The sequence below is a fragment of the Musa acuminata genome, chromosome BXJ3-4 (assembly GCF_036884655.1).
Source record: "Musa acuminata AAA Group cultivar baxijiao chromosome BXJ3-4, Cavendish_Baxijiao_AAA, whole genome shotgun sequence".
NCBI lineage: Eukaryota > Viridiplantae > Streptophyta > Magnoliopsida > Zingiberales > Musaceae > Musa > Musa acuminata.
This window is the reverse complement of record NC_088352.1, coordinates 28,407,155-28,479,243: the sequence shown is the minus strand read 5'-3', so window position 1 is coordinate 28,479,243 and position 72,089 is coordinate 28,407,155. Positions and strand designations below refer to the sequence as shown.

At 36.2% G+C, this 72,089-nt stretch overlaps 3 protein-coding genes across 7 annotated transcripts; 2 read left to right on the top strand and 1 right to left on the bottom strand.

Moving 5' to 3' along the window:
• Positions 1 to 19,923: 19,923 nt before the first annotated feature.
• On the bottom strand, positions 19,924 to 22,963 carry LOC135637303 (transcription factor MYC2-like). Of its 3 annotated transcripts, XM_065149960.1 has the most exons (3): positions 20,574 to 22,963; positions 20,345 to 20,408; positions 19,924 to 20,236 (listed from the first exon to the last, which is right to left on the bottom strand). In XM_065149960.1, the coding sequence occupies exon 1, from the start codon at positions 22,813 to 22,815 to the stop codon at positions 20,677 to 20,679; it is 2,139 nt and encodes a 712-aa protein (XP_065006032.1). In that variant the 5' UTR covers positions 22,816 to 22,963; the 3' UTR covers positions 19,924 to 20,236; positions 20,345 to 20,408; positions 20,574 to 20,676. The 3 variants fall into 3 exon arrangements, with proteins under 3 accessions (XP_065006032.1, XP_065006030.1, XP_065006031.1); XM_065149958.1 differs by having other exon boundaries at positions 19,924 to 20,479; XM_065149959.1 differs by having other exon boundaries at positions 19,924 to 20,408.
• Positions 22,964 to 33,807: 10,844 nt separating this feature from the next.
• LOC135584137 (exosome complex exonuclease RRP46 homolog) lies at positions 33,808 to 59,749 on the top strand. Of its 3 annotated transcripts, none has more exons than XM_065145452.1 (9): positions 33,808 to 34,421; positions 36,788 to 36,901; positions 54,676 to 54,776; positions 54,873 to 54,893; positions 56,017 to 56,089; positions 56,166 to 56,233; positions 56,923 to 57,055; positions 59,193 to 59,333; positions 59,423 to 59,749. In XM_065145452.1, exons 1-8 carry the CDS (start codon positions 34,307 to 34,309, stop codon positions 59,306 to 59,308), a joined length of 741 nt encoding a protein of 246 aa, XP_065001524.1. In that variant the 5' UTR covers positions 33,808 to 34,306; the 3' UTR covers positions 59,309 to 59,333; positions 59,423 to 59,749. The 3 variants fall into 3 exon arrangements, with proteins under 3 accessions (XP_065001524.1, XP_065001523.1, XP_065001522.1); XM_065145451.1 differs by having other exon boundaries at positions 33,817 to 34,156; positions 34,235 to 34,421; positions 59,193 to 59,749; XM_065145450.1 differs by having other exon boundaries at positions 33,819 to 34,421; positions 59,193 to 59,749.
• A 9,251-nt stretch (positions 59,750 to 69,000) lies between these two features.
• On the top strand, positions 69,001 to 70,560 carry LOC135634534 (E3 ubiquitin-protein ligase Os04g0590900-like). The gene has a single exon (XM_065144895.1). The coding sequence runs from the start codon at positions 69,114 to 69,116 to the stop codon at positions 70,191 to 70,193; it is 1,080 nt and encodes a 359-aa protein (XP_065000967.1). The 5' UTR covers positions 69,001 to 69,113; the 3' UTR covers positions 70,194 to 70,560.
• Positions 70,561 to 72,089: the final 1,529 nt, after the last annotated feature.

The following is a 72,089-nucleotide window of genomic DNA, read 5'->3' as shown; positions in this document are numbered from 1 at the left end:
TCATGAACATTACAAAGAAATACTATCATGCACATTGCAAAGAAAAGCAAATATGCCAACTTGCACATCTTTAAATTTGATAGCTTGTATGTAGTAAAACTTGCATATTGTAAAAGTTGCTAGCTTATAGAGAAGTAAAGAATTGCTATCTCCAAAGAAGCAAAAAATGCAAAGCTTAGAAAACTTGCAATATAATTGCTCTTGCCATGCTTTGTATCAAAAATAGGTTGATATCCTTAAAAGCATCGCATTAAATTTTTTAGTGTATCGCAATGTATCACATGTATCGTAAATTGAAATTTTTGAGACTATTATCATATCATGTTTAACAATTAATATCTTTCATTGATATGATAAATTATCATCTCATGATGTATCGCATAATGATATCATGATTTGCAATTGTATCATGTGATCTTTGGTGAATTTTCACATTGATATCCTTCATGAAATAATTTCTTTGCATTATTGTCTTGTATGCATCATGTAATGATTGAAATATTGATTAATGCAAAGTTGATGTAAAAGTCTAAATCATTGGTTCCTCTCCTTCTTTTTGACATTGACAAAGGGGGAGAAAGTTATTGCTAGTATGCACACTTGAATGAAGAATTTGCTAGCTCGATCTTTGTAATGCAGAAATTTGCTATATCTAACATCATAAATATTGTTACTTGCAAAGAAAAACAAAGTACAATCTTGCAAAAAAAATTCAAGTGTTGAATTGTCATGATTGAACTTAAGAATCTTGCTATGCTTTTGAGCTTATATGTTGTGATAAAAATCTAGCTTCATGTTGCAAAAACATGCATATCTTTTCAAATAGCTAGAGCTACTTCTCCTTTTTGTTGATGACATAGGGGGAGACGTATATTGATGACTTCATGCATTGAATTGAATATTTTATATATTTGCATGATGGTTTAAATATTTTTCATAACATGTGATGAATGTTGCTTGGATTTGGGATAATCCAAGTGTTCTATCAATGACATATTGATAGGGGGAGTTTGGTTAAACTCCGGGGAGTTAAGGTTAACTTCGTTAGTCATCAATTAGTTGTCATCATAAAAAAGGAAGAGATTGTTGAATCTTGGATTTTGATGATGAAACTAATTGATTGTGTTTAGATGTTTAACTGTATTTTGAGTTATGCAGGTCTACTCGATCAGGATTAGACAGTTGACGCAGGAGGAATTGATGTTGCACCGGAGGAGATCACGTCAGGATATTGGATGGCAGAACGCTTCGGACGTCGGGCATCGGGCCAAGGAGAGCGGAATTGCACCAAGGATATCGGGGTTGTGGAGGTCAACCACTGATTGGGCAACAAGCCGCAAGAGAGGATGATGCGCTGAAGAATCGGACGAAGCGCCAACCAATGACGTGTCGGGCGACAGAATGTCAATTCACGTTGTAATAATTGTTTAGATCGGAGTAGAGTTTTGGCTTGTGTGTGCAGGATTAACTACGATAACGACGAAGATATAAAGCGAAACAAAGTGTCAGAGTCAAGCACGAAGGATTCGTTGCATGTTCGAGAGTTCGACGAAAGTCCGAAGGTTCATCGGAAATGCTGCCGGAACTAGCTGAGAATGAGTAGGGAGCTTGCCGAAGGGTTTTTCGGAAGCTCGTCGGAAAGTTCGTTGGAAGTTCGCGGAGCTCACCGAGAAAGATCGGAGCTTGCCGAAGAAGCTCGTTGGAACTCGCCAAGATCAAATCGTGAAGTCTAGGAGCTTGTCGGAAGTCCGCAGAATGGTTTCCGAGAGTTTATCGGAAGACCGTCGAAAGTTCGTCGGAAGCTCGCCGGAAGAAGTCTTGACTTACAGACTTTGTAATAGCTTAGGAAATGTCTTTAAATTCGTAGTTAGCATGTTAATTAAGGTTAGGATTATGTGTTAATCCTATAACCCAAGTAGGGGCCAATTAGGCCCGAGTTCGGATTGGTTTGGGCCAAGTTTGGAGCCTAACCAGTGAGCTGAAATAGTGTAGGCGATGGCACTGCCTAGAACCCGAGAACCAAGCGGTGGCACCACTGGACTGAGCGGTGGCACCGCCCAGCACCCGAGAGGTTCGGCGATGGCACCGCCAGTACACTGTCAGTGTCAGACACTTACAAGCGGTGGCACCGCTAGCCTTAGAAACCCAAGAGAATTCAAAATTTGGAGCCCAAATTTGAATCCTCTTGGGGCCTATAAATACCCCTTAATTCTCAGCTGAGATTACAACCTTTAAGAAGCAAGAGATTGAGATAAAATTCTTAGCAAAGTCTTTAGCAAGTTTTTGTTTTCAATAGCTTGAGTGTTCACCTCCCTCTTTCTCTTTGAAAATTTATAAGAGTGTGAACCACTTGTAAAAGGTTGTAAGAGGGATATTTGTCCTTTCCCTTTAAAGTGATTTGCTAGTGGAAGTTGGGAGCCTCATTGGAGAAGGCTTCGTAAGTGGATGTAGGTCATTTTGACAGAACCACTTTAAATTGGTGCGTTCCTTGAATGTGTGAGTTTTTACTTTTTTGAAACCATTATTTACATAGCAGCAAGCTTTCGGTTTTCATCTTCTCACTTTACTCGAGCTACTTTCTCCAAGTCATTGACGAATTGAAATCTCTACGCATTTATGAAATCATTTTTAAACTTATGAGTGTTAATCCGCTACACTAATTCGCCCCCCCCCCCTCTTAGTGTCGCTCCGATCCTAACAATTATTGCATTGGATGCATGCTATTTTGTTCCTTCTATTATCAAAAATATTATTTACATTTAATGTTTGACAATTAGTGATATAAATTAGTTTTTAAGAACATTGGTTGTTCAATATTTATTATTAGATGATGAGATTATTATAAGAGCAACATTGCATAATGGTTTATTTATGTTAGACACTACTCCACATATCATGAATGTAAGTGTGTCTAAGACGAAACGAGATAGGTGAACAGTGCATACATGTGTCATTGTAGGCTAAGTCATATCCATTAGGGAAGGATTCAAAAGTTGCTAAAAGATGAATATCTAGATCCATTTGACTATGAGTCATATGCAACCTGCGAGCCTTGCCTTCATGAAAAACTGACCAACTCTCCATTTAGTAGAACTGGAGAAAGAGCCACTGAACTATTGGAACTCTAGTGATGTATGTGGACCCATGTCAATTCATGTCATTGGATGTTACTCCTACTTCATTACCTTTACTAATGATTTCTCAAGGTATCGACTTGTGTACTTAATAAAGTACAAGTCTAAGACTTTTAAGAAATTCAAAGAGTATAACAATGAAGTGGAGAATTAGACTGGAAAGAGTATCAAGACTCTTCGATTAGATCGAGGAGGTGAGTATTTAAGTACATAGTTTACCCAATTCCTCAAAAACCATGGGATTCTATCCCAATAGACACCTCCTTATACACCTCAACTCAATAGTGTATTTAAAAGGAGGAATTGTATGCTGTTAGACTTGGTATGATCCATGATGAGTTTTGCTGACCTACTTATCTCATTTTGATGACATGCCCTAGATACTGTTGTTTACCTTCTAAACAGAATTTCATCTAAGTCAGTAGTGTCTACACCATATGAGATATGGAAGGGGAAGAAGCTCGATCTTAAGGTTGTTAAGATTTGGGGCTGTCCTGCCAACGTTAAAAGACACAATCCCGATAAGTTTGAATCAATGACGGAGTGGTGCAAGTTCGTGGGATACCCTAAGAAAACTTGTGAGTATTATTTCTATCATCTCGAGGACCAAAAGGTCTTTGTAGCTAAGAAAATAGTATTCCTTGAGAAGGAACACATTCTTGGCGGAGACAGTGGGAGCATGATAGAGTTGAGCGAGGTTAGAGAACCTAGCTCAAGCACCATTCTACAGCCCGAGTCTATTCATGTACCTAACACACAAGTTCCGACTTTATGTAGGTCCGACAGAGTATCTCATCCTCTTGAGAGATATGTGAGACATATTGGAGAAGAGGATATTGAGAACATTGATCCTCAAACCTACGAGCTAGCTATTATGAGTATAAACTCTAGAAAGTGGCAAGAAGCCATAAATTCTAAAATGTATTCAATGTACTCCAACAAGGTTTGGAACATAGTTGATGTGCCCGAGGGTATTGTACCCATCTGTTGCAAGTGGATCTTTAAGAAAAAGATCATGGTAGATGGAAATGTAGAGACCTATAAAGTAAGGCTAGTGGCTAAGGGATATCGTCAAAAGTAAGGTATTGACTATGACGAAACCTTCTCACCCGTAGCCATACTAAAATCCATTCGAATTCTATTGGCTATTGTAGCACTCTATAATTATGAGATATTGCAAATGGATGTGAAAACTGCATTCCTCAATGACAACCTCGAGAATGAGGTGTATATGATACAGTCCAAGGGATTTGTGTCCAAAAACTACCCGAATAAGTTGTGCAGGTTGCTTAGATATATTTATGGACTAAAGCAAGTTTCCCAAAGTTAGAACATCGGATTTGATGAAGCAATCAGATCTTGCGACTTTGTTAAGAACGAAGATGAGCCTTGTGTGTACAGGAAAGTAAGTGGGAGCACTATCACCTTCTTGGTGTTATATGTGGATGATATCCTGATCATTGGAAATGATGTAGGAATGCTATCCATAATAAATGCTTGGTTATATAGACACTTCTCCATAAAGGACTTAGGGGAATCATCCTATATCTTCGGGATTTAGATCTATAGAGATAGATCCAAGAGGATGCTTGGCTTGCCTCAGTCCATGTATATAGACACCATTGTCGAAAGGTTTGGCATGAAAAATTCCAAGAGATGTCTCATACCGATGAGACACGGGATATCACTTTTTATCAGTATGTCCTCGAAAACAAAATTAGCCCTAAGTTCAACCTAAAAATATGATAATCGATCTACTTGAGCCTAATGTTAATTGAAAAACACAAATTAATAATAATAATAATATTATTATTATTATTATTATTATTATTATTATTATTATTATTAAGGATCTAATTAATTAAAATAAACTAAAACATAAAATGAACAAATTTGCCTTTCATTGAAGAGATCTTCTACTAAATAATGTGTTTGAATCCCTCTAATTGAAACTTCTAAAGTTTTGATAAGTTTTAATCACGAGTATGATGCTTAATTAAGAAAAGAGTGAGAACGAGTGATTGAGTGAGAAATAGTGTGAGTAAGCGAGAGTGAAAGAGGGGAGGAAGATGTTTAAAAAGAGAGAGAAATAAGAGGTCTAATGTAGGATTTTTTATTTTGTATCGTATTATCCGATATCGACATTACGTATCGATTCGCTAGCAGATCGATATGTGGACCACCCGCTATCAGACGGTATTAAGTTTTTAGCTTATCATATTTGCAATTCGTTGTACGTTCTAGCAAGGCTTAGGAGACTGGTGAGAGGCGAGATGAATTTTAAGATGGGTAATGGAGTAAAAGTTACTGCAGTAGCTATTGGCGAGGTCGCCCTACATTTACTTGGTGGAGCTATTATTGCATTGGATGCATACTATTTTATTCTTTCTATTATTAAAAATATTATTTTCATTTCAAACAATTAGTGGATATAAATTAATTTTTAAGAACAATGGTTGTTGAATATTTATTATTAGATGATAAGATTCTATCCCAATGGACGTCTCCTTATATACCTCAGCTCAATGGTGTATCTGAAAGGAGAAATTATATGCTGTTAGATATAGTACGATTCATGATAAGTTTCGCTGACCTACCCATCTCATTCTGAGGATATGCCTTAGATACCGCAACTTACCTTCTAAACAGAGTTCCAACTAAGTCGGTAGTGTCTACACCATATGAGATATGGAAGGCGAAGAAGCTCTATCTTAAGGTTGTTAAGATTTGGAGCTGTCCTGCCCACGTTAAAGGACACAATCTTGATAAGTTGGAATCAAGGATGGAGCAGTGCAAGTTCGTGGGATACCCTAAGGAAACTTGTGGGTATTATTTCTATTATCTCGAGGACCAAAAGGTCTTTGTAGCCAAGAAAATAGTATTCCTTAAGAAGGAGCACATTCTTGGCGGAGACAGTGGGAGCATGATAGAGTTGAGCGAGGTTAGAAAACATAGCTCGAGCACCACTCTTAAGTCCGAGTCTATTCAGGTACCTAACACACAAGTTCCAACTTTACGTAGATCCGATAGAGTATCTCATCCTTCTGAGAGATATGTAGGATATATTGGAGAAGAAGATATTGAGGACATTGATCCTCAGACCTACGATGTGGCTATTATGAGTATAAACTCCGGGAAGTGGCAAGAAGCCATGAATCCTGAAATGTATTCTATGTACTCCAATAAGGTTTGGAACATAGTTGATGTGCTAGAGAGTATTGTACCCATCGGTTGCAAGTGGATCTTTAAGAAAAAGATCAGGGTAGATGGAAAGGTGGAGACCTATAAAGCAAGGCTAGTGGCTAAGAGGTATCGTCAAAGGCAATGTGTTGATTATGACCAAACCTTCTCACCCGTAGCCATGCTAAAATCCATTCGAATTCTATTAGCTATTGCAGCACACTATAATTATGAGATATGGCAAATGGACGTGAAAACCACATTCCTCAATGGCAACCTCGAGGAGGAGGTATATATGATATAGCCCAAGGGATTCATGTCCAAAGACTACCTAGATAAGTTGTGTAGGTTGGTTAGATCCATTTATGGACTAAAGCAAGCTTTCCGAAGTTGGAACATAAGATTTGATGAAGCAATCAGATCTTACGACTTCGTTAAGAACGAAGATGAGCCTTGTGTGTACAGGAAAGTAAGTGGAAGCACTATCACCTTCTTAGTGTTATATGTGAATGACATCCTGATCGTTGGGAATGATGTAGGAATGCTATCCACAGTAAATGCTTGGTTTGTTGAATCTCGTATTTTGATGATGAAACTACTTAATATATGTTTATGATTTAATCTGCGTTTTGAGTGACGCAGGATGCTTCGATCAGGATGAGACAATTAAAGCAGGAAAATCATGTTGTGCCGAAGGAACATGTCAGAAGATTGGACGTCGGGCCGGTGGATCGGTCGGCGTATCGACAGAAGGCTTCGGGCCGTGGACTCGGGCATCGGGCCAAGAAGAGCGGGTATTGTGCCAAGGATATCGGAGTTGCGGAGTCAACTGGCCGATTGGGCAATAGGCTGCAGAAGAGGACGATGCGCCGAAGAATCGGACGAAGCGTCGAGGGACCAATGACATGTCGGACAACTTGGTTAATTGCTTAGGATTAATTGTCTCGATCGAAGTTTTGTTTTGTTGTGCAGGATTAACTACGATGAGAGTAAGACAAGCAGCAGGTGTTACGCCGGAGTCAAGATCATGATCACGTTGGGAGTTCGAGAGTTCGACGGAAGTTCGGACGGTCGTCGGAGGTTCAGTGAGAACAGATCCGAGAAGTCCAGAAGCTTGCCAAGCGAAGCTCGTCGGAACTCGCCAAGTGGATCGTCGCAAAGTCCAGGAGTATGCCGGATGTCCGCAAAAGGATCACCGAGGGTTTATCGGATGATCGACGGAAGTTGGCCGGAAACTCGCCGGAAGAAGCGATTGACGCATCGGAGCAAAGCTGCAGAAGTTGTCTTAGAGTTAATCGTAGTTAGCATGATGATTAAGCATGAAAATGGGAGGTGATCCCATTAGCTTAATCTTGGGGCAATTGGGCCCCTGAAAAGATTCAAATTGGGCCGAATGGAGCGAACCATTCGGACCCTGATTGCACCAGGAGGTGCAACCGCCCCAGCCAGGCGGTGCAACCGCCAGGGCTGTGAGGTTGGGCGGTGCAACCACCCCAGCCAGGAGGTGCAACCGCCAGGGCTGCGAGGCTGGGAGGTGCAACCGCCCCAGCCAAGAGGTGCAACCGCCCAGAGCTCAGTCTTCGAGCTAGACTGGGCGGTGCAACCTCCTCTGTCAAGAGGTAGCACCGCCAGAGCTCAAGTTTCGAGCTCTGCCAGGCGATGCAACCACCGAGCTCAGTCTTCGAGCTCTGGCAGAGAGGTGCATCAGCCTGAGCTCAGTCTCGAGCTCTGCCAGGTGATGCAACCACCAAGCTCAGTCTTCGAGCTCTGGCAGAGAGGTGCATCAGCCTGAGCTCAGTTTCGAGCTCTGCCAGGTGATGCAACCACCGAGATCAGATTTCGAGCTCTGCCAGGTGATGCAACCACCGAGCTCAGATTTCGAGCTCTGCCAGGTGATGCAACCACCGAGCTCAGTCTTCGAGCTCTGCCAGGTGATGCAACCATCGAGCTCAGTCTTCGAGCTCTGGCAGAGAGGAGCAATCGCCTGAGCTCAGTCTTCGAGCTCTGCCAGGCGGTGCCACCTCTCCAGTCAAGAGGTGCAACCGCCTGATCCCAGAATTCTGGGATTTGATCGATTTGATCGTTTTGAGCTCGAATTTTGAATTGGGTTGGGGCCTATAAATACCCCACCCATTCAGCACTGAAAAGATACAGACCTACACCGAAATCTTGATCTTTTCTGTGATTCTAAGAGCTCAAAAGTGTTGTAAAGCCTTTAAGTCTCCTCCTTCTGTTCTTCAAGTTTTCAGTTGTAAAGTGAGGAGAGAAAGGTCTGTAAAGGTTGTCTCCTGAGCCTGTCAAAAGGAGGGAAACTGTAAAAGGGCAGTTTGGCCTTCGCCTATTGAAGGAAGGCCCCTAGTTGACGTCGGCAACCTCGTCGGTGGAGGAAGCCAAAAGTGGAGTAGGTCAAGGCTGACCGAACCACTCTAAATCTCTGGTTTGCGTTTATTCTTGAGCACTTTATCATTACTGCAAACCTCCTTCATTACTACTGCTCTCTGCGCTTTCACGAACAAGTTCTAAGTGCTGTTCTTCCGAATCTGCATTCAGACGTAAATTCGTATTTTCATACATTACAGTTTACGTTTACGTTTGATTCTGTAGAACTGTCTTCCGTGCTTTTACGAACGAGCTTCTTTGCAGTTTACACTTACATTTTGATCCTATTGATAACTGCAAACTGTCCTCTACAATTTTACGAACGAGTTTCAACATTTAGACGTAAAACTGCATTCAGACGTAAATCGGCTTTCCTCGCTCAATCATCAGATCTCAGTTCACGTTTACGTCTTGATTTCAACTGCATACTGCCTTCTGCGAGTATACAAACAAGTTTCAAAGTTTAGACGTAAATCTGCGTCTAGACGTAAAACTGCGTTTAGACGTAAATCTGCGTTTAGACGTAAATCTGAGTTTAAGACGTAAATCTGAGTTTAGACGTAAATCTGCGTTTAGACGTAAAACTGCGTTTAGACGTAAATCTGCGTTTAGACGTAAATCTGCGTTTAGACGTAAATCTGCGTTTAGACGTAAAACTGCATTTAGACGTAAATCTGAGTTTAGACGCAAAACTGCGCTTAGACGCAATCTGCGCTTAGACGCAAACTGCACTTAGATACAAACTGAGAATTTGCTTTTGCATCATAATAGTTTTTGAACGAACGCAGCTTTTGGTTTTTAATCGCTGTAAGATTTCCGCTGCACTAATTCACCCCCCCCCCCCCCTCTTAGTGCTCTCGATCCTAACAATTGGTATCAGAGCGGGGTATTTCTCATTTCGGATTTACACCCGAGAGAAATGACTTTTCAAGAGGGCTGTTCGGTCTTTCGTCCACCGTTCTTTAACGGATTGGACTACACTTATTGGAAAACTCGAATGAGAGTTTTCTTAATTTCTCTAAATCTGGATTTATGGAATATCATTGAAAACGGTTTTCAACTTCCCTCCAAACCGATGAACGAATGGTCGGATTTGGAGAAGAAGAATTTTTCTTTAAACGCAAAGGCTATGAATGCCTTATTTTGCGCATTGGACAAAAATGAGTTCAATCGGATTTCTACGTGTGAAACGGCTTTCGATATTTGGCGCACTCTTGAAATCACGCACGAGGGAACTAGTAGAGTCAAAGACTCGAAAGTTAATATTTTACTGCTTGATTTCGAGCTTTTTCATATGAAACCAAGCGAAACCGTTGTTGACATGTACACCCGTTTTACGGATGTCGTCAATGGTTTAAAATCACTTGGTAAAAGCTTTTCGGATTTTGAACTCGTTAACAAAGTTTTGCGCTCACTTTCTAAAACTTGGGATTCAAAAGTAACTGCTATTCAAGAATCGAAAAACTTGAACCAATTTCCACTTGAAGAACTAATTGGTTCATTGATCACATATGAAATGACGTGCAATGCACGTGAAGAACTTGAGAACCACCTTCCAAAAAACAGGAAGGATTTGGGACATAGAACATTTGAAGACCACTCGAGCATAAGCTCAAGTGATGGTGAACTTAAACTACAAATGAAACGAAAATTAAAAAGCAAAAAGAATGGAACTACTTGCTTTAAACGCAAGAAGAAGAACAAAAATTGGGATGAATCGAGCTCATCTGAAGACGAGAAAGTCAACAAAAGCGAGGCGGCAAACTACGCCTTACTAGCCTACGACATTGAGGTAATTAAAATGCCTTTGGTTTATTTTGAAATTACTTGATGCTTTCATGATATATTTTCTTTTTTAGTTTAGAATTAATTTTCTTGAAAATTACATGTTTAAAAATAAATATACAAAAATTATGATCATGCTGATAATTTCGAAAATAATATTGCATATTTTATGATAAACAAACAAAATGATTTTGATCATGATTAAGAAGTAATAATGTGTATCATGTTTGATTAACATTGTTGAATGAAATCACGTTTGATTTAAAGTAATGCATAAAGATGTAATATGAAATAGTTATTAACAATTTTATGCATGTGATTTTAAGTTATCCATGATCATGAGCTTGTTTGATCTTCTTGACTTAATTTCAAGATCTATAGCAAAAATCATGTTTGAATATATGAAAGTGTTAATTTCATTTTCGGATTCACTTAACAATTGGTATCCTAACAATCAGATTTTCTCATACACTTATGAAAAATATTTTTCTAAAATGGATTTGATGAAATGATTCATGCTTATAAACTCCATCTTGAAATATGAATGATAGTGTTTTTTTTGCTTACAAAGATTTGTTTCACGTTCATATCTCCTATGATTCATGTGCAGAAAAAGAATTTATAAATCATAATACAATGAGATTTCTTATGCAAAAATAAAGTGCTTTTGTGATTCTTTGCTAAAGAGAATAATTATTAAAATCATGATCTTGGTAATTATAACATGGAGCTCTTTATAAATCAAGATCGTTCATTATGCTCCCTACATTTATCAAAAAAGGAGTTCTTCAAATGAAACGCAATTCAATGAAGTGTCATATTGATATCTTGAAACTTGGAATGTTTTAAAATGTGATCTTGATAAGAATGTTTCAAGTTGCTCTTTGTACTATATCTTTTCGAATGAATTATGAGCCTTGATATCATATAATACAAGATTTCTTTGCCTTATGTCTTGAACTTTAATGCTTATCTTAATTTGGCATATAAAGACTAAGGCATACTTAGATGAAAAAGAATCTCTTAAAAAATGCTTTTCCCATTTGATCGAGATTAATGATTTCATGATATTTTATGAATCTCGAAATTAATTTTAATGACTTGATTATGAACTTCAAGTTAATGATTTAATTTGAATAAGTTTTATCTAAATCATAATCTTGATCTTGCAAAATTGAAGTCACAAATAATATCTTGTGGTAGTCATGAATTGATACTCACAATATGAAAACATTGATATTCATGACTTAAATTGGATTGAAACATTGTATGCTTAAATTAATCATTCTCCTATGTTTCAAAAATTCCTTAAAAGCCTTATGTGATGATTGAAAACTAATCTGCTTTATGATGAATTACGAATCATGACTTGATCTATGATATAAATGCCTTGAAATGATTGAAATATTTAACACTTTTATGCTCTACCCCCTACTTTCTTCTTGTTTTCAATGATAAAATGGGGAGAAGTTTTGATCATGCATGGTAGGATATAATTTGACAAAATTGATACCATCATGATATGAAACATTTATGATGTGCTTTCTAATTATGATGTGATGTATTGCATATGATGTAAATCATGATTTAAAATGCTATGAGTGCCGAGTTACACATTTTGATAAGAAATTGTTGTATTGAAATATTAATGTAGTTATGAATGGTGATATGATATCATGCATGTAATACTTCAATTTATGATAATGATGCATGCAATGATAAAATATTCATGATGAAAAATTATCTTGACATTCATAACTTGATTATCCATCATTTGTCATGATTTTGAAATCGTTCTAAAAGGAAAAGAGAACTACAAAACTGTATTCTCTCTTTCATTTTTACAATGACAAAGGGGGAGATAGCTAGCTTGTACAAGTCAAGAAGATGCAAAAACTTGATTGCTAGCTTACCTATTTTAAGAAGCAAAGATTGCTAACTTGCTTATTTCAAGAAGAAAAATTATCTTCTTGAACATCACTATCTTGAATATCTCAAGAAGCAAAACTTGCAATTTGCACATTGCAATAGGAAGCAAGAATCATGAGCTTACACAAGAAATTTATCTTGCATTTGCTTTCGAAATCTTTACTAGCTTATATATTGTGAAACTTGTATATCATAAAAATTGCTAGCTTGTTGGTCTAAAGAGAAGCAAAAAGTTGCTATCTCAAAAGAAACAAATGTGCTATCTTGCCTATCTCAAGAGGCAAAAATGCTAACTTGTGCATCTAGCAAAGTGAGCAAAATTTTCAAGAAGCAAGAGTTGCCTTCTTGAACATCTCTAATTTGCTAGCTTGCATGATATAGAACTTGCTATCTTGAACATTACCAAAAGTGCTATCTTATATGTTATAAAACTTGAATATCTAAAACTTGATAGCATGAATGTTCTAAGCATGATGTAACACTTGCTAAATCTTCTAGCTCCAAGATTGCATGATGATAAAACTTGATACTATGTTTTTCATGCAATGAGATGAACCAATATCACACACACACTTGATTGTGGTACTTCTCCTTTTTGTTGATGACAAAGGGGGAGAAGTATGTTGATGACATGACGAGTGATGCATAAGTTTATGCATATGTTCATGTTGACGTGTTGCAAGTATTCATGATGAATATTGCAATCACTTGAATTCAGTGTGAATTCAAGGTTCTATCAATATGGCATATTGATAGGGGGAGTTTGTTTAAACTCCGGGAGTTAAGGTTAACTCCGTTTATGATGACATGTTGCTTAGATTTTTGAATCTAAGAGGTTCTATCAATATGGCATATTAATAGGGGGAGTTTGTTTAAACTCCGGGAGTTAAGTTTAACTCCGTCATCAAGTGGTTGTCATCATCAAAAAGGGGGAGATTGTTGAATCTCGTATTTTGATGATGAAACTACTTGATATATGTTTATGATTTAATCTGCATTTTGAGTGACGCAGGATGCTTCGATCAGGATGAGACAATTAAAGCAGGAAAATCATGTTGTGCCGAAGGAACATGTCAGAAGATTGGACGTCGGGCCGGTGGATCGGTCGGCGTATCGACAGAAGGCTTCGGGCCGTGGACTCGGGCATCGGGCCAAGAAGAGCGGGTATTGTGCCAAGGATATCGGAGTTGCGGAGTCAACTGGCCGATTGGGCAATAGGCTGCAGAAGAGGACGATGCGCCGAAGAATCGGACGAAGCGTCGAGGGACCAATGACATGTCGGACAACTTGGTTAATTGCTTAGGATTAATTGTCTCGATCGAAGTTTTGTTTTGTTGTGTAGGATTAACTACGATGAGAGTAAGACAAGCAGCAGGTGTTGCGCCGGAGTCAAGATCATGATCACGTTGGGAGTTCGAGAGTTCGACGGAAGTTCGGACGGTCGTCGGAGGTTCAGTGAGAACAGATCCGAGAAGTCCAGAAGCTTGCCAAGCGAAGCTCGTCGGAACTCGCCAAGTGGATCGTCGCAAAGTCCAGGAGTATGCCGGATGTCCGCAGAAGGATCACCGAGGGTTTATCGGATGATCGACGGAAGTTGGCCGGAAACTCGCCGGAAGAAGCGATTGACGCATCGGAGCAAAGCTGCAGAAGTTGTCTTAGAGTTAATTGTAGTTAGCATGATGATTAAGCATGAAAATGGGAGGTGATCCCATTAGCTTAATCTTGGGGCAATTGGGCCCCTGAAAAGATTCAAATTGGGCCGAATGGAGCGAACCATTCGGACCCTGATTGCACCAGGAGGTGCAACCGCCCCAGCCAGGCAGTGCAACCGCTAGGGCTGTGAGGTTGGGCGGTGCAACCGCCCCAGCCAGGAGGTGCAACCGCTAGGGCTGCGAGGCTGGGAGGTGCAACCGCCCCAGCCAAGAGGTGCAACCACCCAGAGCTCAGTCTTCGAGCTAGACTGGGCGGTGCAACCTCCTCTGTCAAGAGGTAGCACCGCCAGAGCTCAAGTTTCGAGCTCTGCCAGGCGATGCAACCACCGAGCTCAGTCTTTGAGCTCTGGCAGAGAGGTGCATCAGCCTGAGCTCAGTCTCGAGCTCTGCCAGGTGATGCAACCACCAAGCTCAGTCTTCGAGCTCTGGCAGAGAGGTGCATCAGCCTGAGCTCAGTTTCGAGCTCTGCCAGGTGATGCAACCACCGAGCTCAGATTTTGAGCTCTGCCAGGTGATGCAACCACCGAGCTCAGTCTTCGAGCTCTGCCAGGTGATGCAACCATCGAGCTCAGTCTTCGAGCTCTGGCAGAGAGGAGCAATCGCCTGAGCTCAGTCTTCGAGCTCTGCCAGGCGGTGCCACCTCTCCAGTCAAGAGGTGCAACCGCCTGATCCCAGAATTCTGGGATTTGATCGATTTGATCGTTTTGAGCTCGAATTTTGAATTGGGTTGGGGCCTATAAATACCCCACCCATTCAGCACTGAAAAGATACAGACCTACACCGAAATCTTGATCTTTTCTGTGATTCTAAGAGCTCAAAAGTGTTGTAAAGCCTTTAAGTCTCCTCCTTCTGTTCTTCAAGTTTTCAGTTGTAAAGTGAGGAGAGAAAGGTCTGTAAAGGTTGTCTCCTGAGCCTGTCAAAAGGAGGGAAACTGTAAAAGGGCAGTTTGGCCTTCGCCTATTGAAGGAAGGCCCCTAGTTGACGTCGGCAACCTCGTCGGTGGAGGAAGCCAAAAGTGGAGTAGGTCAAGGCTGACCGAACCACTCTAAATCTCTGGTTTGCGTTTATTCTTGAGCACTTTATCATTACTGCAAACCTCCTTCATTACTACTGCTCTCTGCGCTTTCACGAACAAGTTCTAAGTGCTGTTCTTCCGAATCTGCATTCAGACGTAAATTCGTATTTTCATACATTACAGTTTACGTTTACGTTTGATTCTGCAGAACTGTCTTCCGTGCTTTTACAAACGAGCTTCTTTGCAGTTTACACTTACATTTTGATCCTATTGATAACTGCAAACTATCCTCTACAATTTTACGAACGAGTTTCAACATTTAGACGTAAAACTGCATTCAGACGTAAATCGGCTTTCCTCGCTCAATCATCAGATCTCAGTTCACGTTTACGTCTTGATTTCAACTGCATACTGCCTTCTGCGAGTATACAAACAAGTTTCAAAGTTTAGACGTAAATCTGCGTCTAGACGTAAAACTGCGTTTAGACGTAAATCTGCGTTTAGACGTAAATCTGAGTTTAAGACGTAAATCTGAGTTTAGACGTAAATCTGCGTTTAGACGTAAAACTGCGTTTAGACGTAAATCTGCGTTTAGACGTAAATCTGCGTTTAGACGTAAATCTGCGTTTAGACGTAAAACTGCATTTAGACGTAAATCTGAGTTTAGACGCAAAACTGCGCTTAGACGCAATCTGCGCTTAGACGCAAACTGCACTTAGATACAAACTGAGAATTTGCTTTTGCATCATAATAGTTTTTGAACGAACGCAGCTTTTGGTTTTTAATCGCTGTAAGATTTCCGCTGCACTAATTCACCCCCCCCCCTCTTAGTGCTCTCGATCCTAACATGGTTATCTAGACACTTCTCCATGAATGACTTAGGGGAATCATCCTATATCTTAGGGATTCAGATCTATAGAGATAGATTCAAGAGGATGCTTGGCTTGTCTTAGTCCATATATATAGACACCATTATCAAAATGTTTGTCATGAAAAATTCCAAGAGATGTCTCATACCAATGAGACATGGGATATCGCTTTCTATGAGTATATTATCAAAAATAAAATTAGCCCTAAGTTCAACCTAAAAATATGATAATCGATCTACTTGAGCCTGATGTTAATTGAAAAACACAAATTAATAGTAATTAATAATAATAATAATAATAATAATAAGGATCTAATTAATTAAAATAAACTAAAACATAAAAGAAACAAAAATGCGAAGAGATCTTCCACTAAATAATGTGTTTGAATCCCTCTAATTGAAACTTTTGAAGTTTTGATGAGCTTTAATCACGAGTATGATGCTTAATTAAGAAACAGAGTGAGAATGAGTGATTGAGTGAGAATGAGAGAGAGAGGGAGAAATAGTGAGTAAGCGGGAGTGAAAGAGGGGAGGAAGATGTTTAAAAAGAGCGAGAAACAACCTAAATCAAAGGTCCAATGTAGTATGTATTGGTTCGTCAATAAATCGATACGTGAACCACTCGCTATCAGACGATATTAAGTTTTTGGCCTCATATCCAATGATATGGGGTTATATCGGACGATAATGATTAAAATTTTGATTGTTACCGATGACGGTATCGATCAAAACCAACTGTTATCGAACGATAATGGTTTCAAATGGTTAATTTGATTGTCGGAGACATTCTAAAGAGTTTTTAAACTTTTTTTCTCTCTCCTTTTTTAATACATTTTACTCTCACGTTATCAGACTCTCTCTCCTAAAGAGTATGTGTATCTTAGGCGTATCGTTTTGATATATTAATGCCATTTGAGCTATATATTAGTACGATAGGAGATTAAAAATCTTGATCCAACAATCAATTCTCTAAATTATATGATTTGACCCAAGTGAACTAGTACAATCAAACTTTGACCATTATTGATAAATATAATTCAATAACGATCGAGTTTTAATTGTATCACTTGCTATGGTACGTATCACCTGAAACAAGCTGGTCCCTATACCAATTGTTAGGCAGATTAGTACATATTATCTATTTCTTGCCCAATCGAGTGGTATGACTAATCTTGATAAAGACAAAGAAAAAAAATATTAATATTACGTTAGAGTCTCCTTCAAACAATGGAGAAAATCAAAAGATGATTAAATATTATAGGTGTGATAAGTTATACAATATTAAGAAAAATTATTATGTCAAAATTAAAGAAGAAAATATTGCCAGCAATTAAAGCTATTTAGATTATTTTGTTGGAACTTGCATCGATGGATTATGAAAGAAACTAAACAGATAGAGGCCTTGACTAGATGGCTAATTTAGAAGATGAAACTTATTTCATTGATAATGATCCTAAGATCACTAATCTTCAGCCATATGGAAGATGAAGGTCTCAAATTCACTAATCTTCATCCATGCGAAGGATGAAGGTCATAATTATTAGGACAAGCAATACAATGGAGATGAAAAGTTTGAAGAAGAATGTAATTGATGAGTTTTCTTCTTGTCTCTCTTCACGTATTATTATTTTTAAAAATAATAAACATGATAATGAAAATAATACATATTCAAATTCAATTGTTGAATTTTCATTATCATCTATTGCCAAGATGAAGGTTGCAAATTCACTAATCTTCATCCATATGAAGGATGAAGGTCGCAATTATTACGAGAAGCAACACCATGGAGTCGAAAAATACGAAGAAGAATGCAATTGATGAGATTTCTTCTTGTCTCTCTTCATATGTTATTATTTTTAAAAATGATAAACACGATGAAAGTGATATATATTCAAATTTGATTGTTGAGTTTTCATTATCATCTATTGCCCATTTGGACTTTGTTTCCACTCCTGTTTCCTCCTGACTAATGGTAGAGCAAAAAGATTAGAGTATTAATAATGTCCATGAAGAGGAAGTTGTGATCATAGCCATTTATGAAGATCCCCTTTAGGGAGTTATTCAAGTATAATAGAAAAACGAATTGTTGCTTTCTCTATAGGATTGCATGGTTGGGCTCTCACATTGATTAACTTTGCAAAGATGTATGCTGCTAGATTTGGAGTCAACGGGACAAAGATGATAGAAAGGCTATGGTGTGAAAATTAACTTGACCTAGCCATAAAGAAGTCGACTCCCAAGGGTTCCTCTACATGCAAATGTGACTTTGTTCAAATTCATTATGAAATAGTTAGGCAAATTACTTCTACCTGCATGAATGATATATATATATATATATATATATATGTAATTGCTATTAAAAACTTTGATCTAGATGGCCCTCTTATATCATGTCTCAAAAGATGATTCTAAGTTTTGAAATAGGTTGATTCTTTGCATTTGGTCAAGTTCTATAGTGTTTACGGATATGAAGGTTTGGATAATTAAGCCATACCGTTCCTAATCAAAAGATTTATATGTTAAACTTGTACCCTATGGAATAGGATAGTTATGATTGGTTTAGAATATTTCATTACTAGGGATGCAAGAACCAAACATATTAAAAAATTATATTATTCAAGAAAAATATTTCAACAAATCATTAACACGAAGGCCAAGAGTGATGAAAACACCATGAATCTCTTCACCAATCTCTCTAAGGATCATCTTCAAAGTAAGGTATGACTTATCTCTAAAAATATACTTCAAGTAGTTTGTTTAAGGTAGTATCTTTTGGAGAGATTTTAAGACTTTTTTCTTAAAATATCTTAAAAATATAATTTTTTTTTGTACAAGTGATCAATAAAGTAAAGGAAATTATCGTTAAAAAGTTCTCTTTACTCCTCAAAAATCTTTTGACAAAACAAAATTTCTCCAATTATCGTAAGATTTTTTAGGGCTCGACTAAGACCGTTTGAAACCTTGAAACTCTTCGCTAGAAGCTAATCAGAATGTCAACTTTGAGATTTTTGAGGGTGAAGTTTAGAAAAAGTTTGAAGCCTTCAAAATCCTAAAATCGATCCAAGTTTATTTTCTTTATCTACATATTTTTTAGGGCTTTATTTTAAAATCAATTCAAAAGTTATGCTAGTTTACTATCTAGATGTTGATATATTGATTGACTTCTAATATAGAAAAATTGATGAAAGAAATGTGACTTTGGTCTCTCACCATGATTGCCTATCTAAGAGCTGGATCATCTAACTTGGTGTTAATTCAGGAGATTGGTGTTGGTAATCCTTTCTTATTATTGGCAATCTCTTGCTTCATAATCACCTAAAAAATACATATAACATAATTTTGCTAAATATAATCCCTTAATTATTAATAATACCCTTATTTTCTATAATTTTTGAATTACCATTACTTCACACAACTTATTTCATTCGTCAATTAATCATCCTCGTAAGTGTCAATGTCGGAACCATGATCGCATCCCCTTCGATTATTTTCGACGAAAACAAAAGAAGAGGAAGAAAATAATATTATATAAAAGGAGTTGCAAGAGTATTAAAATTAAGTAATAAGTTACATAGGGATACTTTGGAATATTAAAAGAATAAGATTGATAATTAAAAGATTATAAATAATAAAATTATGTTTTATTATTTTTTGGGAATTATCAATAGCAATGTCGTCAATAACCAATAACAAGCTTCGTAATAAAAGAGAAGCTAAACTATACCTCACGCATAAGATGTTATTGGTCGGAAGTCGGATCTATAACCTAGTAATAAATGAATTGGGAAAAATATATGACAGGTCCTTTCTGGGTTACTAAATCATATTTTGATGTGGAAAACTTATAAAGATTGGAGCTCTAAGTGTAAAGAGAGTTTATTTAATTTATAAAAATAAAAATGAAGAAAAAAAAAAGATTGTTTATCAATAAAGAGAGTTTATTTGTGGATACTATAATAATAGTATATCTCATCCGACCAATGATACGATTATATTATACGAGATATCACATGTGTCAGTCTAGCAACAACGACACTTGGAAGGTCAGAGTGGCGCAGAAAACGTCCTTCTTCAACTTGGTGACGGTGGTAATGATAGTTTATCGGACGGTTCAGGCAGGCCTTTGTCAGGGGACGGACGCATCAGATGACGTAGGTTGATAATTTACACCTTCATTACTTGTCCCTCCTTCCGCTTTGCTCCGGTAACCATCGTTCAGCGTCCCATTCCTAATCTGTCATGGGTCACACAATGTTTCTGTGGGAACTACGAAGAGAAATTGCTGTCTTGTGGGACCACTCCACGTTGCAAGGACAAACCCATAAAAGCTAGTGGAACCCACCCCTCCCCCTCTGGGCCTCGACGCAACGTTCGATGATTGCTCCTCACGCCATCTCTGTTGCCTCCTTCAATTTCACAGTATCATATGATTAAGGCTGAAGAAGGAGGAGTTTCTCTCGAGTCATTCTTGTAAACACTTGGATGAAAACGAAAAGACGAGGGATTGCATTAGACATGCGTTATTTTATGTACACTCAACCATCAAACAAATAGAAAAACCAATAACAAACCTTTCCCGCAACCAAGTATACCGGTGACTTGCAGCAGATATCTTAGCCACCACAGCATCCTTTTCCGGAAGCACTCCACCCTGGGTCGGACTGCTGCCAAGAACTATCTACTGGCGGGCGGCGGCTCGGCCGCCACTCTGTAGTACAGTGCGGAGCTGAGCTGCTCTTGCGTGTACTCCCTGCTCGACATCTTCACCGTGGCCTGTTGGATCATGAGGTCCTTCACCACCGACACACTCGCGTAGTAGACATCGAGATTGAGATCTTTCAATGCCGACATCAGCATCGCGGTTGGGTGATTCGTATTCTGGCATTGCAAGCGAATCATCGCCTCCGAATCCAGCATCTTCACTTCCATCTCCACGCCGTAGCATCGGCCGTTGCCGTTCGTGGTCTCGCCTAGATGAGGCGAGCGGGCGGGGGGGGATTGGCGATCCTTCCTGAGGGCTTCGACCTGGGCTTCCAGGCCCTCCTTCTCGGATTCCAGTGACTGGAGCTTGACGCGGAGCTCGTTGATGTAGGTCGTGGCGTCGCCGAGGAGGGAGGCTTTGTCCATCTTGGACACGTTGGGGACGACCGAGCGAAGGGCGTAGAACCTCTGGTTGAGCTTCTCGCGACGCTGCCGCTCGGCCTCAACGTGGTTGAGCGGCTCCTCGCGGCCGTTGGCAGGCTTGCGGCCGCGCTTCCGCGGGCGCTTTTCCGGGTCTGTCAGCAGGCTGCTCTCCATTTTCCGCATCGAGCGCTCCGTGTCGGAATGGTCCGAGTCGGCCCCCTCAAGGAAGTCGCCGATGCTGCCGCCACCAGGGGAACACTTCATTAGCGCGATGGACGAGGGTCGGGCCGGAGCCGACGAGAACACAAGCTTCGCCTCGTCGTTGCTTCTCGGCATAGACATGGCTCCAGTAGAGCTGTTGTTCATGTTGTCGTCGGGCACCGCGGCAGCGATCTGGTGGCTGGAGAACATGTTGCTGGCGACAATTGCAGCAGAGGAGTTCCTCTTGCTACCGATGAAGTTTCCGTTCTCGTCGGACTCGGGTTTGACGGATTGGAGCGGGGCGGCAGGGCCAGTGTGCAATAACTCCGAGAAATTGAGCTCCCTAGCGAAGAAAGGTTGGGTCTGGGAGTCGTTGCCGCTGCTGCTCTGATGCTGCTGTCGCTGTTGGTATCTTTGGCCGTTGGATTGCTGGATCTGGAACGGACTAGGGTTCTCCCTTAAGGTACGCGAGCTATGGTTGCTATCGAAGTGGATCAAGGGCTTTGAGACGGAAATCTCGACTGAAGCAGAGTTGGGCAAAACGAAGTCCTTAATCTCGACCAAGGAGGGATCTGCGAACCAGAGCTCCGACGGATCGATCTCGCCCTGATTGACCGCAGTCGACGCCGCCAGCGACAGTGGCGAGAGAACGGATCCGGCGGCGGCGTTGGCTAGCGGCATCTGGAGGGAGTTCAAATCGAAGAGGATCCGGATCTTGTTCGTGATCTCGGAGCTGTGGCAGATGAGCTGCGTCGATCCGAGCTCGAGCACGCCGGGGCTGACGGGGACGTAGACCATTGTCTGGATCCCGAAGACCGTCGCCTGGCGCGCGCGGTCACAGGGCGCCACCGCGAGACGATCAGCGCCGGCGAGCCAGGAGGGATCACCGGAGAAGAGGGCCTGGCCGGGGAGACCGGAGCCATTGACAAAAGACTGTGTCATGGACACCAGGAAGAACCACTCGCTGTCGGTGACCTCATCCTCCGCCGCCTCGTTCGCCGACGACGAACGTTCATCGCCGTCAATGAGCGAGTTGAGCTCCCGGAGCACCCGCTTGCGGCGAACCTGCTCCGCGGCTGACGCGGCGCTCGCCGCCGCCGGCTGCTGCTTCCGCTTGTCCTCCTCGCAGCCCTTGTAGCAGCCATCGGCCCAAACCAGGAGCGATTCCCCGGTATCGGTGTCCACCGACGACTGCCAGAGGATGACGTATGTCCAGCTATCCCTCACCCCCTCGATCAGTGCCTGCAGCCGCTCATGCAGCATCTCCTTGTCGAGGTGCGGCGCCGGTACCGGTGCCGTCGCCGTGGCGGAAAAAGACCTCGACACATCGGAAGGCGTCACGGGGGCCGGCGGCCGAGGAGGAGGAGAAACGACCGCCCAAGGGCATCCCTGAAGGTCGGCGGCGGTGGCGATGAGGGCCTCCATCATGGAAACGCTGTCGTCGGCGCACAGGTTCATTCCCGCGGCTGTGCTCGGACTCCACCACATCCACTGTGTCCGCCAGGGTCCGCTCGCGAAGCGCTCGTTATGGCTTCCTCAGGTCCCGGCGCGGGGTTTTTGCAGGGGAAAGGAGGCGACGGGGAAGGGGAGTGAAGCGGGCAAATGAACGGCGACCTTCTTTCGTTGGAGGTTCGATGTGGAGCTGAATTGGGTCCCCTTTTATACCTCCCAATTTCACTGCTTCGATTTCTGTCTTTTAGCTCGCACGCGGATTCTGTCAACCGACGGCTTTCGCGATGTCTGGCGACGTGCTTTGAGATTACCGAACCGACCATGATGGGACACTATGCGGCTAGAAGAACGGCATGCCGCCGTTAAACCCCGCTCTTAATGGCTAATCCAGTATTATAACTTGTAGACATTAGATGTTCCTTTCTATCATTGTCACTGACTGCGTGGCTTTCGTTTAGCCGATGACAGCAGCCGCCACATGGCAAGCGACCGTGACGTACCCGAATGGGACCGATGAGGCCGCAAAGAGGAATCAAAAGGACGAAATGACTAGGAAACATTAATCATCCATTCCCCTCCTCACACGGTAAGTGTTCCTTCAATTGCAAAAGATACATATATTTCCGATAGCATTGGATTTGATGTATTCCAGTTTGGTGCCAAATGACAACGCGTTGGTCTATGTTTCTTCTTTCGAAATTGTCCCTTTCAATTTAACTTTCGTTCATAATAATATATTAACAAGGTTTATTTCTTAAGTTATTTGGGTTACTACCTGTACATATTGTAGATTTAAAAGTAATAGTTGAGGTTGTTGTTATCATGTAATGTTTAATTGCTTAATGGTTCAACTTCTAAGTGAATTAGGATTATGACTTGTACTTCTACTCAACCAAAGTCCGAAGAAGGAGACTTGGTACATAGTATGAAAGCGAACAAGAGAAGGAACAAATAACCTTTTAACGTTGTCAACCATTGGGTACCCAAACTGAGTTCGATAGAGTTTTGGCTAACAACATCAACAATGGATACGACTTGAATTTAATTATGTTGTAAGTGTTTCCAGTTCTAGTTGTCGTGTATACACACAATGGATGTAACTTAATTCAATACAACATGTTTTTGAAATTACACTATTACATGTTGTAAGTGTTTAAGCCTAAATTACTAGCAATACAACATGTTTAAGCCTAAATTACTAGCAATAGATGTGTTTGTTGGACTAAACTCGGAAAGTACGATATCAATATCAGTTTTGAATATCTACTATATTTTTAAGTTATATACATGTTTCATTAGATATCACTAGACATCCAAAAGACATAATGATGTGAATAATAACATAATTGTCTATTAAATATTTAAAAAGGAAACTTGTGTTATATGATATGCTTTCTTTCTCCTTAAGTGAAGAATTATTTTTTGAGGGAGATTAGAGGATAAAATGATAGAAAAGACATACGGAAATAAAAGGGAAATAATGATTAGAGGGAAATATCAACTGAAGATGGACCCCAATGAGGAGACTTCTATGAAGTGATTAAATAAAAATTTATCAAGTTATGTGATAAACCTTAGACCTTTGTACTTCACAAGCCATAATCCACAATAACTAGATACTAAGATGAGTTGGTTGGGTTTAGTTGACTTTTGGTGGTAGATCCTAATCTAATTAGTCACTCATGACTTTGGACAATAAAATTGATTAACTAACCAATTGGTCCTTGATTGGGATTTCAATATCGTTTTGTACTCATCTGTTGATCATTTATTTCACCTGTATTATATTATATTATATATATGATAATATTCATATTTTAAAGAATATATAAACTATTGTAAAGTTAAAATAAAAAAATAATATTTGGATACATCGTAAAAATATTAAAATCTTCCATTCATACATGAAAAGAAACTAATATCATAATCATCCACCTAATCAAGCTTTGGTTCCATATTCACTTACTCTAGACTTACAAGACTAATCAATTTTTACTTTCTTAAGACTTAAGAAAAGGCCATTATTACATTCTTCTAATTCTTCCTTCTATTGGTGTTTATTTTTTCTTTAGATATTCCTAAAATAGGTTTCTCCCAAATATTTTTGTTATCTTATATGACTCACAAATATGATTAATGACGAACATCAATGAGTTTCTCAAGACCTTTATATATATATATATATATATATATATATATATATATATATATATATATATATATATATATATATATATATATATATATATATATATATATCATTAGATCTCCGGGTAATATATTATTTTTTCTTCTATCAAATTACGGTCTTATCTTAAGGAAGAATAGAAATGAACTAATCTCTAAGTAGTTACTCATCAAAGTCGTTGCACAAGGAAAGAATGGCCATGAGGGCTACCATTGTTGACCCTCTATTTTATTGGAGTTGTCGTTAGTAGCTCTTACGTAAGGAAGGAGGGGGAATGAGGGCTATCGTAACCCTATGCTCTGTTATCATCATCTTTTTGATCTTATCTATTACTCGTGGCCCTCACGCAAAGAGGGAGGGGTTACAATGCCCATCGTTATCGCCTCCTTACTTGCATGAGAGCTACAGTTAATCTAATAAGGCAAATGGCAATAGTAAAATAGAGGGATGACAATAGCCCCTGTTCCTTCTCCTTTCTCATTCAAGGATTATGAACCGTGACTCTAATGAGACAAATGGTGACGATAGAGTAGAGGATCAACGACGACCCTCGTGTCCCCTTCTTCCTAGTGCGAGGGCTATAAGCAAATAGCTTCAATGAGACAAGAGGAGTTATTGTAGATAATACTATTAGACAGTGACGATGGGTCCAACAAAACAGTAGACTATGACAAAAAAAAAAAAGGTGATAGTGGATAAGTATTATAAATTTTGATATTTTTTAAATTATAAGTATGATTTACCAAAAAAAAAATTGGCTAATTGATTGAAAACATCCTAAATAAAGATACCCACGCAATGGGGAAAAGAAATAAATCATTAAAATGATTTTTAGTCAAATAAAACGATGAATTGTTGTGTCACTAGCCAGGAAACAGCTTTGCCCTTAATATTTTTTTCCTTTGCCTTTGTCTCCCAGGGAAATCGAAGTGACAATTAAATTGATGTGAGAAACCATCACATTTGATTGATATGACATCATTTAATCAGTGAGGGAACTGTCCAAGTTCTCGGCCAACATGTAGGAAAAAGAAATATGACCTCCCTCGGTACAGACCAATATATCTTTACTGTCTCCACTTGCACCACACATCAAACACAAAGGGGTCCTTTTCATAGGTAGATGCTGTCGAGAGGACAGCTTCGGCTGGTGAAGGAACCACACTCGGCTACATACATCCACCCTTTTTTCTTTTTCTGTGTGTGTGTTTTTGGTCTCATTACATCCTGCGCACTGTGATTCACGTGGGGGAATGCATTAGCACGGCGCTCCCCATCTTTCCTAGATTCATGCACCTCCATCAACTGGGTTCAATGGGCTCGATGAATTGTTTATTCCCTTACCTGTTCCTCGTACAACTGCTCTATCTCTCCTGGCATCATGCGGAAACAAGCTGAGTTAGCTTCATGCATCCTTATCCCAGGCTCATTCATGCACCTGCAATGGATATGCAGGTTCACTGGCCTCTATGCATCCCTCACCTTTCCTCGTCAAGGTTCATGCATATGCATGAATTATGTGGCGTCACTCAGTTCATATGTATTTGGACTTGGGGACATGGAGCCAATTCGAACGTTTCACAGGGAAAGAATGTTCTAATGATATATATATATATACATATCTCTAAATTGTTTTCATTCTATTTTTTCATCCCAACTCCACTATGTTTTGATTATATTAATTTTTATATTTTTTATATAAGATATAGCAGCAAAGAAGAAAGTCATGTCGATTTGACCACTATTTTAAAAACTAGTCAATAAATCATAATCGAACTTAGTTTCGTTTCAATTTTGGTTCTGAACTGATGAGGAAAAAAAAAACATTATGCTACTACATAAGTCTTCATGAAAATTTTAAAATAAAATTTAAATATTTTTGATTAAATAAAAATAAAAAAATTAAAAATAGAAAACCTATGATAGCATCAACGAATGTTGGTTGGTTAAAATTTACAAAATGAAATTTCAAAAAAAAAGAAAGATATGATACATCATCATCATCACTAAATCAGTGTCTTTTCCTTACTGTTTAAGGAGTTGGTCGTGGATGTCTGTCTACAAGTCACATTTGATGTCAAACAAAGAGGTGTCGATGGAAGGCTAGGATCTGTTTCTAAAAAGGAAACGGGAAACTCAAAAAGTCTTTTGCTGGGGTTCATTGAACTCTCTGCCTATTCGTGTTCTTCGCGTGCCACGTCGCACTCATGCTTCGTACTTTTGTTCCATTGGTCCAACACGGCAGCAGCACGGCTTTCCCCATCGACGTTGTGTCTTCTCGTCCTTCTTCTCCTCTGCAGAATCGGAAACCCATTGGGTCTCCTCACAATTGAGAGAGAGAGAGAGAGAGAGAGAGAGAGAGGGAGACCCATTGGGCCTTCCTAGACGTGGGTGGGGACGGTTAATTTTGGAACACATTGGGTCGAGTTGGGGTCCAAATTCAGATCGGATTCAACTTGATAGTTAACATACCAGTGTGATATTTGATTAACATCTAAAACAATGATCATAAGGTGATGAATTCACTTACTAAACGTCAAGAGTATTAAAGCCACATCCAACATACTTTTAGGTGGCATTACCAAACTCATAATTTTTACATTTATAATAAGGGTGTAATAGACCCATTTATTAAAAGTTGAGGGCTTAAAATCATCGTCATCTTCTGATATATTTTTTATAATAGACTAACTAGTTTAATTGGTAAAAAAAAAAGACTTTGTTATATTATCACAAAATCCTCTAGGTTTCATAAAACAATTATTAATCTTTAAACACATTAAGTGAGTTAGTTTAAACTAACAAACTACTATTAATCTATTAAAAATTTAAACATATATCACTTATCACATAATTATAACACGTGGTACTCAAATAATACTTCCACGCAAAAGAAACTCAATAATGCAAAATCACATCGATTGTAAAATAAAATAATAATAATAATAATAATTGAAAGATATATCATTATCACTTTGTTAAAGCACTAACAAAAGCATGTGGTACTCAAACAATACTTCCTTGCAAAAAAAACTCAATAATACAAAATCACATCGATTGTTAAATAAAATAATAACAATAATAATAATAATAATAATTGAACAAATATATCATCATCACTATGCAAAAGCACCAACAAAAGCATGTGGTACTCAAACAATACTTCCTCCCAAAAAAAAACTCAATAATACAAAATCACATCGATTGTAAAATAATAATAATAATAATAATAGAACAGATATATCATTATCCCTCTGCTCAACAAAAGCAATGACACACAATGGGGGCTTTTTCTAAAGGTGATGAGATGATGATGTCTTTAGTAAAAGTTAGTAGCAAACTCTAAAATAATTGTTTGTGTGGTGATATTAGGATCTTTCATTTACATATGATGCTCTTTATTATTTATAGGATTGAGTCGAACAACCCAGGTATTGGAATGACTGCAGCATGTTGTTGCATTCCATCTATTGCTATTAGTTTCCGAAACTTGCCGGTGGTTGGACACCTCCATCATTGTGTGTGTGCTATTCAATCATTTAAGCCAATTTCTGTGTCTTTGTTCTACTTCGCGAATCGGGAGTGTGTTTGTCCCTTCGATTTCAATCCTTGTCTATCATATTATACTCTCATTCTTGTTAACTTGTTGGGTGACTACAAATTTGGATGTCTGAAACTTGGAGGATTGTTTTAGCTTCTGTTCAAGTAAGCCTGATGTAGCGCAGTGGAGGTTATTCCACGCATGGAAGCGTGCTGCTTCTCTTATTCCACACCCATCTACAATAAACTAAGTGGTACAACGAAACTACACTAGTAGTTTTTGTTCTTTCTTGCATACATATAATGAGACTCTCTTCGTACGACTGCTAAAGTTGTGCAATCAAGATCACTTTAATTGTACTTGTTATGTGATAGGATTTAACACCTTATATCAACAAACATCTTCTTTCTTCGAGGAAAGGAGGATGAGGACACCTCCAAGGAAATAGGTAAAGAAGAACTGGAGAGATATGTTACTATAATTCACATACTGATATCTCTCATCATTTCCCTACAACCTTCCAAACCCATAAAACTAGGCTTAGATGCTAACATGCTTAACGAAATGTTATGGAAAGAAAAGCTAATCACTTCACTCCATAAAAATTCATGTAAAGAATGATTCTAGAGACTTAAAATACATGTCCAAATTAAAAATAAGATAACTAAATCGATATGGATTTCGGACCATAATTAGATCTTAATTTGGACTCATAATATAGTCAAGAAAAGATAATGATGAAAGAACATTACTATTGCTAGAGTAATCTTTTACTCGGATTAAGAGTAGAGGATGGCTAGTCAATGTATCTATCTGATGAATGGTTCCACTTCTGAAGTTGCCCATGAGCTAAACCTCTTTTTAGTGTGCTCGGCGAAATGTAGGAATGACCCTTGTTGGCTAATTATCCCTTGTGGTATTTGGATGTTGCATTGTAACATAACACAAAGATCATAAAAAAGATTTAAGTTATTGAGATTAATGGTTTTTGTACGGACTTTTGCTTCAAAAGAAATAGATAATTTTCGAAAGAGAAATTAAGAGCGAAAGAAAAGAAGAACAAGCAGAAGAATAAAGATAAAATAAAGAAGACCTACGATAGAATATATCTTTAATAAGAACTCACAAGACATTTATTTATTAACAAACTTACCCTCACCTCTTACCTTCACAAACAAAAGGAGGGCTAAACTAAACAATGGTTTATTTATAGAAGTTGATTGATGGAAACATATTAACACATCCCAAACAAATTTCCTATTGCTAAATAATAATTATCCATTCCTGAGTAGGAAATAACTACTGCAATTTATGCTATTCCTAATTAGGACTTTTTAATAGGAGATCATTTTTTATATATGTAGCCTATGCCACTTTTGATCTGCAGCGTCATCAAATACCACTAAAATTAAGAATAAAAAAAAGAAGAGTAAATTTGACTCGTTTCAAAAGATACAAGAGTAAGTTGAAACCAACATGATTTTTTTTGGTACATCAACCTATGTCTAGTCTTAGGCTTTTCAACTCCTAAGAAAAAATTCACAACTACAGGAACTAATAAATTTCTTATCAAATATATTTCATTTGTTGGGCTGATAACTTATTATTCGACCCACAACAGATTTTAATAACTCATAGCTCACTTTAGCAATTCTTTTTTCTTTTAACTTAGATCTAAAAAGAGGCGCTAGTGGTGGCTGTGAGCTCGGCTGAAAAATTGCATCAACATGGTTCAAAAAGAAGAAGAAAATAATAAAAAAATAAGATAAGAACAATGCATATGTAGTTCTCAATCATCCAAGCAATGTTATCATCTCAAGTTAGATCAGATTTACAATGAATTCTTGCTGTAATTACTTGAAAATATTTTAAATATTATACATAGTAACGTAATCTTTGTATCTTAATTATTTTCTCGTGATTATTAGTTAGATTTTGGACTAGATATTTTAAGTTTTGTATATTCATTATTTTTATAGTAAATTTTTTCTAACTTTTCTTGTGATTTTTACTATTCACGTAGGGTTTTGTACGTAAATCTTAATGTCATATTTGATTATATTTATTATTTAATTCTGTTATGTATTATGGTCTACTTATATTTATTTATATACAAAATTTCCTTTTTATCCGATCATCGTCTATGTAAAGATTTGCTCTTCCAAAATTTTACGTTTGAAGATCTTTTGTTTCCCCCTTAAGTTTAGTTTGAATGCTTCAACCCTTAAGTTGAGACTTGGGAGATATATCTATAAACAATATATTTTGTTAAACTAATATTCAAGAATCTTATTTCAGTTTAAATTTTCTTCAAAAAAATGTTTCTTGCCAAGTGTAAACACTTACGTGATAATGTGTATATGTATATTCACTGGATTAATGTTGCGATTGCAATTAGTAGTATTACCTCTTGGGCAAAAAAGGGCATGACTTACGCTTTTCTTAAAAATCTATCCGAGTATTTGCTTGGAGACAATTTGATTATGAAATTGCTTAGATATAATCTCAGTGGCTCTTATTCTAAAATTAATCAAATCAATGTTTGTGGAAAGGTATCATATTCTTACATATTGCTATATAAGCATTTAGTGTAGAGCAAAGATGATAGGCCAATTTCAATATTTTATATATAAAAATAATGTAAATGGACACATAATGTAACTATTCTCAGATTGCTGATTCTTAAAATTCCTGACCTAAATCATTTATAAATTACCTGTAGGTGACATATTTTATATATTATTATATTAAATAATTTTTTTTATAAAAAATATGGTTTTGACTCCCTTTGTTGTATTTTACAAAGAAAATATGCACTAAAATTTGTTAGGTATACTAATAATTTAAATATTATCAAATAATTGTAAGAATATTAACATTATATTTATTTTTTTTCTAACATAAGCATTTATTTACATTATTTTGTAAAAGAGCATTACACTACAAAACTAATCCAATTATAAATCACTTTTGCAAGACACGTTTGATATATTAGAAGGCTTAAATATTATTTTTGAAAAAAAAAGATTATCTTTTGCTACTATTATATAACAAAAGTGTAGACAACAAATTGAAGAAAATGAGGTTATAATATAATTTTTTGACATTTATAAGAATCTTGTCTAAGCTACATATGTTTTAGACATACTATATTTGGTGTAGATTATTAAATAAAACAGGCCATTTATATTGTTTTATTTAACAATGTCATGCTCCTTAAAAAATTATGAGAGTATTAAAATACAACTTTGTGTATGCTTCCATATCGAGCATAATATACTTATTAATATAGACAATATATGCATTTGAGATTGAATTTTTATGATTAGTTTTAAAGATTTGTAATAATGGAATTTTATTTTCTAATGTTTTCCACATTTTGTTTTATTTTTGGTGCAATGATTTATGTTAATTTTTAGTTATTTCAAACATTGGACAGTTTTTGGAATTCTATATTTTTATTTAAATATTTATTATCAGCCAGTCATCCAATAGAAAAGAAAAACTGAAAAAGGAGTCAATTTTTGGATATTTTGGGTTATTTAAAACATGGGACGCTCTTTGCTAAAAATCCCAAAATGAGCACTTTACGATAATGACAAAAATTATACGTTATTTAGACAAAAAACTTATGAAATTTTATAGAGCAATTAATAAAAAACAATTTTTGGGCCTTTCCCCCCAACAAAGATACCCACTTTCCTACCAATATTTTTTTAATAACAATATATTGTTTTAGTTCAATAAATAAAAACATTAGTCTATTTGAAATATTTAAACATATTCTTACACAATGAATTAATACAAATACTATGAAGTTCTCCAAAATATATAAAATCAACTTTAGGACAGTGAGAAAAAGTTAATTTTTTTGTCACCCCTTATTTTTTTTAAAAAAATGGATATTCTTAATTTCCATCAAAACCATTAAAAATCTCATATATATTTCTTTACAAAATTTTTAAAATTATAATGATCAATAATTAAGATTTATGGGGATTCAAATTAATTAGGGCTTGGTTACAATATTATAGTGTTGTTGTGGTTCAATAATAAAAGATATTATAACTAGTATTTGATCATAATAAGAAATTTTACCATAGTTTATTATGAGACATGTCCAAATTTTCTTAATTTCCATCCAAAACCACACAAATTCTTATACAAATCATTTTCCAAAATCTCAAAACATGTAATAAATTTGATATTTAAGATTGGTGTGAGTTTAAGCTAATTAAGGTTTGGTTACATTATTTTTAATAAGGTTAAAAAGCAACTGCATATTCATTCAAAATTTTTTAATAAGGTTAAAGTGTTTGGATTCAGTAAAAAGCCACTGTATTTCATTCAAAAACACTTTAGATGAGTAATATCTCCTTTATTGTCATCATTTATTTATAATAAATCAATAAAAAATATCATATGATTTTCTAAAATATATAGACCTCATTTTAATTAAGTTTAAGTGGGAAAAAAAAGTAAGAAATCATTTATTTTGATTAATGCCAAAATAAAATATTTTCACCTAAAATAATTCAAAAACTCTCAAATAAATTATTTTATAGAATTTTAAAATGTATACTAAAGTTAATAATTAAGATTGACAGGGATTCAAACGAATTGAAGTCTGGTCATAAAGTCTTTTTGATAAATTGATCGAATCCAACAGCGTATCGGAAAACGATTTTTTTTTTTTTTTTTTTTTTTTTTTCTGACTGAAGAGTATTTTGGTTATTTGAAACAGAAAAAATATTCGAGAAAAGCTCAAAATCTGGGTTTTTTTTTATGACGAATAATATTGATTTCATATTATTCTCCTCCTTTCTGCTTTCTCCTCCTTGCCTACCGCCCGCCATCTCCTCTTTCTCCTCTCCCCTCCCCTCCCCTCCTTCCTCGTCGCCCGCCCTATTCTCCTCCTCTTCTCCCGTCGTCCGTCCTTACCCCTCCTCTCCTCCTCCTCTCCCTTCCCCCTCCTTCTCTCTCCTTCTTTCTTGCCGCCCGCCCTCTCCTCCTCCTCTCCCCTCCTTCCCCGCCGTCTCCTCCATTCCCTCTTCCCTTCCCACCTCCTCCTCTCGTGGACGACAGGCCATGGATGGCAGGCGGTGAACGGCATCTGATGGTGGCGACGGGCGACAGAGGTGGAGGGGTGCGGGTAGTTTTGGTATTTTGAAATTAAGGATTTAAAAAAAGAAAATTAGGGATATGGTTCTGAAAATATCCAAATATAGGTATTTAAAAAAAAACAGCCCATAAACTTATATTGGAAGGATAAATATAAAATAATTAACTTTTTTGCAGGTATATGTAATTTATATTTTAATAATAATTTATTTTTCGCACGTCGAATGGCCTGAAACTGGAGGATAATTTTGTCCGCCGTTGAGATCTCACATCTTAAAGATGTGTTTTCGTCGATTTTAAAGATGCACGATAGAAAACGCTTCGAACCTTTTCGACCCAAACCTACGGGGTTTTCCGCCCCCATCCGCCTCTGGCACCGTCGAAAACCTCACTTTCTGGGTTTTCCTTCCCCACGATCAGCCGCCATACATCTCGGCAAAGACCTTTCTTCATGTCTTCGGCACCAGACGCGCCATCCGCCTTCTCCTGCACCTCTTCCTAACGCCTGTGGACGTCCGGCGACCTCTGTATGTTTTAGTCCCCTCCCACCTCCGCCGTGTCGAAGTCTGGCCACCTCTCGCTGACTCTCCATAGTCGTACGGCAGAAGACGTACACCCGCTGCAAGCAGCAGACTATTTTGGTTGATTCTTCGGCTGTGAGTGGTGTAGCGTGGTGAATGGGAGCAATGACGGTGGATCGGGCGGACGGACGTAGCGTCAATCAGTTGAGGCCGCTCGCTTGCTCTCGGAATATCCTCCACCGAGCTCACGGCTCTGCTCGCTGGTCCCAAGGTAACATCCGTTCGAATTTTGTGGTGAAAGGAGATGTAATTGTGTGGATTTGATACTCTTTCGGGTGTCCACTGTATGTTTGATTTAATGCCTTCTTTTCCTACTCCACATTTGGCAACGATTCATAATGTTTGGCACATGTCTTCGGCATTGATATCACTTTTACTTTGACTCATTATATAACGTTTAACATCGACCCAGAATATCTTGCCTGATTATGCTAAAATGAACTTCAATTTGTCTTTTGGATCCTATGGAAATGCAGCTTCAGAGATTGTTGGGCTATCATCTCTTGTATTTTGCTTTTGGTTTGGTTGGCTGTTGTTGTATTCCTAGTTGTAGCCATGCCTTTAGGATCTCTCGCCTAATATGCTATTCACCTCATTCCCTTCTGTTAGAATCCAAATTACAGTATTTCTTTTTCAATAATTCTTGAAAATGGATTATACTGTTTAAGCCGATATATGCAGATTGGATAACCCAAAAAATGCTAGTAGTAAGATACACTTAAAATGAAAATCAAACTTGGAAAGCTGCTGAACCAACATCAAGAGTACTGTTGTGAAATCTCATATTTGAGGTAACCTGTTTGTTCATATTGCTAACTTTTGCTTTATAGCCTTCTTTGGCTTGAGAAACAACTTCTACCACGTATGCCTGGTGGTCTGCATTGCTGGTAGCATTAGTTGTTGTTTGTCTTGCTGTTTATGATCAGATATGCTGGTATTGCTTAGAAGAACAATGTGCTTAATCTTTTTGTGGTTTGTTTTAAATAGACTAATGGAAAGAATAAATTTCATGGGTAATAAGGTCAGACCTAGTGTGTCGATTTTTGCTTTGGTGGAGCACTTGAAGTTATCGTTAGCTTTCCAGAATGTATGACTTTAGCCTTGACATTCTAAAAGAAGTCGTTCCAAATATTTGTAGATTACCAAGAACTTGAGGAGCCTTAGCATCACGGTATGGTTGCTCAATTGTGAACTTGGTGATCACAGTTCGTATGATGGATGTTGCTTCCTTTACTTATAGTGGTAAGACTACATATATTGAAACTCCTAGACCCATATTGGTAGTAACCTCATCCACCAGGCTCATCCTTTTGTATAGTTAGATATTTTAGAAGGCTAACAGGAGAGTTTAGATGGTTTTAGACATAAGATTGTATTTTATAAAATAAAACTTCTAATCATAGGTGGATAGATAGTGGAGTTTATGTGTAACTTTGTTTTATTATTAGGCCTCTGGTATTTATTTCTGTGGCAGTATTATCACTTGCTGTGAGTATCTTGGATACATGATTAATTTGGGAAATAATTAGATGTTTGAAGGGATTGCAAGACAGTTTAGTTGCATTTACTTATTTGATTTGGAGAAAAAATCATACTCTATAACAAGCTATAGGTGGATTTTATGGTTGTGGTGGAAATCTTTGTACTTCTTGGATATGATGATGCATCATAGCGCTTGTTTAGATTTTTTGGAGTAAAATATGCTTGTTTATGCTCAAGTAGAACAAGGTAATTTTTGCATTGCATCAATTCAAGTCATGTCTCTTCTATTGTTTCTACCTTTACAAGGATTTGTGTTTCATTGTATAGGATTTTACTGTAAGATTCTGGATTCCTTCTTCTTTTGCCCTTATTTTTGGTCATGTTATGGAGATTGGGTTTTAGGGATTATTGCTCCTGTAATGTTCAAATTTATTGGAAAGTGAAATTTGGTTCTCTCGGATCAAGATTTTACTTCATATCTAGTATTCAAAAGCTTCCAATTGGTTGTGTAGTTGGTTTATTTGGTGTTTATGGTTTTTTCTTCCGGAATCTTCCATTTCAGAGTAAAAAAGTGGAATCTGACTACTCAATCAGATATTTATCAAGTATCAGTTCAATTTATCAAGTGGAATCTGACTACTCAATCTGACTACATAATCACATATTTATCTAGTATCACATCAAACTCTCTTTTAGGGATGCAAGATATGTAGATCGTGAAACAGAATTGGTGTGTCTTTTTGTTCAGGATGTTTTGAACATTTTTCTTCTTGTCATTTGGATCAATGTAATACAGTAATTATTACACTTTTACTTGTTTCAAGTGCAATAAAAATTCATATAAATTTTTTGTTGTATTTAATTTTTACCAAATGATAATATCTCTCTGCTTGTTTGTATGTTCTATATTGTTGCTAGTCATTTTTCTTATAATCTGATTACCTCCATATGTATGTGCATAGAATGAGCTTATACTTTGTTCTTTAAGTTGTGATTTATGTTTGGTCATATAGTTAATTTCTGTCTTTTACTTTAGCTTGGGTGTACAGAAATTGCTATTTACAAGTGATTATATTCTTCTTTCCTTGATCCTAGGTGATACAATCGTATTGGCTGCAGTATATGGACCAAAAGCTGGAACAAAGAAGGGTGAGAACCCTGAGAAAGCCTCTATAGAGGTTATATGGAAGCCTAAAACCGGGCAGATAGGTATTTCATATTTGCTCATTTATAATTTTCTCTCTGATCTCTTGCACAAAAATATGAATCAAATAATGGTTTTTTTTTTTAAATTATTTGTTTGCCGAGTAGCTGCATTAGATTGTTTAATGTCTTAAAAATGACTGCAATTTGTGTTAGTTAAGGTTTTGCATGGCACATTTGTGGTATGTACATCCAAGGTTCATGGTCTCGTGTCAATCCACAGTGTCGGTCCTAGTTCGGATCTATATGCACTAGTTAGTATCGGTGTATCATGTGTTGGTATGTCGGTATGCATCAACAAACAGGAAAATCGTCAGAAAAGCCTAGAAAATACCTAAAAAATAAAAATAATCTTATTTTGGATTTTTTATTATAATTTAATACAATTTCAATAAGATAAGTCGCAATAAGGATAAGATAACAAATTTATCTTTATTTGAAGTTGAGGAGCAACTTTGCTGCATGCTCCTCTGTTTCTTCTGTTGATGTTGAATCATTTACAAAGATTTGAGTTAAGATGTTAGATTACGTGTCGACACTTTAAGATTTCAACATATTAAGTAATAAATATAATCATATTTTATATACTTGCTTCGACCACTAAAATGAACAATCAAAATGAACTATGGGACTGCATAGCCCATGGATCAGGGTCCTCGATCCTATGAATCTATATATAGTGTACTAGTAAACTTAATGCCATTGGTCTTTAACGTAGTTAATGGTCGTTGCCTAATCATCCTAAATAACACATGTTTTTGGAGTCTCCTGAGGCAAGTATGACTATATCATGTATGACTGGGGTGTTTAGAGTACACCAGACCTTCTGATGATGCCATTGACTTGCTACTTGTATCAAAAGAACGATCAATCTTGGAAAACAATGATCAACTATCATTGTACATTTGTCGGCCATAGGATCCTCCATAAAATGATGGTTGCCAATACGACAAGCTTTTGTGTCATAAGTATAAACGTTATACATGGATCATCGAGCTCCGTGATCTATCCGTTGATCATTGGCAATGAAGAATGATCATTGGCAAAATGTTACGTGGGTATAATCTCATATGCCTGTTGATCATTGGCAAAATGATGTTGAAAGTATGAATGAGATTGATATTCTTCAATAATATTATAAATCTTATTTATAAATTAAAAGTAAAAATGGAGTAAATTACTTAACATATGAGTTTCAAGGAATATATATATATATACATGTTAATTATAATAAAGGAAAATTATTGATATATATATATATATATATATATATATATATTGTTAATTACTACAAGAGAAAATTATCATGGAATATATATATATATATATATATATATATATATATATATATATATATATATTATGACAAGAGAAAATTATGAATGAAAAGGTCCACTAGATCACATATATTATTATTATTTTTGATTAGGTATATTATTATTTTGGCAATATAACATGTCTTCTCTTTTCTTTTTGTATTCTTCTATATTCTTCTTCTCTCCCCCTTTCTTTTCCTCCTCTAATATACAACGCCATAGATCTCAATTGTCTCTACTATCGCTTTCCGGGGAGTGAGGTTGGAATATTGATGAGAGGAAGAATTGCCCTGTTCCGTGTGGGGTGCACTCACCCTCGCCTCTTGTCTTCCTTGCTAGGATTGCTTATTGTTCCCCTCCTCTCTTAGGTCGCTCTCTCCCTTGAAATCCTAGCAAGAATCTATTCTCGTCTTCGATCCGTCCCCTTTGATTCCTTCTTTTCTCCTTCCTTGTGAACGATGTTCTCATTTTGGTTGTGTAGGATTCTTCGACGGTGGTCGTGTGCCCCTATTCTGGCTGGAACTTGATGATGACGAGGATTGTCTCCTTCCCATCTTAGGTACCTCTCTTCCTTGCTACTGAAGTCACCGAGCGCTCACTTATGCGCCCAGGCGAGGTGAGGTGAGGCCCAAGCCACCTCGAAACTGGGTCAGGTGGGCTCTTTCAATTGGTCATGGTCCAGGTGAGCGCTTGGGTCTAAGGGCTGGGTGGGCCAAACTGTCACGAACTTAGCTGGAATTGCTTAAATCGTGAGGCACCCTTGCGGCCAAGACGCGAACTTAGCTTGGGTTGCCTAAGTCGCAAAGCACCCTTGCGCCAACTTCTCAGGCTTAGCTGGGATTGCTTAAGTCATGAGGCGCCCTTGCGACATATGCGTTCACAAAGGGTTAGCCTAGTTGCAACCTCGTACAGGTCCCGAAGGACCTGTAAAACAGAAAGTTGATTAGATTGAAAACGAGCGACGGACAAGTCCCGGCGTCTCACAAAGAGGGAAGCTTTACAAGCAATTCAGCAAACATCTTGTGTGCACAGGAGAAAATAGAGGAAGGAGGAAAACAAGGACTTTAGAACGTAGGACGAACAGTTGCAAGTCTACAAACAACTGCTCATCAGGTGTCGGGCGCGAAAGCAAGTTCTCGTCAAGTAAATGTGCGAACTTGTGAAGAGTTTTTCAACGCCCGACAATATACCGAAGTCCCATCCAGCCCTGTGCCACCCGAGGGGTTCCAGGGTGTTGAGATGGTTGACATTTCGCGTGCAGCTGCGGCTTGTAGAAAACAAGCCGTGGCACGCGAAAACGAAGCTGTTTTATGCAGTTCGGCCCGGCGCGGCGAGCGGTTGCACTGCAATGCTGTAACCTATTTGAACATGCATTTTTACAAGCAAAAACATATAAACTAAGGCAAAACATGCTGCCATGTCTCGGTACAAGCATGCAAAAGCGACGAACGATTCGTTGAACGAAGTTGTTGCGGGTGCGCGACGATCGTTCGTGACAAAACGTGCGCCTGTTAAAGGTTAGGCTTGGTTGGATCTTTGATCGAGCCTAATTCTCGATGGTTCGGGTTTGATTGAACTCTATCATCCAGTTCTAAAACCCCGTGCGCACATGCACAAGCCCTAATATGGCGTCATCCTCTCTAACGAACAGCGACTACAGTGTTTTCCAATGCACCGACGAACAACAATTGAAACGTCTTCCTCTCCATTGGTAAACGATGACGACGATGTCTTCCTCTGACGAGTTCTTCCTCGGTATCTCTCTCTTCCTCCTTTGTGGTAGCACACTCCCCGGACCACGACAACACCCTTCCCTCCTTTACCGCAACCGCTAACATCTCCCTTCGTCGCAGCTCCCTTATCGTCCGCACTAGCATTCACTAGCGTCTTCCCCTTCCCCCATCCTTTGTCACAATTCCCCCTTCCTCGCTAGCATCTTCCTTCTCCTTGATAACTCTCCTCACTTCTCCCGGACCATAGCCCCCTCTCCATCCTCTCTCCTCTCTCTTTCCTGCCCAATGCACAACAACCCTCTCCCAAACCTCCTCCCTCTTTGAACGACCAACAACCGGTATTATCCTAGCGATGGCAGTGGTGCAACACGACTCCTTTACCTGCCATCAGCCTTCCTTGCCTTCCCCTACTCTCAATCGACCTGCTCCTTTTCTTACCCTCCCTCCCCTACAAAATTATTTTTTGTTTGTGAATAGTTAATACTTATGAATTGTTTATGAATAGTGTTAATTATTGTATTTGTGACTGAGAATTTTGAATTGTTAATTTTTGCTATACTTTTGCATAATGTTAATTTTGATGTTAAGCTTCTTTTGTTTTGTTATTTTATTATTAGATTCAGACAATTTAGCACTTTAATATTTTGTATATGGTTAAATGAATGTAATTTGATATTTAGTAGTGATAATTTGAATATAAAATAATGTAAAACTCATATTTTGTCTAGTTTTTATTTTAATGGTTAACTTTCTTTCTAATTATATTTTTTATTATTTCTATATTGGTGAGCACCTCGCTTCACCGCACTTAGTGCCTTAGGCATTTTTGAACCTTGCCGCTTTTTAGCGCTGCCTTTAACAATACTATTCGTTGCAAGAATTCCTTCTTACCCCAAAAACTCTTGCAAAAATCCTCACTCACCCCAAAAACCCATGCAAGAATCTCTTCTCACCCTGAATATCCTTGTGAGAGTCCTCTCTCATTGCGAAACCCTTGCAAGAATCCCTTCTCACTACAAAAACCCTAGCAAGAACTCGTCCCCTTCCCATATCTCTCTTCGAAAACCGTAGCAAGAGTCCCTTCTTCCCTTCTTAGGCCACTTGCTCCATGGAAATAAAGCAAGAACTTTCCTCGTTTACTCTCTGATTGGGGTCCCTGTTCTTGTCATCCAAGAACCGCACCGAGGTGGTTGCGTGCCTTGATCGAGGTTGTTGGAACTCGACTTTGACGACAAGACAGAGTGCATGGTTACTCTCCATCAAATGAATGACTCAATCTTTGATTCATTTTCATTTCTGGGTTTTCCGTAACCCCCCTAACCAGTTTGATTCATCTCCTTATCCTTTCTTCTCTTGTGCCTTTGAAATTATATTTTGAAGAACATGTAGTTTTCTCCATCAATTTTATTGCAAATATCTTATAAAACATGTTTCTTCCACATGATATTGCTGAATATTTAGGCGAGCGAATGACAAAGAGATCCATTTTGGGTCAAAACACAAGTGAAACTCCCCATATATGGGTCATCATTGCAAATAAGAAAGAGATTGAACTTAATGCTGGTTAATGAAGCGCATGTTTAGGTTAAAACACAAGGATGCACTAACATAATCACCTCACTATATTTGGGTCAACATTGCAAATTGCAATTTAAGCAATCCTCATGGCTTTCCATTCTGTTCTTGATGCAGCTTAGCTGAAGACATACAAGAATAATACAAACTTCTGGAAAGTGTTTGTTTCCTAAAGCAAATATTCATCATAGATATAATCTTAGAGGTTAACTCCTTTGGTCTCATTTGTTCCCTACTTCCCTGCAACATTGGCCTGAGAATAACTAACTCTTATTAAGTCATAGAAGCATTTAGTGGGGCGAATTGTCTTTTGAATCATTTGTCCATTATGTCAAGGAAAATAGTATATCCTTTTAGAAGGAAGTAACTGCCTCAATGATGCCCTCCCCACCATGAGACTAATATACTTTTTATGAACCATGTACTGGACAAGTTCTTATTTCATTTATAGCAACATGTTTAATTTTCTCAGGATATCAGCATAATAAATTGAACTCATCAATTGATTAAATAGATTATATTGATGTTATTAAAGATATGTATGATAATGTAGCTATTAGTTTTAGAACTATAAGGAGTATGTCTAGTGAGTTTCCTATTAGTATAAGATTACATTAAGGATCTGCATTTAGTCTCTACCTTTATATAATGATAATGGATAAACTCACTGGTCATTTACAAGAGAAATATCTCAAGTGTATGTTATTTGTTGATGATATTGTTTTAGTTTATGAGAGCTAAAATGGAATTAAATATAAACTTGAGTTATGGAGACAATCCTTAGATAGTAGAGAATTTAGATTAAGAAGGACTAAAATCGAAAATGAAAGATGCAATTTTAGTAGTACTAGGAATAGACATGAGGATATAGTCAAGTTGGATAGTCAAGAAGTTCCTTTAAGTAAAAACTTTATTGTAACTTGGATCAATTATTTAACAAGATGGAGAGATTGATGAATATATTATTCAGAGTAAAAATAGGAAGGTTAAAATGGCGACGGGCATCATGAGTGTTGTGTGATCATTGAATACCTTTGATATTAAAGGAAAATTATGTAAGACAATTGTTAGATAAGAATGTTAAGGTGAATGTGTGAAGTTACTCGGAAAGATAGAAAAAATAATATTTTTATTCATGAACAATTAGGTATCATTTCGGTAGAGGATAGAATGAGAGAATTATTTAAGATGGTATGAGCATGTACTTATGAGACTTATGGATACAATAGTTAGAAGAGGTGAAATGATTAATGTTAGTGGTAAGAGGAGAGGTGGAGGAAGACTTAAAAAGACATTAATAGAGACCATATATAAATATTTAAGTATTTAACTACTCTTAACTAAGCATATGAGTTTTCATAGATCTTAATGTTTTACAATTTTGTTGTTGTATATTCCTTGACAATTATATATATATATATATATTCCTTGAAACTCATACAATAAGTAATTTATTATATTTTCATTTTTAATTTATAAAATAGCATCTACAATATTATTGAAGAATATTTATCTCATTCAGACTTTCAACATCATGTTGCCAATTTTCAACCGACAGACTATGATAATATTAATCTCACTTCCATTGTATCTTAGATGACATACATAAAATGCTACCCTTAGTCCATGTCCCACCCAAGGCTAAGTAGATGGAACCACCAACTGGTCATCGTCGGTGTCATTGTTGGTTAAGGCATTGTTGTTGACATTGCTACGGACGTTGCAGAGTGTTGACAACGGTAGATATGTCTTGCCACTAGGCTAAAATTATTGCTCATCAATTCTTTCCAAGGGATCGGCTAATGCTATTGCCTTCCCCTTCACCTTTGCACAAGCATACGACTATGATTGTTGGTTGCCATGACCTTGACTAGATTGACTCGATTTGTCTGATCGCCATGTTTAGATTGAGGGGATCTCCTCTTGCTAGGATGTTGTTTCTTTTCTTCAATGGCATTGGTGATAAAATGAGATAGATGTGGGGGGTCTCCTATCGCATCAAGCAAAGGATTCCCTTTGTTCTCTATTGCTTTAACCTATTTTGATTGACGTTGAAAGTCTTCATTGGAGAACTGGAGGTCAAAGAGATTAATCTCTGGTTCCTCTGGCTCCTTATCGAGCTCGACATATCACAGCATTAGACACATCTTGTAGTGCACATATACAAGCTTCTATGGCCGCCTATATGATTGCTTGTTGCACGCCTTAGTGTGAATTAAGGTTAACATTGTCCAAACGATTTGGTCAATATAACATGTTGTAAGTACAAATTATTCAGATTCTAAATGAAGTTGAAATTAAATATACTTGCATTATGAATATCTTGGTCCATATGAACTATTGTCTTACGATTGATCATATGTATATACTGACTAACCTTCCACTTATTGTTCAATACTTCAATGCTTTCTTAATCTCCTCCCTAGTCGTCATCAATATATGTCTTAGGTGGGGCATCTATGGACGCTTCTCCGTATTGATTTTGTGGAGGATAGCATAAAGTGCCTTGAATAATGTTATAATTTCAGTTCTTGAATCCCTAAATCTTGATAACTGAATATTCTTCTTAATTTTTTTACAATCAAGTGATTTTTAATAATGAGAATTGGTCCATTCTTGTGACTTGACCATTGCCTTTAGTCTATGTCCCTTTGTTGAATGAGCTTCAAAGCAATGAAGTTTATTACAAATCGAGTGATGTCAGGCCAGAAGATCTCTTTATCTGTATACTTTTGCATTAGTTAGTGCACCTAATGATGGTTGTAGATGAACTTCGTTATGGATTGTGCCTTTGCTACTGTCCTTCTGATTGATGTTAGTTTGTCAATATCTTTTATCATTGAGTTCATGCAATGAGCTACACATGAAGGCCAAAGAAAGGCTTCCTCTACTCTCTATCAACTACAACCCAACTTTCTTAAAATTTGCTATATTAACGATGACAATCTGCACAATTTATTGTTGGCCAATCTCCTCTATTACATTATCCATGAGGGTCTCTATAAAGTTTGCATCTTATATTTTTTTTGATGCATTCATAGACTTGTGAAAGACCACCTTTCTATTGCAATGCACTAAGAAGTTGATGATGCTTATTCTGGTCGGTCCAATCGAAGAATCACACATAAGTGTCATCCCATATAAGTCCCATTATTTTTTGAATGATTTAATCCAATCTTCGAGTTCTGCTACTTGCTCATCTAGAGAAACACCATGTATCTCCTTCGGCATGAGAGGTTGAGTGTCCATATTAGCCTTTTGAATTGATGAAATTATGCTATGGTAATATGAATCTTGGGCTTTATGCACTGGAATCTTGTGGAAATTAAATTATTTGGCAATGATTTTGTTAATATTTTGCTTCTTTTCTTTTTGTGTGCATCATCATTGCTTGTCTGTTTTCTTGATTATTGAGAATAGGCTTACAGATCAATGTCGACAACTACAGGTGTTGATCACTTATGAAACCTCATAAGCTACGTTACCTCATGCTACCAAATTGAGCTTGTTCTCCAAATTGGGCTTATATATTACCTAATGACCCTAATTGTCCCTAAAATTAACATAAACACACTAATCATAAGAGAAACACACCAAATTGGCTCTAATCATCCTTAACATGTTGTGATTGAGTCTAATTATCTCTAAATTGGCCCTAAAAGTAAGGTAATGACCCTAATTATGGCTAAATTATAAAAAATGACACTAATCACCCCTGGCATGTCGATTAGACCTAATTATTTCAAATTGGTCTTCGAAGTTAATGACCCTAATTGTGCCTAAAACATGTAATTAGGCCTAAGCCTAACCAAGGTCCGCCATACCGTACCGTACCGGAGTTTCGACCCGGGCTCGGTACGGTACGGTACGGGTGTACCGAGCGGTACACCCGATTTTACCGATTTATCCCTCCAAAATACCTGAAAATTAGAAAAAAAAGTTAGGATAGGGTTTTCAAGTTACAAATAAATATAGTAATAGTATAAGTTTAGCAAAATCAATGTAAATTAGGTAAAATAGTATCGCATATCTTTTTCAGGCTTTGAGATAGTCTTGTTCGAGGTTCGTATTTCAGCCCGTTATAGATTGAAATATCTACAGAAAAATCAGTTGAATTGTTAGACTATTTTGTTACAATATAAACTCTAAAATTCAAATGAAATAAATTATCACATATCTAGATATACCTGATTGTTGTTCTACCACCAAAACGAACGACGGGCTTCCACGGGTGGCGGATCGGGGTCCTCGATCCGATACATATTAATATGATACGTTTGTTGGACCCAATCATGAAATTGATCCCATGACATAGTGTGTTGATACACTGTGTGCCATTGATGCATCAATGTGGTGCTGATCGTAGACTGATCGTCGTGAATCATATTTGTCCGAGGCAGCTCTTGAGGCATATATTGGTGCTGTTCTGTATAATGTTGTTGCTCAGAGAAGGATGACCAACTATCACCATATTGTTGTTGCCCGTATGATTCTCCATAATACGATGAGCCTCTTTCTGTGTCTATATCATGTATGCTATGTCGTATTTGTTCATATTCATCCACTGCCTTCCCCTTCCCCTTCCCCTTCCGTGCATAAACTTGACTAGTACCTTGTCGAGTTCCATGGTCTGAATCTTGAGTGGCATGTGTAAAATATTGCTCCTTAGTCCATTCACTACTCTCAAGTTGTGTAGACGAGACCAACGACTGTCCGGCATCACCGTCATCATCTGTCGAGGCACTGCTGTCCGTGTTGCTGTCATGTCTCTAGACCGAGCGAGAAAGAGAATGTGATTGTGAAGGTGTCTCGTCGTCCGACCCGATTCTTTCCAATGATGCAACTGATGCTACTGCCTTCCCCTTTGCCTTTGCACGTTGGGGGGACGAGTGTGACCGTTGGGTGTCGGTAGTTCCTCGAGCAGTTTGACTTCTACCATGTTGTAATCGAGGGGGATTTTTCACCCGTTGGGGTTGTGCTTCTTCTTCTTCTTCTATTGCCTCGGTGATAAAACGTAAAGGACACTGAGGATCTCCCGCCTCATCAAGTAGAGGATCCTCTTGGTTCTCTGCTGCTTCAATCCAATCTAACATTGGCTCTGAATCTTCGTTGTAGAATTGGAGGTCAATGGGATCAATATCTGATTCCTTTGGCTCCTTATCCAACTCAGCACATCGCAATTTTAATCGCATGTTATAATGGACATATACTAGTTTCTCTAACCGTCTGTAGGAGAGTTTGTTGCGGACCTTCGTATGAATCAATGCAAACGTTGACCAATTACGTTCGAAACCACTAGATGTTGTTGTCTGTAAAAGTACACGAACGACAACCTTCCTTAAATGTGGTGCATCGCCTCCAAATTGTAGCCACCACTCGACTGCAAAAAGATATAAATAAGATTTTATTAGCATAACAAATAATTAACATTAAATATAATTGATAATCAATATGCATAACTTTTCCTTACCAAGATCCATAGTGTAACGACACGATATAGCTACAACGTTGGAGAATGAACTAATTGTTTCTCGAAATAATCGACCCTCCATAAGAGCATCGGCTGCTTCGGTAGTGTTTGGCAAGAGCCGATATATAACATTTTGTAATGTCGTTAGGAAATTATTTTGCGTTCCGAGAGGATATCGATATTGAATTGCCATGTTTAGATAATATGTTGCAAAACATAATTTTGTTAGTATGATTTTTTATTATCTAAATAATAATAAATTAAATTATTCTGAATATGAATTTACCTGCATTATGGATATCTTGATCCATATGAACTTCGGTCCGACGATCAATGATTCGTACGTATTGGTCGACCTTAAAATCATCTTTGAATGCTTTCCTAACCTCCTCTCTTGCTGAAATCAACATATATTTAAGATACGACATCTGTGGACGCTTGTCCATATCGATCTTACGGAGGACAATATAAAGTGGTTCCACACCTTTAATGATTTCTGCTATAGTCTCCCAAAATCTAGAGGAAAGAATGGCCTTTTCTGTCTTCTTTCCATCGCTTAATTTCGAATATCTTGATTCAGACCACTCTTGTGAGCTAGCCATTGCCTTCAAGCCATGCCTTTTTTGCTGTAATGACTTTAATGCAATAAAATTGGTAGCAAACCGAGTAATTCCAAGTCGAAGTATCTCATCGTTTACATGTTTTTGCATTAATGCGTGGACCCAATGATGATTATATATAAACTTTATAATTGATTGTGCTCGAGCTACGCAATTCTTGACCGAATTCAACTCACCAATATCCTTCAGCATTAGATTTATGCAATGAGCTGCATATGGAGTCCAAAACAAAGTTATTCTTTTTTCCATCAATTGCAAACCAGCCTTTTTGAAATTCGCTCCATTGTCGGTTATTATTTGGACAACATACTGTGGTCCAATCTCCTCTACCATAGTATCCATCAAGCTCTCAATGTATTTTGCATCTTGGATCTTTTCAGTAGCATTAACGGACTTATGAAATACCACTTTTCTATTGCAATAAACAAGAAAGTTGATGATACTCATTCTTGTTGGTCCTGTCTAACTATCACACATCAATGTCACCCCATATTCGTCCCATTGCCTCTTGAAGGATTTGATCCAATCCTTTAGTTCTGCCACTTCCTCATCTAAGTACATGCCGTAAATCTCCTTCGGTGTTGGAGGTTGGATCCCCGTGCCAGACTTTTGAATAGAAGAGATCATGCTCTGATAATATGGACCTTGGGCTGTGTTGGCTGAAATTCTATTAAAGTTGAACCATTTTGAGATTGCCTTCCCAATATCCCGTTTTTTTCTTTTGTGTATGCATCGTCAATCCGTGTCTGTTTCGCTGTTTGTGGGGGATAGGCTTGCGGATCAATATCAACAATATCTGGTGCGGACCACCTGCCAAGACCTCTCATAAAACCACGGAGTCCACCATACCTCATGCTACTAGTTCGGCCTAACTAAGAAGGAGCAGTTGGTTGCCTCATGCTGGTTGACCTCTGGATTCCACTACCACTGCCATGCTTTAATTGTGAGTCAGGTCGTCGATGCCTCATTGCTTCATCGATCGTATGCTGATGCTCCAATGATGCACGAATCTCAGTTGTGAGATCCGGGTCGACTTCATCGCCACAACCCTCATACTGATCATAAACTGGTTCCTGTGTAGCCCTATGATATTCTTCCTCAACTCTTGCCTTCTTTTTTAATGTATCTTCCATTGCTTGTTTAAGCTTGCTTTGAAATAATTTACGGATCTCCATTGGAACATTCTTGCATTTTGCAACATCAGGATATCCACCAGTCAAATGCATTTTCACTCGAGTTATTCCTCCATCCTTGCCAATGTAGTCACAATAAATACATTGCCAATGATGACGGTTTCCATCTAGCTTTCGAGCATGAACCCATGCATCATCATGTGACTGTTCCTTTTGTGTCATGATCCTATCAAATTTAAATCAAATAAACTATAAAGTATAAACATATTAATTTGACCAAATATCGATCATAAATTACTAATCGTAACATTAAGTATTTTTATTAAATCATAACTAATCATATTTTATCATCATAAATATGTTACATGCATAAAAGAAGTATTAAAATAATTATATATACTAATTACGCAATTAATATAGTTAATTTTTCACTAATTATTTCTCTTTCAACACTATAAACATAACAAACACCCTAATAGGTATTAAAGATATTGGATTGACATAAAATCGAACAAATTTTGATTAAATCATCATTAAAATGATTATTCGTAGTATTTAATAACTTTAATAAAACATAATTAAACTTATTTTATCGTAATATATATGTTAAACACATAAAAGAAATATTAAATATGTAATTTTAATTCAATATGATTCAAATTATGATAAAATCATCATTTATCTACACTAATTATACGATTAATATAGCTAATTTTTCATAAATTACTTCTCTTACACTACTATAAGCATGACAAATACCCTAATAGGTATTAAAGACATTGAATTGATATAAAATCGAATAAATTTCGATTAAATCATCATTAAAATAACTAATCGTAGCATTAAATAACTTTAATAAAACTTAATTAAACTTATTTTACTATCATAAATATTATTCATAATGAAACACACTAATCATAATATTAAATATCTTAATTACTCTTTAATTAAAGAAAACGAATACATACCTCTTGATTAGAAAGTTCTTCCTCTTAATCTTCCCAAATTAGCCTCGATTGAATTCATAAATCGTTGTTTTATAGAGTTTAGGAGAGAAAAAGAAAGTTTGAGAGAGAGTTTAAGAGAGTATAATGAAATAGGGGAGAGAAGAATGGTTTAAATAGGAGGAGAAAAAGATCCAACGGTCAAATTGATCGTTGGAACACTGTAGCACTGCTACAGTGCGGTAACGGTCGATTTCGACCGTTACCGAGTGGTGCCCGACGGTAACGGTCGAAATCGATCGTTACTAAGTGGTACCGGGCGGTACCGAGTGGTGCCGGACGGTAACGGTCGAAATTTCGACCGTTACCACCCGATTTTGTCCCGTATCGCCCGATACGGGGGTTTTTGGGGCGTACCGCCCGGTAGCGGGCGGTCCGCGTACCGAAAACCCATCGGACCGGTACATACCACCCGGTACGGGAGGTACACTTTGGTATGGTAGACCATGGGCCTAACTACCCAAATTGGCCCTAAAAGGTAGTGGCCCTAAATCCTAATTATGTCTAAATTATAAAGAATGAAACACCCTTAACATGCCTAATTACCCCCCAGTTGGCCATAAAAGTAAGGTAACGACTCTAATTATGCCTAAATTATAAAGAATGATGCCAATCACCCTTAACATGCTATAATTTTAAAAAATTAGCTCTAATGTCAGAAATACACTAATCAATTATAATTACTCATAATAATAAGACACTAATTAGGATATGATCAAGTCAAAAGCTAACTAAAATGTAGAAAGAGCATAAATACCTTTAATTAAAGAAATCTTCCGGCAAATGACACATTTAAATGTTTCAAGCTCTAATCACTGATTACAATGCTTAATTGAGAAAGAGTGAGAAAGAGTGATTAAGTGAGAGAGGGGGAAAGTTATGCAAGTGAGTGGCAGTGAAAGAGGCAAGTGAGGAGTGTTTTAAAGAGTGGAATTGGCCCTAAAATGGGGTCCAATGGTCAAGAAAGTTATGCGAGTGAGTGGCAATGAAAGAGGGGAGTGAGGGGTGTTTTAAAGGGTGGAACTGGCCCTAAAATAGGGTCCAATGATCAATTTGACTGTTGGACCCATTTAATCTTAGCCCTTTATCTGGTATGATCAAAATCCAACTGTTATCGATTGATACATGTTGGTAATGGTCAAATTTTAATTGTATTTCCCAAAATATGGGGTGTACTAGGTGGTAAACCCTTGTTTGTCAAGTGTCGCCCAATACGAGGAGGTCTGCATGTCGATCGTCGGGTAGATTGGTACGTGTCGTGTGTATTGTACCATACTGGGTAGTACAACGTTCTTTATGTACATCTGCCTTTGTATATGTAATTTATTAGAATTAAACAAATATATAAGTATAACTACATAATTGTATAATAAAGTGTAAGTAAATGGATGGTAAATATTTGCCATATCAAAATAAAAAGTCATGTTTTATTATCAAGAACTATATATTTGAGGTTCTAAAATAATGAAAATAATAGAAATAATTAAACTAAATATGTTACCATTTTTTGTCATATCACTTATTGTAACGCCCTAGTCCAACTTTGCAATTCCCTGAAGTTTTCTTACAAGAATTGCAAGGCCTAATACCCATAATACATTTATTCCATATTTCAATTCATAATTAATCCGCTCACAAGATATTTATAACCTATACAATTAATTCAATAGCTCTTTAAGAGTCCATAACGTTCCGGTCCCAATAGCATATATACAAGATAATCTAAATGTGCGGTAGTGCTAAGACCTTTAAATTGTTCTTCCATCTATATAACAAATGAGTTACTCATATAAAAAATTTAAAAATAATCATATGAGTAAAGCATAGCTCAACGGGCATTGTAACTCACATGCTAGCAAAATTTATCATGAATAAGTCTTTGTTTAAAATATATAAATTCTTTATGCGTCCAGTGCATGCTTTTTAAAAAAAATAAAAATCAAATCTTTTTCTATATTTGTATAGTTTACACAAGTTGAAATTTATATGCATTTTAAATCATAATTTGCTAACATAAAATGCTTGTGATACTTTTCAAAGCAACATATAATTAAATACTTCATAATAAAAGCATAACTATAGCTAATATCATATATCATATCATAAATCATTATACTGTAAAAGACTATCATTAAGTATTCATAAATAAACATAAATATAGCTAAGGATTTACAAGTGTAAGTATATCTAAGGTGTACATATTAGAATAAAAGTCATGATAGTATTAATGGTTATGATCACGTTATATTCTTGACAAGGCAAGGTTCAAAACCATGTTTAACCCTATGGTGTAGATAATACATCTATTCATGTGTAAGGATCTAGAAGAAATTAGTTTATAACCAATGTATAATCTCCATTAGTAGGGTTAAGATCATAGCCATATTGAACAAACAATTGCAATGTCACCTAAGATAACACATCTAATACTTTTGCAAACTAAGAGTTTGAACAAACTTTTTGTATGTCATTTAAAATCTGAACAATAATCAATCTTATTTTGTTTCTTTTCAAATACAATGTTAAATCTGACATTTTCAAAAATAAGTAAACATTTCTTTTAATAAATGCAACTCATATAGTTTCTTGATAACAAACATATACATTATTTTACAATAATTTTGAGTAATAAAAAATACTTATAAAACAAGAAATAATTGTTCAAATCATATGCTTTTCTACATTTTCAATTATATATATTTTTTATAATACTTTTAAGTAATAAAATACCTTATAAGTGATGTAATGATATACATTTATAAATTATAACCATATACATTATTACTTTCGAAACCAGCTAGAGTGTTTGTATACTAACCTTTAATTATTTTTCGTCGTTACAAACATATAATTCTAACGAATACAGTTCGGATGTTTCCTTTTCTTTTTCCTAAATCATTCAAATAATATAAATTAATATGACGAAGATCAACATCTTAAGATTTAAAACTACACAAAATGATATCCTCATGTATCATATTCTTCCTATACCATTCTTTTGTTAGTTTTCAAAAATAATTATTTTTCTTCTTTTATTTCTTTCACACCGGAAGTCTCATATTAAATTAGGAACATCACAATTAATTGATCTATAATCTTATATATTTTTCTGATTGGTAGGAGAGGAAGAGAATTTAAAAATGTACCTAACACACTTTTCCTGGGCTTAATAGAATCTTTCTGATATGAAAATGGGCTTTTGATAAATCTCACTTTTTTCTTCTTTCTTTTCTCTGTACTATGATATCGAAGGTGCTTTCTCTCTTTTTTTTGTTTTCTTTTCTCTTTTCCCTCTGTTTCTCTCCTTTGTCTTCCTCTCTTCTTTTCCCTCCTCTCTCCTTCTTATACAAGAGACTCTCTCTCTTTCTTCCTTTTCCTCTCTCTCTTCCTTCTCCTTTCTCTTCTTTCTCCCTCCTCTTCTTCTACGAGAGATCCTCTATCTCTTCTCTTCCTTTCATCTTCTCTCTTCCTTCTCCCTTCTCTTTCTTTCTTTCGTTGTCTCTTATGACTTACGAGAACCCTCATGCAGGAGGTGGTGCGGTCACAGGACAGAGGCAGTGGGGAGCTAATTGATCTTTTATTTGTGTCTTTTGCAATTTAGTCCCTGGTAACTTCTGTATTTATGTTCAGGGCCTTGGGCAAAAAAATGGATATTACACTTATGGTCAAATAGATATATGTATTAGGCCATGCATTTTGCACATTGTATACTGCAAATTGAGGCTGTTTAGACGAAGTAGGAATACATAACTGAATCCAGTGATTGCCATCTCAGCGGCATGTTTGGACCTCATTGGAGGCAGCATGGTACTTTCGGCATGTAACCTATAAAAGCATCACAAACTTCTGTTCTTACTTATTATTTTGAAAATATTAATCATCATAATTCTTCAAAATAACCTGAAGGGACATTTTAATCCTTCAGAACGTCTTACGGATTTTGTAAGTCTTTGTAGCATAAAATCAAATAAGAAAAAAATCTGTTTCAAGATATGACACCAAAACCTGATGTTTACCATATTGTGTCCAATAATGACCCTATGACATGTCTAATAGTTTCAGAGATTGATGATTGCAATAGTAAGATCACATATATTTGATGTGGGACAAGGCTGTTATTTCTGAAACCTTGCAAAATCAATGCATCCTTTGTTTACCTAGGAGCAGTGGTCCTGATAATAAAAGCATAGAGGTGGAAGTTCAAGCCATGGTAGCTTGATTGTGATCGGAGGGTTTCACTGAGAACTTTGGTATCCTTGGGCAATCCTGTAACTAGTTCTATAATTTGCTGGATAAGAAGTTTTTTAGCAGTGCTATATTAATTACTTCTGCATTTTTTTTGCCTGTTGAGTATTTTGGATATGTAGATACTTTATCAGTTTTTTGGAGTCTCCAGTTCCAGATCCTTTTGGAAACCTGGAAACTTGACTCGACACCCATGCCATGAATATAATAATAGTTGTGTGGCACATTGAGTGACATTTGATTAGTTTAAGTTGATATATGGATTGATCTATGTCTTTAACGAGATATTGCTTAAAAAGTTAGGTAAGATTTAGTCAAAAAGAACTTGATTGTGGAGAGTGCTTTAATTTGTTTTTGCCAAGATTAGAAACCATCATACATGAGAACAGTGGAGAAGTGACAATGTCAAAGCAATGACAAATGTGAAAATATATTATTCTTTAGTTTTTATTGAGAAGATAAACCTTTATGATATGTTTGTATCTCTAGATAAACCTTTATGAACATATAACAGTTCATAGCAAAAATAGAATGATTTACCTTCTTCCTCAATGATTAGCATGTTGCTGTTGAAACAGTTACCCTAAGTAGGAATTTTATTTTTACTTTGGCTGCAAGTTGATAGTGTCTTTCTTATTCTGTAACTTCTTGTGACCCCTCAAGAACATTTCGTTGGTTCTTCAGGAAAACTGGAAAAGGAATATGAGATGATCCTGAAGAGAACTTTGCAAAGCATATGCTTGATGACTATCCATCCCAATACAACAACCTCTATCATAGTTCAGGTTAGCGTGATTCTGTAGTTTAGATGTAGTTTCCAGATGTTTTGCAGTTTCGTATATGCATTTGACCTCTTCCTTACAATATTCTTTTTGTTGCAGGTTTTTGGAGATGATGGTGCTGTATCTTTTTCCACTAAATTTTCTCTACTGTTTGCTGTTTCTTGTATATAGCCAATTTTCTTTGGAAGCTTATGATATCCTGATGGTCACAACTTGGATGTTGGTCTATGGATAACTAATTTGTGAGATGCTATCGCTTTTTGATGACATCAAGCTTAATTAATTTTGATTTACAGTATGAGGAGGCTAATAATATGCATAGTGTCAATATACACGATAAGCCATTTGTTATACTAGGGTACTTTCCCTCGCAAGCTCTGTGCCCTTGAACTTGTATTATTTCCCTTCAAATTCATTCCCACTGTTATTTCTCAAACGCAATTGGGGTAGTGACTAGGTGGAAAACATGTCGTGGAATGCCTAGTGCATGCACACTTGGAACCCTATATGCAAATATAGACAGTCGTGTGGCTCCTATATATTATTATATGTTTTTTGTTGAAAAATAATATATCTAAACATTCAATATAGGCATGTAAATATGATGATTGTTGTAATGTCTAGTTTTTCTTCAGTCTTATTGCTTTCGCAAACTGCATTAGGTTTTTTAAATATCCTTGAATATCTATGTTACTGAAAAATAAGTTATAGGCCAAATTTGGTATGGGAATTTAAAATTCTAGGATTTTTGCACAAATTCGAAGTGAAAATCTAAACTCTAATTGGTTCTTCAAATTCCAAGTGATAATCAAATTTGGTTTCATGGGTGATTTGGAGCATGATATATATGAGTGTTAATTTTTAAACTTTAGAATTAGAATATCCTACCCTTGAACTTTAGACCTTGGATTCAGGATGTAGGATTCCAGGAGGAGGTATTTTAAAAGGTGGATTCTTGAGGATGCTCGAGTCAAATCCTTATGAAGTTTCATATGAAATGGGTTTTGGAATTTGAATGAGATAAGATTTAGAGGTTGGAATTTGGATGTTGTTGTTTTCAGTATAGGCTTTTGAGGGTGGAATATCTTGGGTGGGATTTCTACCATATGGAACCTTAAGGTATTATTTGAATGTTACTAGCTGAAAGTCAGTAGGAAAGTGTTAGATATTTATGTATTAGCTAACTCAAAAAGTTTCTTGTGTGGAATTTTTTTAAAAATGTTTTCTTGACCAAAGTTTGTAGCTTCTCCCTTGCGCCATCAATGCATCATGTGCTGCACTTGTAGATGCTGGTATTCCTTTAAAACACCTTGCTGGTAAGTTCATCAAGGTGACATATATATTCCATCATTGTTGCATGCCAAACTCAACGTGTAAAGATGGCTTGTGCAGTTGCAATCTGTTGTGGTTTAACAGAGGGTGGATCGGTGATTCTAGACCCTACTAAGGCAGAAGAGCAGGTAATTTAGCTGTAACAACATGCTGTCAAGTTGATGCCTGATGTAATTATTTTCTTTATGAATAAGGGTTGCAAATCCAGCTAGTTCCTAGGATATTCCATTTACCTTTCCATTGACTCTCCAATCTTGCCACTGTTTCTTTTCCAGATTTACCATGCAAATAGTTTTGTTCTTATCAATCTGATTTAGATGGGATTGCAAGTCTGTTTGACTAGAATGTGTAATTTATCATACCTAATGATGTAGGAAACTTGAACTGCCATTTTTCGTCAGTTTTATTTTACCGTAATAGATCACAAAAAAATGCAATAAAATGCGGAACATTACTGAGTGTTGATAGAAATGTGTAATCTGCTTTAGACGAGATTGCCAGACCATTTGACTAGAATGTGTAATTTTTCATACCTAATGATGTTTCAAACTCGAACTGCCATTTTTTGTCAGTTTTTTTTACCATTATAGTTCACAAAAAATGCAATCAAATGCAGAACATTACTGAGTGTTGATAGAAAGTCTGAATATTTTTTATATTCTTGAAAATTTAACAAGACCAACATATTTGCCCCTAACCTAGATGCAATAATACACTTGCTTTTATATAGAGGGACTATTAAAGACAGTTCATTATTAACTTCCACTAGAAAGCAAAAGTCCATAAAGGTCACTGACTTCTTTAAGCATTGTGTCAGAAAATTCAAGCATTTGCTTATTTGGTGTTTCCAAATTCTCCACTATCAGTCCTTCCTAGTGCGCCATCAGCAGAGGTTGATGGACCAATTGAGAACGGAATCATCACATCTGTTACACATGGGGTGATGCCTGGTAAAATTTGCACCAATCTTTTTATATTCTAATGCTACAATATATGGTCTACTGTTTTTGGCATTTTACATAATAGGATAACATAAGATCCTGTTGGTAAAATATGTGGACCCTCTTGCTCTATTTTATGTTAAGATTGTTATCATAATTGCATCTCTGAAATGTATATATCCTGTAATTTACGTCTTAATGATGCTTATTCTTATTCTATTTGATCCTTCAGCATGTTAATATAAAAATATGCAAATCCTTGTGTCCATTTTGTACAAGAAAATCAAACATTAGTGAAGAAGCAAAGTTGAGATAGGGAATGTTGAATATTAAAAACTGCCTTAATATACCAAAATCTTTATTGTTTAACAAAGCAATTTGGCTCACACTTAGTATTATGTCAAATTCCTGCTCTGATATGGTAAATGCAGTTTTTTTCCTTTTGTGATGCTCAACAATAATACAGCAGGGGAACTTGATGATGGAAACTTCAATTATTTATTTGGTTAATTGGAGGAATTTTTATGGGATTTTTCTGAAGTCATGTACACTTTGTTAAGCTATGCTTTTAGCAAGTTATGGTTGCTTGCTGAATGTTTGACCCAGTATGGTGTCTCCAGTTAAGCTATGCTTTTAGCAAGTTATGGTTGTACAGTCGGCACATGCTAGAAATTGGTTCATGGTGATTACTAAAACAAATTTCCATTCAACTTCTTTATTTTGACACCATTTCTATAGCTTCAGATGGTCATCATGCCTTTATATGGTGTCTCCAGTTCTCCACATCATGTGCCTGATTATGTGTTAGACTGTGAAGGATGGGATCATTCTTTGATGTAACTCTTCTATGTTATTATAGTTTGAACTTTAATATCATAATTTAATCTCAAAATTAAGTACCAAAAGTGCACGTTAATGATGAAATCTGTGAACTCCTCAAGAACTAGCCATCAGAAAGGGTCTGACTATCACTTTTTTTTAGTCCATGCAACCAGCCTTTAAAGGCAATAGCGAGTTACAGAAGCTTAGTATCTAGTAAAGGAGTGGACAGGAAGGTTGGAAGGAGTGACAACTGTGATGAACTGTGCAAAATGAGCAAGGGTTAAAGGAGGGGCTGGAGAACACTCTGTTTAGTGGTTAGAAGATGTGGGTGGGAGAGGGTAAAGGCTCGTCTCATGTGATCAAAAGGGATGAGGAATTGGGAGGTTCTTGGGAATCTCTTTTGATAAGAAAGTGAAAAATGTGCCCTTTTTTGTTCCCTCTGGCATGGATAATCTTTTGTGGTAACTACTTGAAAAAAATGTATACCAGACACTGACAGCCCACTGAAAAACTATATGTTCTGGATATAAAATGCTCCAGAAATCTTGTTGTTTATTGGGATCTCCAAATGATGACTTGACATACTAACTATATTTATTGGTACATAGGCATACATGTTATGGCACACCCTGAGTTATTTGATTTAGCTGAGTCTATCCTGTATGTACTATGCTGACTGGTACTTGCTGAATCACGAAAGACCTTCAGTACTCGTACATGAATAATGATCCCCCATATTGCAAGTCACATATGATTTTCTAACTATAGAAAGGGAGAATTCTAAATATTTAAAATATGATTTTTTTAAAAATACTGTCAAACAAGGAGTCAGCATAATACATGCCTGAGATTTTATTTGACAGGCTTTATTCCATCAGGAAATTGCTTTGCCATTTAATATCTGTTTATTAGCCAAAACTAAATTTGGTTTACTTTTTTGCTGTCCAAATTCTGCCTTGCTTTCCATCACCATTATTATCTTATGAGTGCAAAGCTAGAGAGCTTGGATTACAATCCTTGACTTTTGGTTGTGACTTGTGATGGGTAATTATTTGTAACATTTGATATTCACTTCTGTCTTCTACTGTACTGTCTAGTCTTATGATTAATCTGTCTATTGAGGGTGATTGATCGTAACCTGTAATTTCAAATGTTACTAAGTTCTTTCTCATAGTAGGTAATTACTTGGAAATTGAGATTTTTATTTACTAATTGCTTATTTAATGCTTTAAGAAAAAGAAAAGGCACTGTGAGAAAGAGAAACACAAATGTTTATTCTATGTTCCCCAAAACTAATTCAGGTTTCTCTGATGCTTTTAACTAGTGGTTGACTATTTCAACTGTCTTGAACGTGGTCGTGCTGCATGTGCAAAGATCTCAGAATTTCATAGGAGAAGCTTGGAGTCACAAGTCCCGGGTGACCTTACTAAAGCGACATAGTCAAACATATATCAGCTCTGCTCAGGTACATTAGAGCAAAGTTATATTTTGGATACTATACTGTCTTAGTGCTGGCAAAGATATGAAGTCTCAAAATGAGTTTAGAAACTTTAGTTCTTGCTAGAAAGCAAACATTTGAAGTTCTGTGGTGGCCCCACACTTTGTCCGGATGGCCTGAATTTCATGGATTTGTTTGCAACCTTTCTGAAGCAGACGTCTTGACAGTAACAAGCTGTTATATGGATTCGTCTAGGACCTAAGGGACCAAGTACCAGGTTAAACTATAGTATCCTTGATAGCTGGCAATGAATTTATTAAGATTTGTTGGTGTTTATGAAGGTTTAAGTGCTTTACTCTTGCTGGACCTGTTGCTTGCTTTTGCCCTGTTAAGCTGATGTTCTTAACACTTGTTACCTGGGTGTACCACTTTATTATGGATTAGCTACTGGAGAAAGCTTGTTTTCTGTATGGACAGTGTACCCGTTTGTCTTTCAACCTTGTTGGTAGGTATTTTCGCAGACCTGCCTTTGGTAGGGTTTCCTCCTATATTTTGTTGTTCCTGTTTTGTTGCGATGGACATTTGTTGGATTCAATACCTAACTTCTAGTTCTAAGGTGAGACTGAAAATAAAACTGTTCGAAGGTGGATATTTTAATATAGATTTGACATTTAGTTCTTTTGGGACGGCGAGCATCATTACACTATTAAGATTGTCTTTTCTGAATACTGTATACATTCATAATTTCCAGATTCCACATTTGTGGGAGGCTCATGCACAGGATTACTCCTATTGTGCTTGCTTTTGTTTTAATTTTTTATTGTATATTTTGGCTGACTGTCACATATTGGTGAACATTGTTCGGTTAAACATATGTTGGTGGGATGTGCCATCTTTGATTTGATTGATAAAATGTTATGCAACTTGTGTTAGGGTTTCCTATGTACGTAGGTGGAACTTTTGTTTGGATTCGTAGATGATGTATTGTAGTACCATGTATCTCAACCTGGTGCAATCCAATACATCTATATCCATTGACATCGTATCACCGATTTAGTAAAGGAGAGACCACTTGAGGATCTATTGCTAATATGACATATTGTGAATTCTAATATGATTGGAAAAATAGATTAAATTTGGTGTGGGTGGTATCTAAGCCCGAATGAAAAAGATTGATGGTTATATTAGGTTATTGACAATTAGCGTAAAATTATTGATCAACTTAACTTGGCACCGTGGTGAAAAGTAGGTAAGGGTTTTTTTTTATTGTTTTGAACCAATAAGAGTAAAGAAGTTAATAGAAATAAGGGATTATATTAGTAACTTGAAATATAGTAATACTTTCGTGAAGGAGATTAGAATTGGTGGATATTATGATCAATTTTATTTGCTTATACGAGACTGAGTGGGCAGGGAAAAAAAGATCTAGAGGGAATGATAGTGTTCCATTTAAAATTTGGTATACTAAAAAAATTAAACATGGAAATGTTATAGGAATTATTGTTGATAAGGATTTTATAAATAATATTATAGATGTAAAAAAGTTTAGAGATAGAATTATATATCCAAAATTTGAGAAAGGATCAAATGTTTTAAATGTAATTAGTGTTTGTGCTTTTCAAGTTGGATTGGATGATCAAACCAAAAGAGAATTTTATGAAAGTTTAGATGATATTATTTAAGAAATGTCTATAATTGAAAATTTATAATTGGAGAAGATTTGAATAATCATATAGGAAAAACATATAGTGTGAATATAAGGGAGTGCATACGAGTTTTGGTTATAGGGAGAGAAATGAAGACTATGGTCTGATTTGTTAATTATAAATACTTACACTAAGAAGAGTGATGAATTAAGAAGAGTCATAATTATAGTTAAATAAATTTTTTTCTTACTAAAAAGATAGATAAAATAATTTATAAGAATAGTAAAATTATATATAACAAAAGCTGGATGAATCAACATGGTATAAAATATTTATTATAGAAACAATATAAATATTTTTAAAAATAAGATAGAAAGAGAGGTGGCTTAGAATTTAGATGAGGAGAATATTAATATTATTTAGACTATAATAGCTAATAAGATTAGGAGTTTAACAAAAGAGATTCTTAGTGAAACTAAGAATAGAGGTATAACATTAAAAAATAATTTTTACTACAAGATCATTTTTAAATATTGATAAATTTATAAAAATAAAAAATTTAAATTATTTAAAGAATCTAAAAAAATTTAAAAAGTGGTTAGTATGATACGATATAAAGCTTATGATAATTTTTATAATAAATTAGGTAATAAGCATGGTGAAAAAGATATATATCAAATTGCTAAAGTTGAGGAAAAAAAGTGTAAGATTTTAGGTATTATTAGATGTATTAAAGATATAGATCAAAGAATACTGATTAATAATAATGAGATTAAGGAAAGATTAAAAAATTATTTTTATAAATTATTTAATAAATACTTTATATAGAATTTAGATTTAACAATAAATAATAATGATAGATTTAACAATCATTAGTTTATCTATAAAATTAGAGCTAATGAAATAAAAGATAAAGATAAAAATAAATAAGAATATGGGGCTCGATGGTGTTTTTATTAAGGTATGAAAAAGTTTAGGAGATAAAAAGAGTAGCTTAGTTAAGTAGTTTATTTAACAAAATCATAAGATTTGGAAGGATGCCTAATGAATGGAAAAAGAATATTTTAGTCCCAATTTATAAAAATAAGAGTGATATATAAAATTATTTAAATTATAAAGGAATTAAAATCATGAGTCATATTATGAAACTTTGGGAAGGAGTTTTGAAAGCAGGATAAAGCTTAAAATAAATATTTTTAAAAATTAATTTGGTTTTATACTTGGAAGATTAAGTTATTTATTTATTAAGATAATTAATGAAAAAATATAGGGTGAAAAAAAAAAGATTTACATATGATTTTTATTGATTTAGACAAAGTCTATGATAGGGTTCTTAAAGATTTATTATGGTGGGTTTTAGTAAAAAGGGATATATCCACTAATTATATATTAAAGATATGTATCATAATGTAACTATTAGTGTTAGAATTATATAAAATGTGTCTAGTGAATTTCCTATTAGTATAAGATTACACTTGCATTAAGTGCTTATCTTTTGTATATTATTTACCGATAATATTATCTTAGTTGATAAAAATTTAAGTTTAATTAATTATAAACTTGAGCTACGAAGGTAAGTCTTAGGAATTAAAGATTTTAGATTAAGTAAGATTAAGATTGAATATATAAAATATAATTTTAGTAATTCTATAAATAAAGAAGAGAATATAGATAAATTGGATGGATAAAAAGTTTCTTTAAGTAAAAGCTTTGGGTATCTTGGATCGATTATTTAAAGAGATTGATGAAGATATTATTTATAAGTGAAAATCATTATGGTTAAAATGATAAAGGGTGTCAAGAGTCATCAAAGACCATTGAGATTTAAAAAAAAAAATTATAAGATAATAGTTACATAACTAGAATTGAGAATGTTGAAATGGATGTGTGAAGTTATTAAGAAAGATAAGAAAATAAATATTTTTATTCATGAATAACTAGGTATTGTTTCGATAGAGGATAAGATAAGAAAAAAATAATTAAAAAATAATTAATGTTAATAGTATAAGGAGGAGTAAAAGAAGACCTAAAAACATCTTAATATAAACTATAAAAAAAAATTTAAGTACTATAAACTAAAAATAAACATAGACCTTTTGTGATAAAAAGATTCATCCAAGTAATCCAAAATAGTTAAAACTTATAGTTTTATTATTATCATTGTTGTTAATAGAGTCACATTGTTTAATTGACATATTTTATCGATTTATACATTTAAGAAATCATAATTCACTAAAATTATCTTTGGAGAACTGATAATAATTCACCTTTCACATTTGTATTGTCAATGTTTACAAAACTGATAAAAGGATTATTGATTGGAGCAAATATATGATTGACAAAAACTACATATGATAGGAGCAAGTATAAATACATATGATTGATAAACTATTCCTTATACATTTTAATCCCCAATCAATCTATGATACAATGATCAATTATCTTGATTCATATTCATAAATTGTGGAAAATCAATCTCTTTTCTACATGCATAAATATATGACTCCACAATGAATGAAAGAGCAGCCATTTACTCATTACAGTTCTTCGTGGTATTCTTGGTATTAGAAAAGCGGATCGAAGATGGCTGCACCACAAGCAGAAGTGGAAGATCGAAGATTTGCAACGAAGAGCGAAAGCGAAAGCGGAAACGCTACAACACAAGCGTTAAGCGTTGCTTCCTCGCCGACTACACCTCCTCCCCACCGATGCTTTCTCCTTGTCGCTTCGGTAACGGCGGCCTATTCCTCCCTGCAGTCGCGATCGAAGATGAAAGGCTGGCTGCTTCCCTTTTAAGTAGATTGCATCCTCTGTTAAGATCTGTTCCAGATTGATCTGTTGGTTGCATCTTTCCGATCAGATCTGTTGTTGGCTAGTTTCCTTTGATTAGATCTATTCCAAATCATCCAATCCATTACATCAAGCGCAGGAACAACTTCCTAGATTGTCCATGTTGATTAGAGCTGGTTGGATACGATCAGAATGAAGACATCAAAGGCGACTTCATCAGATCTAATTGGATCTAATCGGTGTCATCCTCCATTTGTTGCCCGGGATCAACAACCGTGACTGTCACCTTCCATTTGTGGCTTGTCACCCTCCTTGGCCAACAGTGACTGTTGCAATACTAAGTGCAGTGCAGCGGCGTCCTCTTCTTCCAATAGCGGCAACAACTTGCGATGGTTCTCTGTGATCACTTCAACCATTCTAATTGCCCCTCTATTTAAGATATCACTCGTCATCAACATGTCTTCCTCCTAAGTCCGAAAACAATAGTTCTTATCAATTTGTCTGGCTCATATTCATGAGGACAGTCACTATAACTCTCTTCAAACTAATCAAAGATAATAATTATGCATCATGACTAGCATAATTCACCAACCTCCTATTCAAATATGATTTATTGGGCTATATCTATAGCTCTTTCAGTTGCACTTTATCAACCATAACGATGAATCATGATAATAAATTTATACTTTGATAAAATCATCTTATTCTATAAGCTATTCAAGCATTAGTCACTGATTTCATAGCATCACTTATCTCTTTGTGTAGTATTATAGCAAAAGTATGGTCCAAGCTAGAGATCACCTTTGCTAATCACTTGTACACTCCGACTACAAAGCTTTCTATCCACCCTAATGAAAATTTATATGTAGAAATTAAATATTATTATAGATGCTTTGACTTTAATAGGTCATTCTCTCAACGATGAAGAAGTTATTCTTCACACTTTTAATGATATAGGAGATGAATATAAGGAGCTAATGGTCGTAATATGAGCAAGCGATCCACTAATGTCAATTGAATAACTTTGTGACAAGTTGTTTGATTATGAAACATATTTGAAATAAAAAGAAAATAAGACGATACTAGCAATTATAACCCGGTATAATCAAAAGTCTAAAGGGAAGGTCAACCCAAGCAACACAAACCTCAACAAAAGGTTAAACAAGTTGCCTCTTAGATATAACTCATAAAGCTATCATCCTTGATGGTACCCGTTAATTTTCTAATTATGGTTCTAAAGCTACCATCCTTGATGGTACTCATAAAGCTACCATACTTCAATACAAATAACTCCAGAAACCACTTCAGCCCCTAGAATTAATACAATCACTAAGCATTCTAACAACATCAATAATCAATGAAAATCATATGCTAACTTTTGTTATATGTCAATCTCAATCAAAGCCTAATGTCATAAGCAATTGGCCTCAAGTAAATGTTATGACCAATTCATCTACTTATCTAAGCAATTGGATTCTCAACGTTGGAGCTTAATATCATGTTACCTTTCATTTACAAAATCTATATATCCACTTTAAGTATAGTAGCAATGAAAACATCATTATAGTAGCAATGGTTTCATGATAATTCACACATGACTAATATTAAGCTCAATGATGTTTTGTGTGCACCTTACATAAAAAAAATTCTTAAATCTATATTTTAATTCTATAAACAAAATCACATTTCTATTGAGTTCTTTCTTAACTCAAGTTTCTTATCAAGGATTTAAGTGCAAGGGCATCCTTAGAATGAGTTCAAGATAAAGATAATATCTATGAGTGGCCATCTGTAATAGCTTCATATGTCACTTAACCAATCACCCTTCTCTCAATTGTTGCCCATTTATTATGTGGTTTTGTCGTCTTGGTCATCCATCGTTCTACATTCAATAACAGATAATTTCTCCTCACTCTCTTCCTGTTTTAGATAAAGTTATTTCTCACTATGACTCATGTCTTAGCAATAAAAGTTATAGATTATCTTTTAAAATATTATCTATATTTTACTCTAAACCACTTGAAATTATTTATATTGATATTTGAGATCTTGCTCCAATTATTTCCTTTGATAATTTTAGATTATATACTACTTTTGTATACTGCTTGACTAAATACATATGACTTTATCCTCTCAAATATAAATATGAAGTTATTTTTATTTTTACTTATTTTAAAAAAGTAATTAAAAATTTCTTCCAATCCGTTATTAAAATAATCTACTCTGATAGAGATGATGAATACCAAGCCTTAACAACTTATCTTTCAACTTATTGTATATAATATTTGAAGTCATTACTATATATACCCCAACAAGTTGGCTCTACTAAACGAAAATATTGATACATTATTGAAACTGACATCACCCTCCTTTATCAAGCCTTCATGCCATTATTTTTTTGGTTAACAGCCTTCTAGATCGCTCGTTGTCTACCTTATAAATTGTATGCCCATCCTAAATCTATAACTCCAACCACTCTTCAAATGTCTGTTTCATAAACTATCAAACCTTTGCAAACTAAGAATATTTGGTTGCTTATGTTATCCCTAATTTTGGCCATACACTCGCACAAGTTAGAATCAAGATCCAACTATGTATTTTCATTAGATACTATCTTGAATATAATATCTTTCAATGTTTTGATCTATAAACTCATAAGATCTTTGTATCATATCATATTTTTCGATGAGGACGGCCACCACCACATCCATCTATCAATGGGATCATATGAACATACACCAAAATCTCTTAAGATCATCTCTTGAAATGTCACCTAACTCCACTAGTAGCACCCCTCCAAATCCCCACTCCCTTATTATTCTTATTCACTCTTTACTAGATCACTCTTTACTACCAATCACTACGTCATCCTTAACACCACTTAGATATCTGTCTCTTCCAAGATCAAATGACACTATCATACATCTTGATAACTTATCACCAACTCTTATACCAATAATACAACACAGTCGTCCTACCGAGCCTCTTAACACTATATGACAATACACTCCAAGAATAATATTTTTAGACTATTTCAAATTCATGATCTCCACACCATCACAATCTCTCCACCCGAGCCTACAAAAACTACAAACACCATCTAAGCTCAAAAATCCTTCAACTAGTGTTAAGCTATGTGTAAGGAATATGATGCCTTACTCTGTAATACCATATAGATTCTTATAGTATCTAATTTCATACAAAATATCGAGTACAAGTGGATTTTTTAAATTAAGCAAAACCTAGATAGATCCATTGCTAGATACAAAGCATGCTTAGTATCTATAGGGTTTCACCAAAGATCAGACATTGATTTAACAGAAATTTTAGTCATATTATCAAACTTATGACAATTTAACTTATCTTATATTTGACTATTACTCAAAATTGACACTTATGATAATTGAATGTGAATAATACTTTTTTACTGGGGGCTTTGAAATGAAGTCTTTATATAATAACATCTTAGTTTGTTTATCTTCAATATCTTAATCATATTTATAAAATAAAAAAAAGATATATATGGATTTTGTTAGGCTCCAAGTGCATGATATAATGAGCTTGGTTCATATTTGATGTCAATTAGCTTTGTTAATTCAAAATCTAACAACTCCTTATTTTTATAACAACAAAGGGAATGCATCATATATTTATTAGTTTGTATGGATGATATCATCGTCATAGGTAACAACACCCTAGAGATTAAATAATTTTTTAAACAACTAATAGATTAAATCTCCATTAAAGATCAAATCTCCATTAAAGTTCTAAGGCCACTAAATTATTTTTTTGGGTGAAGAGGCCATATTCATATTTATTGGCCTTTTACTCTCTCAATAAAAATATATTCAAAATCTTCTATCAAAGAATACTTAGAACATCAAGGAGGTTGTCATTGTATTTTCCTTAACTAAGTCACTTAAATTACATGATGATAGTATCAACAAACACTTGGCTCCCTCTAATATTTATCTCTCACTCGTCCAGACATTTCATTTGTTATTAACAAACTAGCATAACTCATTCATTAGTCCTCTGCCATTCATTGATATATAGTAAAATGTATCCAACGACATCTCAAAGGGACTCTCAATCATGGTATTCTTATTCAAAAAAAATCACCCCCTCATATTTATGCCTTTGTTGATGTTGATTGGATAGACAATATTAATTACTAAACATCCACATTAACATATATTGTATTCCTTAATAGCAACCTTATAAGTTGGAGTTCCAAGAAATAAAAAATAATTTCACACTTTACCACGGAAGCTGAGTATCATGTCATTACTATCACTATCACATAGTTCAAATAGGTTACTAACTTATTTCAGGAACTCCATATCACTTGGCCATCTCTTTCAATAATCTTCTATGATAGTATTTCAGGAACTCCATATCACTTTCAATAACTCAATATAACTTATTTCAGGAACTCCCTATCACTTGTCCCTCTCTTTCAATGATTTTGCACCTATGCTCCAATCCAATATTCCATTCTTACATGAAGCATATTTTTATTGGTTTTCATTTCATTAAAGATCAAGTTGTCAAAAGTCAATTACATGTATGGCATGTTCATACATATATCAATTAGTATACTATATCTCTCTCTCTCTCTCTCTCTCAAAGCCACTTACTTATAAAGCATTCTATTTACATTGCTTTAAGATTAACATCCATGATATAAACTCAATCTTATAGGGACATGATAAAAGATCGAAACAAATCAAGAATCGCGATAGGAATAAATATGAATACATACAATTAATAAGCTATTATATTCCTTATATATCTGGAACTTCAATCAATCTGTGATTTAACGATCAATTACTTTAATATATATAAATTATAAAAAATAATTTTTTTATATTTATAAATTTATGATAATTATGAAAAAATAGTCATTTACACGTTACCATTCTTCAAACACGATGAGCTGATACGGACTGCTATTCCTTTTGCTATATCAGCAGATGTGACCAATTTGTGCAAAGAATTAGCGGGTGAAAACTTTCTGATCGTTTGTGGTGATTCCAACTGTTGAGAGAGAGAGGAATTTATTCTCCCAACATGCACTTTATCTCGCTCAACATCCCACGCCATAATCACACTCAAGCAACTCTATCTTCCTCTCTCTCTTCTTGCCACAGTGGAACGAACAAACATGCAGCTCGATTCTTTGCTTTGAGATCAAGCCATTTGATTCTTTCATCGTTTTCCCAAAAATATCCTTTCGGCATGAGAAGAACTCTCTCGCTCAGACTCCCTTTTCAGTCTACCTCTCTCCCAATTACCTGTAAATGGACCTTTCAGTGATAGCACATTCGCTGTGAGAGGAGTCTCTCATCCTCCAGCTTTCTTGTTGGCCATGGTCACCACCAGAAACCAGAAGACCTGGCTTCCTTATGAGCCACCAAAAGACTGCTCCATGGGCTTATGCAGCATCTATTGCCACCACTGGTGCTACACCTTCTTCTCGCCTCCTCCCCCTATCTTACTCTCCGATGAGAGCTCACGGTCGACGACCTTCTCCCCCCTCGTGATCGCAGTCGTCGGAGTCCTCGCGACCGCCTTTCTCTTCGTGAGCTTCTACGCCATCGTCTCCAAGTACTGCTGCACGTCCGAGTCGCTCCGGCGGCAGCAACATCGATCGGACGCCGACGACCACGAGCTGGCCGATGACGTTGGCCAGTCATCCCGCGGCGACCCGTGGCATGTCTCTCCAACCCACGGGCTCGACCAGGCCCTGATCAACAAAATCACGTTGTGCAAGTACAAGAGAGGTGATGTCTTGGTGGAGGGCACCGACTGTTCTATATGCCTGGGCGAGTTCCGGGAGGACGACAGCCTCCGGTTGCTTCCAAAGTGTAGCCACGCCTTCCATCTTCCCTGCATCGATACTTGGCTGAAGTCGCACTCGAATTGCCCGCTCTGCCGGGCTGACATCGTGGTAACGGATCCAGAGCAGCCGCCAGCTCCTCCAGCTCCGGTGGACATTCCACAGGTCGAAGACATCCAACATGGCGACGAGATGGGGCCGCTCAGAGAGGATTCAGCAGTCGTCGGCGGAGAAGAGGAAAACCAGCTGGAGAACAAGATCGAGGTATCGCCACAAACACATGGCAACTTTGAAGGGATGGAGAGCAACGCAATAGTCGAGATAAGAGACTGTGATTTCCAAACACTTGGGAGATCGGCTTCAATGGGATCTTTGCATCGCGGAGGGGAAGTAAGCATGATGGACGAATTTGTAGCTGCGAAGGAAAACGGAGTTTGGATTGGAACTACTTCCTCAACGGGGAGGGGAGGAGGGGATCTCAAGGACAATAGCAGGAACAGTAGACTGGAACTTGTTGTGAGCACAGCACAGATGAAGAGATCCTTCTCCAGTGGGAGGTTCGGCATGAGTAGGAACGGGAGAGGAAGGAATGCGATCCTTCCGATGTAAGAAGAATATTCTTAGTCGGACAAGGAAATGGCCGTCCAGCATAAGAGAAAGCGTTGGTCACTACTCGTGTGCGGTGAAACAGTAAAAGATTCACTCTTCGGTAAGCTCGGGTAAGTCTAAACAGTCCTTACTTGTACTCAACAAAGGAGATTTTTCTGTCACAGTGGTCATAAATCCTGTTGATATCGCATCCGCACCTCATAGTGTGAGTTTTCGAGGACTTGCAATTCCAAGAAATGTGCTGCATAATAATAGATCAAATTGTATTAGCTACTACTGTTATCCCGGATGACCATTCGGTCAACGGTCAATGCAAACAAACAGCAATAACAATAATACTTATATCCAGTGACACTTTATGAAGTCATAGATAGATGTATGATATGTTTATAAGCATACAGTAGGAGCTAATGTAGCACATTAAGACATTAATGCGTGTATCATACATGTTATTAGTATCTCTCTCTTTAATTATTCTGCAAACCTACGGTGAAGTTTTCACTTGCAAATGCTGCCACTAAAAAGATATACAGAATAACAATTTCTTATTATTCACTTGGAAGTTGGTGTTTACATGGGATCTCTTTACATAGGATCACACGAAAGAGTTGGTTCCTTACTCCACCAACAACACCTTTATATGATCAACTATACAAAGAGACAATCAATCACCTTCGACATCAAACTAATCCTAGTTCTACCATTACATTACATTTACAACCCAAACTGAGCCTTCTTTGATGGTACACTTATGATAAAAAATATATATATATATTTTTTTATTTTTTGTTGCTCCTCCTGAATACCTAATAAAGTAATGATGGTGTGTGTGTGTGTGTGTTACACGTTACATCCCATCCCTTGTAAACTATATTAGGCTAAAGATAAAAGAGGGGCTAAAGATAGGATTCAAACACATGACCTAATGCGATGATAAATATTTTGATTGAACTATCACAAATCCTAAAGGCTCTAGTTGTTAGAAGAGATCCCGATATATATGAAACTCAAACAATATAATTGTGCAAATTATCAGAAGCAATAACACATTGTTATAGTCTTTAAGTAGATAATCTAGTGGGTAAGATGCACTTGGCACAATCATAAGATCATGAATTTTGAATGAAAGAAACATTCTTATTAAAAAATAGTATGTGTATGCGACATCAATGTCCAAATCCTTTATAAATACGGATGTACTTAAAGATGTATATTTTTGAACATAAATAGTAGTAGTATTAATGACAAATGATCATCCTGATGACAAGATGATCAACCCTCATGCTTTAGATAACACATATCTCCCTATAAGAAATTAGTTTCTAACTTTCTCGTAAATTAAAATATATTGGTAAGAAAATTAAAATAATTTGTATTGGAAAATTAATATCTTATCACTTATGTGAAGTTATCTCTTTGAGAACCCTCGGTATTGATGACTCGAAATCATTAAATTTTCAATTGCTTATATATATAGCACATCATATCACCCCTTCAACAACACATTCATATTCCTAAAGAAAGATGGATCGTGTTTTAATATTTGGTATATTTTTTTCTAATATAGTCTATGAAATATTTGACCTGTTAAATCCTCGATCAATCCCTTTTCGACTAAATGAAGGATGGATGAGTCGTCGGCATGGTCTTCGAAACTATCATTTTGGTCATTAAGTATCTAAAGCAATTTCATATTTTTGACAATTGGTATAGCATTATCTCATAAATGAACATTCGAATTTGAAATGCTTAAAACACAAATAACATTATAAGCTAATCATGTTACAAGGCAACGTATCTTGGTTTTCAAAGGAGCAACAAAGATTGGGTGATTTTATTTGGGATAAAGATGGATAAATTGAGATATAACTTTATCTTTTAAAGTTATTGTAAAGA

Bases quoted from the DNA above. Each gene is read 5' to 3' on its own strand.
- LOC135637303 (XM_065149958.1), bottom strand. From the start codon at position 22,815: ATGTGGTGGAGTCCGAGCACAGCCGCGGGAATGAACCTGTGCGCCGAC.
- LOC135584137 (XM_065145452.1), top strand. From the start codon at position 34,307: ATGGGAGCAATGACGGTGGATCGGGCGGACGGACGTAGCGTCAATCAG. The intron at 56,090-56,165 runs GTAAGTTCATCA...TGGCTTGTGCAG, and splicing joins TCCTTTAAAACACCTTGCTG to TTGCAATCTGTTGTGGTTTA. The intron at 57,056-59,192 runs GTAAAATTTGCA...GCTTTTAACTAG, and splicing joins TACACATGGGGTGATGCCTG to TGGTTGACTATTTCAACTGT.
- LOC135634534 (XM_065144895.1), top strand. From the start codon at position 69,114: ATGGTCACCACCAGAAACCAGAAGACCTGGCTTCCTTATGAGCCACCA.